We start from the raw sequence: 72,089 nt of genomic DNA, 5'->3' as shown, positions 1-72,089 counted from the left end.
TAGCAGCTATGCTGGGTTCGGACCCTTTATGCCTGGGTTTGAGCTTGTACCGTACAACGACACTGCTGCCCTGGAGAAGGTCCTGCAGGATCCACACGTGTGTGCGTTCATGGTGGAACCGATACAGGGCGAGGCAGGAGTCGTCGTGCCGGACGATGGGTACCTGCGAAAGGTACGCGAGCTCTGCACCAAGTACAACGTGCTGTTCATCGCGGACGAGGTGCAAACAGGATTGGCCCGTACCGGACGCATGCTGGCCGTGGATCATGAGGACGTTCGTCCGGATATTCTCATTCTCGGTAAAGCTCTCTCCGGTGGCGTTTATCCCGTGTCGGCCGTCCTGGCCAACGATCCTGTGATGCTTTGCATTCTACCCGGTGAACACGGTTCAACGTACGGAGGCAATCCGCTCGGTTGCAAGGTGGCCATAGCGGCACTGCAAGTACTCGTGGATGAGAAGCTCGCTGAAAATGCCGAACGAATGGGGCAAATGTTGCGGACATCCTTGCGCGAACTGCCCACGGACGTGGTGTCGGTCGTGCGTGGTAAAGGACTTCTGAACGCCATCGTCATCAATCCCAATTTCGACGCGTGGGAAGTGTGCCTGCGGTTGAAGGAGAACGGGCTGATCGCGAAACCAACCCACGGGGACATTATACGCTTCGCACCACCCTTGAACATCAACGAGGAGCAGCTGAAGGACTGTTTGCACATAATCAAAACGACCATAATGTCTTTTGCAAAGAATTAATCCACCGTGCGACGTGTCGGGAAGGATCCCGAAAGGGGCAGGAAAGACAATGCAGAGGTCGTCAGAAGTATTTCTCACAAATAGCACACCAGCTGAGCATAACGATGTATGATATTATAATAGCCTATAAGGGTTAGATTAATATACAAAATTAACCTTATGAATCAATTGAACTTTCGCGTTTAACTATAAATGTCCACATCCTATGAAATTCATCTAATAGCTCTAACTTGTGACATGCCACAACTAACAGATGGCACCGTTAAAGCTTTTCGAGTGTATATTTCAAACAACTCGCAACACCACTCTGTTCAAACCATCCGTTATGCATTGCAAGATAACTTTTATTTGAGGCTTACACTGTGCTTAACAGTAACATCGGGTTTTATTGGAATAACACCCATCTTTAAAAAAATCAAAAGTTTTTTTGTTAAGTTTTTCACAACTCAAGAGCTGACTCATGACTCGAGGGAACAACGGATAAAAGGATATGGAACACTTTTAAAAATTGCAAACCTGGAATGCTGTTGTGCCTGAAAAGCTTCCTTGGTCCAAAAATCCTTGGGGTAAACATATGAATTGAGCTTACGTTTATCAATATCTAGTTTTTGATCTTAAAATGTACAGATCTGAGGCAGCTAAAGTACTTCTTTTCAGAAATCCAGACGTCCGTTTGTCAACAGCACAGACGATGATGCTGTACCGTGTTGATGAATCCACAACACAGCTTAAAACCTGAACTTTGCTCATACCAATGCAACATTTTTGCGTGACAAACTGCTCGGGAAATTAATTAGATTTAACGAATTTTGGTGTTGATCTATTTCACATGTTTGATAAACGAACGAAAGCCGGAAGGAATTCGAAACTGAAAAAAAATTCCTCTAATCTTCATCATCATAATGATCTATCATGGTAACGAAACGGTACAGTGTGGTGTCCATGTTACTATTGATAGCGATCTTTAAGGATAGTAACGCAATAATCGAACTTGCACTCTGCTCTGTTTAAAATTATAACTGAAATGAACACGCCAAATGTAAACAAACCTTCAATTGTTTATTTAGCTCATACTTACACCGAGATTCATTTGGAAGGGAGTCGTCGAATGGTTTCCACCGGCTTACCCCTAGGGTGATCGGTGATGTTTTCATATTCGCAAACCATTCAATCCAACAAGGATGGAAAATCCCACCACATAAAGCATGCAAACAGGTTACAATTGAGTTTATTTTTTTTTTAATTCACACTCACCAGCTCATGCCAACTCATACCATCTTAAAACATGCTCAGATGAACTTTACAGATCACAGCGCATCTGATGCTCAGCTGTTTTACCTGTGGAGGTAAAAGTAAAACGAAAACTCTCCGCTCTGAGGCCTCGACGATCGTCGAGAATGCGCAGACAAGCAAACGATCGCGCGCATCATTTCATTACTGTACGGATTGATAAGTTTCTTGAGAGAATGCCGTGGAAAGTTTGTTCCATTAGCACACCGGTCTCGTGCTTCCAAGGGTGAAAAGAATAGATGTAGAAATCGATGCAGCTTAGTACCCTACGTCGAACGAACCATTCCGCTCTGAACGCTAGGAAAAGAAAACTACAATCTTTCGCGACGCTTGGTGCTGCATTGCCGAGTCGATCGTTGCACTTAATAACTTCCACAAACCTATCTCTCAATCTTCCTTCGGAGTGATCTTTGACGACCTGGGAAAACGAAGTGTCCGATAATCATGCCAGTTATCTCGTAGACACTGATCGTACCGACCGAACACTGATCGTCACCAACCGTCAGTTCATTGCTAATTAGTTCGTCGTTCGAAATACCGCGCCACGCAGCCAGAATGAATTTCCAACACGCGCTGCTCTTGACGATAATTGTCGGATGTAACGGTAGGCTATTTTTGTTGCCGGTTGAAGCGGAGAAGAGATGATTTTCGCCACCTTTTTATCGAATACTGGTGAAAATCGTCGCATTTGTATCTCTATCCCAATTTCAGTCTTCTGCAGTGGACAGGAAGGCGAAGCAACAACAAGTGATCCCGATCTGGACGATATGGAGTACGATCGGGATAACGAGGGTGACTCACTCATCCCACCGCAGATCACGCTGCGAACCGATCATGGTGATCCTGTGCCAACAGTGCAAGTGCCGGGCAAGGATGGAGAGTTTGTGCCGATGACTCGCATGGACGTGCAGGAGTGCAAGAACAATGCGAGTTACTACGAGGCCACTAAGTACGTGCAGTGCTACCTATACCGGGCGAACGCTAGCGAGAACCGGTACGAATTCCACTTCAACGGGCTTAGCTCGATCATTCAGGCTGGTTTCCGGCGTGATCTTCCAACGGCCATTCTCGTGCACGGTTGGCTCGGTAGTTCGGAGTCGGTCGTGATTGAGCCTCTCGCAAAGGCACTGCTGGCACAAGACGACAAAAACGTCATTGCCGTGGACTGGGAACAGGGAGCCAGCACCTTGCTTTATCCGGTGGCCCGTTACCGGGTGCCGAAGGTTGCCAGCCTTGTGGCCACGCTAATCGACAATCTCGTGACGGGGCTGGGGCAAGATATCGACCGCGTGGGTATCATCGGGCACAGCCTTGGCGCACACATCGCAGGTATCGCCGGCAAGAAAGTACACTCCGGAAAGATTGGATATATTGTCGGGCTAGATCCAGCATCGCCCCTGTTCCGATTGAAGAAACCCGCCGAGCGACTGTCAGCGGACGACGCGCAGTACGTCGAAATTATCCACACCAACGGAAAGGCACTTGGTTTTTTCCGCAACATCGGTCAGGCCGATTACTACCCCAATGGAGGCGTAAGACAACCGGGTTGTGGCCTTAGCCTGACCTGTAGTCACCAGCGTGCTGTGGACTTCTTCAAGGAATCGCTGAAAATCCGCGACTATTACGCCCGACGATGCGACGGTCTCACAAACCTTGGACCGAGCTGTTCCACGTACAATACGGCGCTGGGCGGTTTGATCTGGAAATCATCGAAACCCGCGGGTGTCTATTACATTTCGACAGCACCCAACGAGCCATTCCTCCGAAGCAAGTCTGCTGAAGCGACATCTACAACCTGGCTCATCGTCTCACTATCGCTGATTTCGACGTTGTTGAGTAGTTAGCCTTACACTAGAGTGTGTTCTAAGAAATAAACGTGTATGCTACTACAGTGTGTACAGTACTACATCACACAATTGCATTCACGAGACGATTTACTACAACTCTACGGTGACAATTCCAAAACGGATGACACACATTGTGTTTGCATGCGATCGAATTACGTCGACGTCGTGGGAACGTTAAAGATCAGCCCCTGGATTGATGATTGCTGTTACTGACGTTGGGTTATTTACATAACTTCTACATTGCAAGCGGATTATTTCAATTGGTTGAAGATCACTGTACGTTTGATACGATCCTATTGACGAAATGCTAGATTATGAACTGATTGGATCAGAGAGAAAGAGTTAGAAAGAGCACATAGAGAGCAAGAGAAAGCGGGGCACGCGATATCAAACTCACTCGACATTTTCGATTTGCTACATCTGGTGAATCCAACCGTTATTTAATTCTTTCCATTCTTATAGTGTGCTAAATTAAAATACTTACCTGTGTGTGTAGATATTTGTAAATATTACTTGCGTTAAATCCGCTCATTGGAATCCAAAAGCAATACAAACTACGATAAAAAAGCCGGATTTTCTTGCTTCATTCATTTTTTTTTGTATTTTTTGTATGCTGCATGATATATAACAAATTTTTTTCACATTATTTTCAATTTTTACACAATATTTGCATGTATATGTATATTAATATATGTATATATATAATATTCATATAATATCAATTACACCAAAATATGCACAATTCTGTTTTTTTTTCGTGTTTTTGCTTCAGTTTAGCTGGTTTGCTGCGTCTTATTAAAACTATAGTAGTATTATAGTAGTAGCAATAGTCGTAGTTGTAGATGTTGTAGCAGTAGTATTAATAGTAGCATCGTTTTCACTTCGTTTTCAGACTTTCACGCTTAGCGTTTTTGCCGTTTTTCTATCTCCTCACAAATAATCTTGTCCTAGATTGGCAAGAGCTTCGTTCATTCTTTTATGATACAACGTATTGTGTTGTTGTGATTGGAAGTTTTCCATCAATGTACAGCTCGCTATCATCTTTCGATTACTTTGCTGCATATATTCAACTATAATAAGAGTTATCTGCATCTTAAGTTATACTTTTTCTGTATCCTTTCAAATGGGTTCATGTTTTTGTTGCGATTTTTTGTTGTGGTTTCTCTTACATTGTTCAAGTTTGTTATCATAGTATCAATTTTAACAAACCGATTCTTATTTGCACAAACTTCTTGCCTTCAATCGTGCTTTAGTTTTGTTTTGATTTATCAGGCTCACTCGTAACACACGTGAGTCATCCAATCAAGGACTTGGTTTATGTTTTTTTTTATTTACAAATTATAATTAATCTGAGAGTGTTGGTTGAATTCGGTGATTGTAGATGATTGATACATCTCGGCCTGCTGCATGCCACGGTTCTACTGATTTTTTATTTGTCTTCTGTCTTTGGCTGGGTAGCACTGTGCGCCGTTCTAGGAAGTAATCGATTGACGAAACAAAATAACTTGGTGGGGAGTATTTGCAAAACGCGGCCCTGTGTTTTTTTTTATAAAGGCAATTGATTGGACTGGAGCGAATGGTCTCTCTGTACGTTGAATTGATCATTTTTATGGCTGTTTTAGCAATGCTTCAAAAATAAACTCTTCAAACATTTTTGCAGTACTGTCAATCAATCAGGGAATCCTCCCTCGGACCCGTTGTTCTATGTGGTTGATAGAAATACACGTAATTTGTATACGATTCGACGGTTTGATTTGTAGGGTTTGATCATTCCGATACTGGTGGCACAAATTGAATTGGAGGAGCTGTGGTTAAAGTTCTTCTCCCAAACACAAAACGGCTGCATTAACAGCACTGTTTAGACGGAAAAGAAAATCGTTGTTGAGATAAACATATCTCATCAAACGACACTAGTCACTGTTTCCGTCGTCAAAAATGGTAATTTATTTACATAGGCTTCATGCAATTTTTTGCGCGTATTATTATGCCCTTCCATATTAATAAGCGTGGCAGATGAAATTCGTTTCCTCATTTTCGTATCCTGACTTCTCGTTTCTATGTCTAGCTCAGTCATGAAGGTCTAATGAAAAGGCCCTTTCTCTTTGTTTTACGTTCCTCTGTGTTACTAGTGATTCATTACAGTTTTCACTCATATTTCGTTAACTTCTCACATATTTATGAATTATTGTTATACTACCACCAATGTTGTTGATTGCTACATCTCTCTGATTGCAAATTCAAGTTATTTATAAGAAATCAAATTATTTTCAAATGAAAAATAACAAAAAAAACCTATACAGCTGACCGACAATATCACCATTTAACGATAAGCATAAAATATCAAAATGTGGTTTATTGCGCTTACTAAAAATAGGCAACTTGTGTTTGTGCCGACTAATTGATGTAAAATTCTTTATGGAAGATTGTTTCTCGGGACACGAATATTTTCAAGTACACTCAAATAATATTGAGTATTATTATTACACTCGCTTATAGTGGGAAATTTTTACAAATTACCGTAGGAGTTTTCAACACCCTTTCATTCAGTCTACGTAAAAACAAACAGTTTGATTATCAGAATATGAAAATTTCTAGCTAACAGCGCATTTGACAAAAAAAAACAAATTCAGTTCCATATCTCATGAGATGATCAGTTTATAATTGTGAGATGCTAGAAATTAGTCAGTCTTCTTTAATGTGGGATTATATTCTTTCTATCTCTTTTGTTCTTTCTCTTTCTCTCTTTCTGGCTCGCTCACTCTCACAGTTTAAAATATTGTTAATCCCACGAGTTGTATCCTAGCCCAGATTTAAGTGCTTGTTTGAGACTGTACTTGTGCAAAAATTTTTCATGGAACGCTGTCGCTTGGAAAGCAATTCAATTTAAACTTACTCTTGAAACAAAATATTCAAAAATTGTCATGGGGTCTGGTCTATCGATTGAAAATTTCAGTGATATTGCAAGTCATACTTTAGCAAAGGTGAAAGGAACTATGATTTAGATTACCCAAACTGATCCTCATAATGCTTTTCTTAATCTCAACAGTGCAGATGATAGCTGTTTTTGATTTTCAATTTGTGTAAAATTTTTTCGACCTGGCATTTAGAAGAATTGATCGTATATTAAAAAAAGTACTGAATTATAATAAAACAACAGAAGTACAATAAGGACTTAATACACCGAACGTACACACAAGTCCACTAGAAGGCAATACTGATCACGACAAAGGCAAGCATTGTGTACTACACTTGGAGTAGAAATTGCGCAAACGTTTGTTTCTTCGCATGTATAACAACATTGCTTTTTGAATAAGTACACTTTAATCAAATTCAATTAGAGTTTTTCACATTTCTTTTTTTTTTAATATTCACTCTCACTGTTATATGAAAATCTGTCAAACTAACGGTCACGTCGCCACGTACGCTACTATGTATTGATTGAAGCCATAAACATTTGCAAAATATAACAAAAAAATTTTGACATGTTTAAAATCATAATTTACTTATCCATCATAGGGTTGTTATTGGATATCAATGCAAAATGCTGCCAAATACACATCATATTAATTTGGTCCGCTCCATCATATTCGCAATTCACACGATATTTTCAATGCATCGCTTTCCAACCATTTTATGTGTCACGACAATGCAGTCCAGTCCTAATGATTCATGATACCCTGCCACTATAGCCTAGTACCTTCGATAGGCATCTTCTAACCAACATTCTAAGTAGTTATACTAGAATTTTTACAAAACACATCGGCGCTATATTTTTTATCGCACAGGACTTATATGATACTCGGTATTCCATATTCATTGCTCAAAAGTCATCATCAGAAGATAATATGTGCACATGCTAAAGAGGTCTTATTCAACTTAAGCGTTTGAAAAATGTGCTTCTAATTTACAACTATCATAACAAAGAACTCAAGAAACTTCAACCACATCTTATTTTCTTGACACTTGGACAATTTCTTGTCTCTTACATTCTATTGCCACACCACACGGATTTGATTTGTGGCTATCGTATGATGAAACGTTTGCCTTGCATTACGGTATCATGATTTAAAAATGCTCTCGCCCATTTATAAATGGTACCGCAAACGATGGTAATGGTAAACGGAAAAATGTTAATTTATATATTAAAATTCATAGCTATACTCAAAATATGTGCGACTTCATGTTTACCAACAATTTCTATTTGTTTCTAATATATTTTTAAACGATTCATCAGGTTGGACTTTTGTGTTTCGATATTTTAATCTTCATTTTCTGTATCATACACATCATTTCTTTTGAAGTTTGTTCTTTTTTATTATGCTTTTATGGCTTCATGTAAAAAAATATGCTTTTAAAATATTTGATATTTTTAAGTAGTACAAAAATGTATCTATTCAGCACTACAATTTTCAAATTCATATCGGTGTTTTTGTTCAGCAAACATTTCTTTAATATTTTTTGTTCAATTAGCTTTGGTAATTTAGCGACAACACTGAAAATGTTCAAAATATTTGACTTGTTTTAGCAACACAGTTTAAAACAGGCTCAATCAATCAACAACCTTCCTTCGCATAAATACAATAATAAATAACAAAAGGAATGTGTTTTGTTATCAAATTTAAACGCACAATTTTTACTTTTTTGCTAAATTTGGTCATTCAAAAAAGGATGGCTATTGGTCATATTGCTGAAGGGTCCAATATTAGCACGATAACGTGCATTCAAATTTCATTCTTCTTTAAATTTGACTCATATATTATCTTTGTCTACAATCAACGATACACAAATTCTAAAGCATGTGTTCATAAAACACATTGCTTTGTAAAATTTATAATCAACTGAAATGTTTGAAGTGATTATTTTTCGGTACAAATGAATGCTATATTCATATAATCTACCATGTATCAACAACAAAAAGGGCGGGTGTTACATATTCCATTTAATTTATTATGAAGAAACTCTTTCTAAAACGATCATAAAACAAGAATGTTATGTTGTTCTGTAGATGATCACTAATATACAGAGCATAATTGTTCACGGTTTTATTTTGATTTTTTTCTGCTGTTAAGCACCAGCATTTAAAATGACGATCACACATTTCAAAATTGCATCTATTGAACTCTGCCATAGCATCCGCATATGTGAGTCAGGATAGATGAAATGACTATTTTCTCTCATTATTTCTAAAGAGATGCTCAACTTCTCATAAATAAAAAATTTGAAACATTATGTTAGCCCAATGACTAACTAAAATGTTTTAAATAATTTACGCACTGCTGTATATTGTTATCTATATTATGATGATAGCATTTTTTCAACAGATATAATATTTTCTTTTTGACATCGAAATCGAAAGCAATTCCAAAAGTTGCAAAATAAGAAGGAGTAGTATGCATGTTTGATCAACGTGGAACTTGAAATAATTATTTGGCAATTCTTGCACTCATGATGGACAAAAAATATTATTCGCAGAAAAAACTGTGAGCTATAACTGCTAAGCCACGGCACATAAAATTTTTGTAGACGAAAGGTACATTTACATTTTTTCTTTTGAATCATATAACTTTTGATACCTATAACTTTTGATAGCTGTAGAAGTTTTGTATGATTGACAACTACTCCAAAATACCATGCTTTTTATCTCCAACATGTGATTACGATCACTGAAGAAGTAACAAACCCATGGATAATTAAATAATTTTTTTAACGCAAAGCCGATATTCACGGTTATTTATATCACGTAATTTCAGAAAAATAAAGAAAATTAACAGGTTGGATGAAATCTAGAGTAATTTTTTTCTTCAGAAAATTGACTCTATATTTGGAGTTTTGGTAACTTAACCCAATTTTTGGTCCCCGTAATGGCTGCAATAGAAGATTGCAGATGTGATTTTAAATATCAATACCTGGGATGCAAATTCAAAGAACAAAATGCCAGTATTTTCAATTTATGAGCTTTACACTTGCCCATTACTTTGATAGTATCTTGTTTTGAGTAGTTTTGTATGGCTGAATAAAGAATACCAATTATTTACAATAGATGGACGAAAAGTATTAAGCTAACAGCAGTTATTTGTTAAGCACATTCGTTGACATACAGTTCAATGTAACTATAGACTGTACATCACTACAATGATTTGGAACCCAATTTATGATTTTTCATCTTTTTTCTATAACTCGCCCGAGCTGTACTATTATTTCATTAAATTGTTTGTTTGTTTATATGTTTGAATGCATATTCATGATATAGAATGATATTGTATTTCAACTTCAAATTATAGATTTCTGTAACTTGTTACCAATATTGAACGCAGCTATGCTTGTTATTAAATCGTTTGATTATAATGACAGCGCACGGGACTTTATGCACGCGATGCTAAACAATCCGTTTCTTCATTGTAGCATACATAATCGCAGTAATGTGGCAGAATTTTTGATAAATTATTGGTAAGCTCATTGATTATGGCAACGATGATTCGTTTCATGTATCATTTGTTCAAGCATGTAAATTATGTTACATTGAACATCATCTATAGGTTTAAATTAAATAACCGATATATAATGTAAGGTTGTTATATTATCAAAGCATAAAACGAGTAAAAAGGTTCTCAAACCATGCCATTGTATATAGTCAGTTTTTGTGTAATTTTAAACACATAAAACCAAGAAGATGTGGAATCCAAGAGGCCCAATTTACACGAAGGTGTTATAATTTGTATATGAGATTTGTTTTATGTCTTTCTCTTTGTAAAAAAACTGTATAGAATTATTTCAACCAAATTATAATGTATTGATGAATTTTAATGAATTAAATATAATTATTATTACAATTTTACTTAATTGACAGAAGAAAGTCGACAAAAATCACTATATTCAATAGGTACGTATTGTAACCTCTTTTTCGTTCAGAAATGGCCAATATCAAATTAAGAGGGTTGATAAATATGGGTTTTATCGAATCTAGTTCGAATCGTGGTTGAAATTTGAAATAATAAACCTTTGACTCTTCAAAAGAAAAACAGTCTAATACAACAGTGGGATTTTTTTACTCGCGAACACATGGTAATCAAGGCTTGTTGTTTGATGATAAAACATGAAACATACATTAGAAAAATATCTATCATTGCGATAAATAAATGAAAAATATTGTTTATGCGCCAATGCCTACAATTTCCAGGAGTATACAATAAAGACTGCCAATTTAGCCGAAGCCGTCGAAATGTTGTCAGTGGAAGATGAGGCTGCACTAACAGTAATTTTTTGGTGCTGTATGCAAAAGGATAAACGGATATCATACAAAAGCAAAATTGTTTTGTTTTATTCACTTATACGTCAAAGGTATAGATATGGCAAGTACATAAGACTGTAAAATGCATCATATCATAATATTCGTGCAAAAATACAACATTTAAAATCATTCTATTTGAATATAAAATGCATATTCTATCATGCGTTTGCAAATTTTATCATTTTCGTTCTGTTTAAGCCCTTATTTTACAATCTGGCATAAATTTTACTTCAGTCTGTTTCATTTGTCAACAAAATTCTACCAAAAAATTGCGATATTGCGCATTTTTTGGCTTTCTAGGTAAGTTGTAAATCATGCTTGAATCTCATACAATCATACATTGGACGAATAAAGTTGCTTTCGGTTCATCGGTATGGTAATTTATCCTGTGGGCGGATATATGAGAAGGTTCAAATATAAATATAATTTATATTTGGATGATTAAATTGACAGCAAACTTTGTATTGTATAGACGGAAGATGTCTCAAAATGGTTAATCAAGCGCACATCTAGCGTACCTCATATAACACCGCAAGAGGCCACCCTCGTAACTCTGGAATTCACCATTATCGAATTTGACGTTTCTGTATTAACATATTCAAAGTTGCTTAGTTTTAAGGTGACAATAAGTGCTTCTTGAGAAATTTTTTCGCGACCAATGATGTAACGGTTCACAGCTAACGGAGGGAATGTTTTATGCACCTCTTTGCGTATTGACTTCACATTTGAATGTTGAAGAAATTATTAAACTGAATTAGCCAAATATTAGTCAGTCAAATGCTACAAAATCAGATATGCGTTAACAAACATCATGACATAAAAAAATTATAATAAAAACGAAAAACAAGTTAAAGTTATCTGCAGATTCTGTATAATATTCTACATTTTTTTTTAATTTTCAATTTTAATTATGAATGAAGTATCCTTGACTTTAGTTAACAGTAAAATACCAGAAACAGGAAAGTGAAATGAACTTATAATTGAAAAAAGAAAAATAGGAACACATACGACAATAGAGCATGATCCTAAATTTGAACCCAATCTGAAGAAACCCAATGAACTTAGATGCATAAATGCAGATGAGTATTGATCATTAAACGTAAATCCATAGATTGTTGCTGCGTTTGGAAAAATCGTTTTACTACCGCTTTTATGAATAATATAAACGAAAATGGTTGAGGAACGAGACAGTTTTAAATTTTTAAAGATTCCTTGATTGAACTATTAGATGCATAAGTAAGTTCGGGCTGTTGAAAATTTAAGCCATGCGACTCAGTCGGTACTATGTTCATCCTTTCCTTTAAAGGGTTTTATTTTTGTTTTTTTTATATGTTACTAAAGTTAATCAACAAAAGTTATGTGGTGTATTTACTACACAAGGCGCAGACGCAATATGCATTTAAACTTTTATATCCATGCTCATGTTTGGATCTCGATTTCACGCTCTTGCAGCCATCACTGAAAGACCAACGTAGATGTATAAAAAATATTTGCAATATATATATATATATATATATATATATATATATATATATATATATATATATATATATATATATATATATATATATATATATATATATATATATATATATATATATATATATATATATATATATATATATATATATATATATATATATATATATATATATATATATACATATGAAAGACCAACGTAGATGTATAAAAAATATTTGCAATATATATATATATATATATATATATATATATATATATATATATATATATATATATATATATATATATATATATATATATATATATATATATATTATATATATATATATATATATATATATATATATATATATATATAAATGTGTATTTACATGTACACATATATTATATACATATATATTATATATATATCTTCGGGAAAAAGTAATTGGATTTATCACATATGTAACGATTTATCACATATGTTATATAGTGTATAATTCTGTGTGAAATTAATTATGCATATGTATTTGAATTGGAATTTTTCAAAATGGAAAAAGTGTTTATTCAGTGCTTGTGCGTTTGCATATTGCGTGTGTGTCAAGTGTAGCCTACCGAAAATGCCAAGAAAAATAAAATGTAGTGACTAGATACTAAACAATTTTTTACGTTGAATCTAATATCATAATTCCAATGAAGCAATTTAAACAAAAATACTACACGAACTTACATATACTTCTAATATTCCATTAGTTTGTATACTCTCACATTGCAAATTTTGCTGTCAAATATGTTTCCTTCGATAGATGATGAGCCGTATCAATACGTTGTTAAGTTCTTTCGATACTTTGTTGATCATATGCCCATAGATTGCACTTCGTTTTTGGTCATGGGAAACTGACAATATGATTTGGCCAAATATTATACATAATTGAAGTAAAAAGAACAGAAAATGTCTGATTTTCGGTTCGGTAGTTTAGTTGTATATACATAGAACAAAACAAACATATAAACAAACAAACAAATAAATAAAGTAAACCCAAACGACTCAGTCCTTAATTCCACCCAACTAAAATGTTTCAAATAAAAGTTTAGCGGCTTGGTACGCATTTGAATCTTATCATACGAAACTTTTGTTATTATACGAAACAAAACTAACCGGAAAGCAACAAAACTTAATAAACATATAAAACCAATGATAAACTAACATTGGTCCTCAGTCATTTCTCATAGCTGTAGCAGAGTAACGATAAAATATTGTTCATTACACTTTTACCAGATTGCACAATTCAGTGATAGAATGTTGTGTGTGTTTTATGACAATTTTGCTGCTAATTTTTGGTGCAAATTTATAACCATCACTAAACCTGCAAACAAATAATACGGGAAAATATTTCGATATTTGAAATGTAGATGAAAAATTTAATATAATTGTATAATATTTGCGATATTATAACATATAGAATTGTATAATCTACTATATGCATTGTCTGCTGTATGCTTAGTGAGAATAGTTGAATCGTTCTGCATGATTGGTTGAATTAACATTATTCGTTTGGCATATTTTTACGCTTTTAGCGTAAATTTGTTGCATATCTTTAAATGATTTTCCTATGAATTCACCCCTGCCATTCATGGCACATTTTGCCAAATATGTTGAGAATTACGGAAGCGCAAACAAATTAGATTGCTTACTGATCACTAGTTTTGTAAATTGTTTTGGCTGCCACCATTGGAACCATATTGTTGCAAGGAAGATCCATCCTTCGAGAAATTGAGTGAAATTTCATAGCTAAATTGGGTTACGAAACAACGCTCTGTCATTTTCAATACATGATGGGTTTTATGCACTTCGAGTAACAAGTATTACTTTATTCTCCTTTACAGAGTGGCACAAATATCGCATTTAACTTTCGACATTCGAAATTCTTTACCGCGTCCTATAAATCCACATAATTACACATAATACGATTCAACTAGGTAAGTTATAAAGAAAACGAATGGCGCGTGCGCATGTGGCTAGATGTAGGATGATTTTTTACACTCCTCTTGGTGATAATATTTCTTTTCCGTATTAATACTACTACCACCGCTGTAGCTGGCATTACTTATTTTTACCAATATCGCTAGTACTAAAGAAACACACCATTTCTGCTTTAGTTGTATATGTCCCTATGCACATCATGACCCCGATTTGTTACCGTTCAACATTACTCTTAAAACAAATATTTACTGATTTATTTTATGTCTATAATAACGGGCGGTGGTGTAACCATTGTTTTATGTTTACTGTTACCCACGGGTGTTTTGTCTGCATATCTCTTACACGGTTCCGAAATATCCTTAAGGATAAACAATTAACAATCAACTAACGCAACAAACAAAAGGAACACTAGTTAACCAAAAAATCTATACTTCCCCAAGCCAATGAAAGCCGCTCTGCAGCTATTACTTCAGTTATCTAATTTCTATTTTTTCTGTGGTAAACAAATCGGTTGGTTGAGCTTACAAATTACTTTTTCGTTTGTAATGACCTACTCCAATACGATTACGGTGTATGGAACTGCAATACAACACGCTATACAACTTCAAACTTCAACTTTAAACAAGCGTATTTAACGTCATATTTATTCTCATTATTCCCAATGAAAATTTGCATCGTATTGACACGTAATAAAATGCACTGCTTATGAAATTTTTAGCTTGCAGCGACTTCCATATCAAATTATCCATTAGACGAATTCGTTCACGATGATTATGAATTGAAACAAGCACGAATGATAATCATTAACCGTTATGTTGTGAGAAAATATCATTTTAAGCTTTTTTACGATGTAGAGGAAATTTTCTGACGAGGAGTTCATTATAGAATTTCCGAATAAGCTTGAGAATAAATAAAGCAGTTTAGTTCGTCGCAAATAGCTACCATGAAACAAAAGTACCGTACTGTAAAGAGTTGTTGATATCCTTTTCTTCAGCTGATTAGTTGCCTTGGGATGGGAAATTTAAAATTATTTTATTTTTCGCTTCGAGTGTCATCTACGCGTACCCTCGAGAAAATCAAAACACGACCAAGTAAGATATGGAGCTATCGGTATTCAACTAACATTAAACGCAACTCAAAGCTATTTGCAAAACTCATTACTAAAATTCACATACGCAAGCCAAAAATCTCGTGTTGGATGTTGATGGCAAATTAAAAGTAACGGTCAACACAGATATTATTAACCGATAGGATACTTGAAGTAACAATTTTTGAATCAAGACTGTGTTAAAAATGAAAGTTCAGTAAAATATGGATAGATTGATTGACGCGTCATTTCATACGACTGATGACAAATCCGAACTTTTTCGTTGGTATTCAATTACATCCTCTGATAAATGCTAATACAGTAGAGATTTCTAAAAACTTTGAGAACAAATTCTATCCAGCAAAAGTAAAAGGTGCGTACATATCATCCAGATCTGAATTCTAAACGGCGTATTGAAACGACGCTTATTGAAGCACAAAATCATTGAAACATCACCTCACGTGTGAGAGTTTCTACTTTGTTCTGTACCAACGCTCATTACACTATAAAACAAGAAGATTGAAATTGCGGACAAGATTGAATGATTTGGCCCATCAATATAAATAATGTCTTTTTCAACATACGAAATGCTTCATGTGCATCAACAACCGTCAGTAATTCTCCTGTGGTCTGCAAGGGCCGTTGGTTAGTGAAGAATCGTAGTCTCTAACTAGAAGTTTGATATGAGACAATTTTTTGTGGAGATAATTGAACCTGAAATACATCAAAAACATAAAAAATAAATAACGATGAACGAATTTTTAACTAACAGATTCGAATGAAAAATTTAGTAGGAAAATCATTTAACCATACTTACCGCTCTTTGTCTTTTTGAAATTTAACGCTTTTAATACTTTTGTCATACTCCTTTAAAATTTTCATTTGAATTTCCTGCAAATTTTTAAAGTAAAATAATTACTATAAATAGTTACAAAAAAATCTAAACTTTTGTAAATACTTTATATCTTTGTGTGTCTTTCGTTTCATGTAGTAGATCATCTTCATATTGAGCAAATTTCCTAGAAGCATTCTCTAAAACTTCATGCAATCTTCGATATTCCTTATACTCGTTGTCAAACTCAGTCTTGTATTTACGCCGTTGTTCAACTGTTGTTATTCTGGTGAATTGATTTCTAAAGAAAATAAAATTAAAAACCGAGAATAAAAAAAACTTTATTAGTAAATGCGAGGAACGAGCATATAATTGGATTTTTTTAATGCAATCCCAAATCCACTGTTGATAAATATATGAGAATATTTTTTGATTATTCAATGCTAATTCTAACCATTTAACATGTTATGCGATTTTGATAAGTTTCTACATATTCTGCTACAGACAAATTAGTAAAACTGCTAGATTACCCCTGTCATGTATTAGTTTAATTATGACCCAAGAAAAACTTCTTTAACCCCTTCACAGTCATTTGATTTTGAAAAAAGAGTCAAAAAAATGTCACCCGTTTTTATTTGTGTTATGGAAAAAATGAGCTCTAAAATTTATAAAATAAAAATCATTTTTTTGCTATTTTTATATTTTATGCTAAAGAATGATAATTGGCTCAGAGTTTCAGAAAAATACTCAAAAAATTACTTCGTAGTTTTTAACATCACTGAATTCCATGTTTTTGAATTATAACAAAATTTAATTTTCGTTGTCCTTATCTTTAGCCAGAAGCATAGAATTCTATTCATAGTTTCATAATAGTATCTAATTTCTTTGTGTAGATTTTTACCGCACTTGCTTCTGCACGAACAACAAACTTAGCACTATCATCAATCGAGTCAAAAAGTTTAATTTTTTTAATTTTTCTGACGACCTACCCGTATTGTTCTCAAAACTAAATTTCTAGTTCATAAATACATAATTCATTCATTCAAATTCTATAATTTCTCATAATCCATCCAAAATTCCATAATTCAAAATTGTTAAGATTTAACCAAAAAAGTAAAAAATCTCAAGACATATATTCATGGATAATCTATACATGCTCATAAAAAGTGAAGAAATAACAACGCACAAGGCAAATGAGGAAAAATGATGGAAAATCAAAACTGCCCGAGCACTGCTGGGGCAAATCAGTAGATGCACGATCAAAATAGCCGAGCACTGCTTGGGCGAAACTGTAAAGGAATTGATCCACTTTTCCTTATAGAACCTAATGAAAAAGTTAAATGAGAAAAATCAACATTCAACATAACTATAGATCATGAGAGGTGATCTATAAAATACAGGAAGATATATAAAACAGCAAACGGTCAAAGATGTAGTGTTCAAAAGGCGATGGATATGTTCACAAAAGATATGTTCAAACTAATTGAATAATAGGATAATAAAAACGAAAATAGTAACCCTTACACAAAATCATCTTCTCCCGCGCCGTTCATCTGCTGCGTACTGTCCAGATACCTTGTCTCGAATTGTTCCCGTTCTGCTTCTGATTCACACACCGACGATTCTATCCGTTTGGCTACATCGTTTGATACGAGTGAATAACTCAAGCTAATCCCATCTTCAGTTTCCTGGGCGTTTGGCGTTAAGTTAGGTCTATCGTCAAATTGAACGGGTTTAAAAAAGAAAGCAGAAAATAAAAATAAAACATACAACATCAATCTAACTGCCAAAATGCGTCAGAACGACTTATGTGCATAATAGAAACATTTACTATTAAACAGATTCGTATATTGAAAGTATACACCGAAAGCAAAACCCATTGGGAAACAGTATTCCACTTATCACCTACATTAGTATCAGAGTTTATAAATGAATACATTGGAAGAAAATGAACATACAAAAAGTAGTGGATTCAGTTTAGTAGCTTGATTCAACTATATTCATTAGAAGTTAAAAAAAAAACAAACTAGCTTCAAATAAGAAAACCCAAAAAGCATTATATAACCGAAATTATTTCAATAACAAATTAAATGTAAGCCAAAAAGTTGTAAAAATGACCAAGTAAAAAATATACCACTTATTTTTAAGTAATGAATTGTACCAAAGATTAACATATAACAATATTAAAAAATAGTATGGAAAAGGCTCAGATGAATTCACCATCAACAGCCCATGCACATATAGAATAAAATGGAAAAAAAATCCATTCATCCAGTGCAACCTATAATTACCGGTAGTAATGCGACGAACGAATGGAATGATGATGATGATGATGTTGATGGTTGTGGTGAAGTTGGTCGTGGTAGCTGTTCTGATCATCATTTTCCCTCGATCTTGGATTCATATTACTATTATCTCTGGAGTCAGTTATGCCGCGTCTAATGATATATGCAATCGACGCATTGTAAAGTTGCAGTAATTGACACATTTTTGTTGAATTAGGAATCGAATCATCACATTCGAATGATTGCATTCCCCGAGTAACATAATCAGGTGGAGGTAGATAGTTTACAGAAGAAGAAAGAACCGTAGATGTAAATTCCACAAGAATAAAATATTAGAATTTTGTACAATTTTCAAAGGTAAAGAAAAAAAACTTATTTTGAATATGAAGATTCAAGCGGAATTTAAAATAAGAAATGGGTACTAGTTGACTAGCGTAATATACAAGAAAACTAAGCCGTTATCGTGGTGTTTTACCACTGACAGTAAATAATTTTGATTTAATCATAACAAAACTATACATTCGACATATATTCGATAATAATAAAAAATTAGAAAGTTTTCAATTGCTAGAAAAAAAAAACAACCACAAATTTAATTCTAATTGACTTACCTGGTATGGTCAGAGCTTGTATCTTTTTTATAATGACTAATACGTTGCTTTTTGGATGTGGGTGTGGAACCAACTTCATCATTACCGGTCATGATTGCTCGTTTACTACCAGACTGCGGACTGTTACCGTTATGGTTACTGGATGGACTCTGCCCCGATGTAGAGGAGCCTCCATCTGAACTAAGGGGTGGCGTTAAATTTTGAGGTCTCCTTCTACAAAAAGTTCAATATAAGAACCAAATTAAATCAAATACATGAGTTTTGTTTTAGTAACCCAAATATTACAAACCGCTTAACAGCTTGTCGATCTTGCTCAGAGTAAAACGGCCAATCGTCCTGCACTTCGTTCCATATGTTTCGATGCAGAATAAGCACACCTTCTCGAGAGCTTGATATGGTTTTTAATATTTGTTGAGTACATTTCATTTCTTCTTTGCGGACTCCATCTGTTGTGGGTAATTTAAATGGTGTTATAATAATATTATTCATATTTGCGGTAGAATTCGTATTTAATATTTTATACTTACCCTGCTGCAACTTAACTACTAACTCCGCTCTTTTATATGGCTTCAACGCTAACATATGGATTAGACGTTCTCTGCAATCATAATTATAAACCGTCATCAGCATATTAACCTCACTAGATTCACAACTACTAGCATCATTTCGCTGAATTTATACTTACTTTATGTTACACTTCATGTAATCCGGATTTACAGTCTTTCGACCATTAACTATCCTATTCTGAACGCCATTCTCGTGCTGCTTTTGTTGCTGTGGATGCGGTGGGTCATGAACCGTGTGCTGATATCCTGGCTTCGGATTTACCGGAGGCAACTGAGTGTTCTGTTGCGATAGGTGATTATTTTGTGGTTGCTCCTGCTGTTGCTGCAGTTGTTGCTGTTGCTGCGACTCCTGCTGTTGTTGCTGTTGCGGTTGCTGTGGTTGTTGTGGCTGCTGCTGTTGTTGTTGCTGTGGTTGTTGTTGTTGTTGTTGTTGCTGCTGCTGTTGTTGCTGCTGCTGCTGCTGTTGCTGCTGCTGTTGTTGCTGTTGCTGTTGAGGCTGCTGCTGTTGTGGTTGCTGTTGCGGCAACAATTGTTGTTGCGGTTGTTGTTGGGACTGATGCAGACCATTATTTTTAACTAGTTTTGGTGATGTGGCTAGGTTATTATAACTACTAAGACTATTATTAGCTGATAGCTGATTTGCTGCTACGGAGGATGACTTATTCACAGAACTGTTGTTATAAATAGAATCACGTTTATTTGCTGCTGTTGAATTACTACTAGGAATGTTGCGAATCGTTGGATTTTTTAACTTCACTTTGCGCCCAATATCTGTTTGATTAGGTTTGATTTCTCTAGTACTGAAACGAAAACCAAAATGTAAAAAGAATTTCAAGGTTGATTTAATTTTGAGTGATAAAAATAAGCATGAGTAAACTGGTTGTATATTGTGTAACATATTTGAATATGATATTTCATTATATTGTTTATTTTCCATATACATAACACTGAGAAATAACATTCAAAACGATTAATTGAATGAATGGCACGAACTGAATGAATTGCTTAATGGCACTAAAGAACAACTCTTATTAAAAGCAGAATCAATTTTCAAAAATCCAAAACTACAAACAACATTAAAAATTTTGCATTATTGCGTATCGTACTGCTTCATGTGTATGCTCATGATGTATTCAATCAATCGTATGCTTCATGATGTATTCAATCAAATTCAAACAGTCATTGATCTACTTTTCTAGAACACGGATGAGTTTAATTTTGCAACTTTCACATAACCAAATAGTGATTGTACTTGAAGGCCAATCAAATTATGTTACATTATACAAATCATGTAATAAAAAAACAGAGCAGTTACATCTTGATAACCTTGATTGAGAACAACAGTAGAATAAATGATTCACTACGACTTATTTTTCTACCAACAAAGATGTCGATAATACTAAACTTGTTATACATCATTTGCGGTGATAAATTTATCTTGCATGAACTGATAAACCTTTGGAAGCATAAGCGTGCGGCACAAACACACAATAGTATCGGGTTCGAATCTCGACTAATTCGTCTCCCCCGTACGCAAGACTAACTACCCAGCTGTTATGCTACAACCGTCATGAGCAAATTTGTTATCAAGCAAGTGATTTCCAAATATAAATGGGTAGTGGCAAAAAAAAAACACTTATTAGATACCCATTGTCAGGTAGGTTGGTTTAAAAAATATTAAACAATATTATGCATATTTTGCGCGACCAACATACATACATGCATGACATAGTGAAATTTGAAAAATGTACCATGTAATATTTTTCATGCCAAAGAATCTTTTCTTTAAAGCTCCACTAAGCAATGCAATGCTAATGCAATTATTACATGAAACATTAAGGTCAATTTCTTACAGAATTATACAAATATTTACAAATGTTTTTGGCAATTGCAAAAAAATGAGTAAGTAAAATTTAAATAAGCACAAAGTATGCCATTCGCTTAATAAATAATGATGTCCTAAAGCATTTTAGTTCTAGTCTGTTTCGTATTCATTTTTCATAATGATTCTTGTCCGATTTTTCACTCAATTTAAAATCAACATCCTCGGCGTTTGTTTGTAAAAACCTATTGTATTATTGTATCATCTACAACTTGCTTATGTTCTATTAGTCAACCATTCTACACACTGATGCAAATATTTATCACAAAATTAAATGAAGTACGAATAGTAAATTAACATAAACCGAAACACATACCATTTATTTTTTTGATTTTCCTCCGCGGCCGCTAACCTATGTCTCGTAGTTTCATAGACATCATCATTCGCGTGTATCCGCATTTTGTGTGGAATACGACCCATATTTTGCAGCTGGCCCTGAGACTGTTGGATGCACTCAATCGATCCTGTGTCAATGTCGGTAATGGAGAAGTTAAACTTCTGCACATTGTTGCCGCCTGAAGGGAACGATAAAAATCCTTGTCCATTCTGTAGAAATTGTATGGAAGGGTTATGTGAAGTGCCCAATTTTGCCTGAAAATAAATAAAACCATCAATGTAAATTGATATTTTATGCGAGAACTTTTAGAATGTCAAAAGCAAAAAATGAAAAAATGACCGAAGAATTATTGTCAAAATAATTCACTTTTCGACAGAACTGAAAATCTTGATATTTGTTAGCATAAAACGTTCTTAAATGTTTTTTTTTATAAAATTAGGAAAATTTTATACAAATGTAACTACACATTTATACAACTGTAATTCGTTTTATTACATTAAAAAGGAAAAAATTAGATCTGATTTATTAGGAATAAACACTGGCGAGGAAGAAGTCCAACTACATTTGCATACAAAATAATTCATAAATATATATTGGTGCTTATGATCTCAGAAGACTCGAAATGCGGAATATCGAATGTTTACATTCTTTAATATCCATCGAAGGGAGCTAACGAACATTCCCTTGCTAAAATAATCACTCTTAATCATAACATCACATAAACATAAAATGCAGATTTGCTGAATAGCGAAATTACAACTCTCTTATTATAGAGCAAACTTTTCGCACGAGTGTGTAATGTTGGCTGAAATTAGACACACACTTCGTTACTTTTAATGTTTATTATTATTCATTAATTTTTCAATATAAAGATTGATCAGGTTCCTAATCGCTTCGTGAGAAGCAACAGGTTAATCTTAAATAGTCCTTGAAAGATGAAAGACAAAAATCACTAGAACCAGTTTGGTTTACAACTTCATTTTACTTAACTCCTTCTTCCTTAGTGGCGCAACAACCGTTGTACGGTCAAGGCCTTGGAGACTCGGCACTGTTACACTTATTTTTCTAAGAATGACAAAGTTCTAGAACATATTTAATAATGGAGAAAAAGAAGTTATATACTCTCATATGAACTTCTTATCGCAGTTTTTGAAAAAATACAAATGAAAAAAATACAATATAACGCTTGTATGAAATGCCTCTTTGTCATTATAACAAGCCCTGACCTGAATCCCCTTAAACAGGGGACTTAAACAAATAGACAAGTTAATTTTTAAAGTTGACGTAGATATACGCACTAGGATGCCAGCCGTGGTACTACAGGCCAAAGAAACTCCACTTAAGGCAACTATCGCGACAGAAGAATTTATGACCTCGTATGTATGGAAGGTATGCTACATAGAGAAGCTATATGAACTATAAGATAGTTTCACGATAGTGGCAAACAATCACCAGGTCAGACTTGGGTGGGTTAATTATGTCATTAAAATGCTACCGAATGAGTCTACTTGTAGAATCCTTTTAGGACGCCCAGAGAGATAGAGAAGACGTTATGTTAAGGCAAAAAAGTAGTGTTGATATATCCGTCAAAACGATCCGAATTAGTGATTAGGTAGCGGGAGGCGACCACGAAACGTTACGGTTTCTAATGAGACAGATAAAAATCTCTACGATGTTATATAGTCTGATAAGTAAGTAGATGAATGCAATAATGCGTGTATCTTAAAGTTTTGAGAGGAAGAAGAAAACAAGAATCAATAGGACAACGAATTTGTTGATAGCTGATTCGGATTAGATATTCGGAAAACGTAAGAAGGAACAAAAGCTAAAGCCGTCGATATGAGTCAAGTTATGAGTAATATGTGAGTAATATCCCTTTGACAGTTTTGCCGGAGTCTTACTCACAGGCAAACATCTCAGTGTGGTATTGCGCTCGCGTAATTTTCGCCCGTTCTTACATGAATTTTGCGATCCTCATTGTGACCATTTTCTGATCCATTTCGTTAATATCGTGAACGTGTCAAAGGCTTAAATAAACATCCTCTGACTGTACTTAAGTGTGACATATTCTATTGACTAATAAGAAACTATAATGTTTAAAATTGATTAACCAGATCTGGTTATGCTTATCTGGTTAATCAATGTTAAGCATTATAGTTACTTATTAGTCATTAGAACGATTATTAGTGCTAAAACGAGCTGCACTATTGTATATATAACCTGATTGGGATGCACTACTATACTACGTAGCCTATTGGTTCCGGTACTAAACCTAGATCCGGTAGGGCCAGACCGGAACGACGTGGATGTAGTACGACAGACGAAACTGGCTAATGTTAATGTGAAGTGCTACCGATTCTAAATTTAATCTAGGTATAGAAGGCTCTCGTATTCAGGACTGACTGACCCCGGACAGGCTACGAACAATTTCAAGTCAAAGACGGTTTTAACACATCAGGATTTGACCATATACTGATATTATCATAAGTAATGATTGTTGTGCCACTGTTGTGAAGAAAAAGGAAAACCAACCCGAAAGTAAAATAGCAAAGAAAACCAGAGAAACAATCAAATAATCTGGTGTTATAAAGAAAAATAAAAAAACCTCCTTTTAAGAATTTGATTATGTTAAAATAATATGAAACCACAATGAAAAGTAATAATGATAATACTAATAATAGCTTAATGAAAAGATATAGTAAACAAGAAAAGTTATTCATTACTTATAAAAATAATGGATCTAGTAATCATTACGATTAGGGTTTGAAGAATAATCAAACAATTCAAAAGTTGCGATTTTTAAATTTTTGATTTTCGTCCGTTTTTAGAAAAAGTTATTCAAAATAGTCAAAACTGTTTAATACATGGTGCAATTATTTCAATTTACATATTAATGTAAGTTTCCACAATAATTGTGTAGAAAAAAAAAACAAAATAAAAATAAGCATTCAGTTCAAGGGATGTATTGTAAATCACACCTTGGCAAATATATTTTTAAATGGAATCCGTTCTTAACCAAACCAAGAAAAATAATATGAAATCATAATTCCAAATAGTCAAAAAGATTTGTTTAAAATTTGTTGGAGCTGAAGCTTATAATTTATATAAATTATAATCATGAGAAATAAAAATCTGTACAGGGCAAATTGAACAATATTTTAGATTTATATATATATATATATATATATATATATATATATATATATATATATATATATATATATATATATATATATATATATATATATATATATATATTCATATAAAAAAAGATTATTTTTCAAAACGTCATATTTTTGAATCTTCAAAGGCTAGAATAATTACAAAATCACCATAGCACTGCGCCATCACTGGATCACTATTGTTGAATGCGGTTAGGATGGCTATGACAAAGGTAATAATAAAGCGATCCTTGTTTATCGGAGGCAATTTCGTTTGTTTGGTTTCACCGACAACGTGCACAGAAACACGAGCACCACCTGAAGCTCAAGCAACATTTCTCGTCACGGTGCCCAATCCCAACGCGTGAGATACATTTACCCCCTACACGCGAGTTTGTATGGACCACAATGATGTAGTTTTGTGTGCGTTTGGCCATCGAAAGTAACGAAGCAACTGTCTAACGGTGTCAAATATTTAGGCCACCATCATGTACCTACTAGTTGAAGGAGCGAAGCTTTATCGCATAATATACATAACATATATTGCTGATTTTATAATCATTATTATTTTACTAAATATCATATTGTCTGGGCTGATTTACATACATGACAAAATGCTAGTTTAAATGCTTGATTTACATTATTTATAGCCTATCTTTTACCATTGCATTGTGTTCATAAAACACAGATTTTACAGACATCCATAATTAAATGCAGCTACCATAACAATCCGCCCTTTTCACTAACATCGAAGAACATAAGCAAATATTTAATACCTGTCTTATGGACTATTAAAAACTTAATTTACTTTGTTTCAACAAAAACTTTACTTTTTAAAGGAAGTGTCAGCATATTGCATAATAAACAAAATCCCACCATTTCCATTTCAACATAGATTAATTAAAGCTGAATAAATTGATTCTCAAATGAAGTATTGAAAACATTTCTGATTCAATCGACCTATTGTCATATTTTCTTCTAACTGTAAAGACAGATCGTGATCATATTATACAAGGCGAATAAAAAACAAATGTTTGGAATATTACAATTCAAAAAATATTATTTTTCAACATGTTCATTAGGTTTCGGCATAGATGGAAAATAGTATTCTTCAATTGATTATGATTTTGTATTGAACAATGTTTCAAAAGCAATAATAATAATGGCTAATATGAATCTGCACTTTCATTATTAGGTTTCTCGTGTAAAGTTTCCTAATCCTTACACTAACATAATATGAAAGCTGGAGTGTTATACAGTCCAGTTACGCAACGTAACAAGTCTGTCTCAAAATGCATACTATCACCCCAAGGGCATTCACAGTGGTACCGCACCCATTAAAAAAAGAAACCCGGAACCTGTCAGCAGCAAAGCCATGCACTCAATCGAACCAACAAAATGATTTTAGTGTACCTTTTGCCTTGGCTCAAATACTTTCATTTTCCTCACCATTCGTCAGATTCCGATGGATCAGTCAGTGGTGAATGTCAAAACTACATTCGAGAGCCACTTCTACGTGCTTCGCCAACCCTTCAAGTGCTCATTGATTATCATATTAATTGTTTTAAACTGGTTGACAATTTAAACATAATCTTGTTAGTTATATTCTGATATTACGTATACGTTTGTAATTTACAAAATAGGGATTATTTATTATGCTATATATTTGTGGTCGTAGAACATCACTTAAATAAAATTTGTTTCATTGCGTGAGCAAAATTGATGGGAGATGTTTGGCTTGGTCAATCTGTTCAATGGTGATAAGCTGTAGAAATAAAAATGACAATATTTGTTTCTTTTGAACGATTTTTGATTTCGTTCAACCTTCGAATTGCATCCATGATACATGGAAGGGTTAAACAAGTTTCTTTAAAGTCACAACGACCAACACGACTTCAGGCAAACTATTTGATGTAATATATTTAATAGCAGAGTACCAACTGAATAAAACTGATTGTTTCTACGAGAAAGATTTATAACCATATTCAATTCAGGATATGGTCCAATTAAATACATCTACAATGTTGAACGTTATTAAGATACAACCCAGCACAATTTAAAACGATCAAAACCTGATCGACAACTGTTGCAATAGGTAGCGATCGTTTTCTATGTACCTATTAGGATGTCTGTTTCAAGTGAAAGTTACTTTTAATCCCACACTTGTACCACGTATTTCAGCTCTATCAGAAATGGTGTAGACACATTTCCAAACAACTGCACTGAAACTATCGAAATGTGCAATATCAATATCCTTCATACGAATAGTGTTGGAATGTGTATGCGTTTAGTGGCATCTGAAAATCTTTGAATCATGCATCATGTTTCAAAATATGCTTTGCATTTAAAACCAAGCCAAATTGTTTGGGGCTTATTGAAGGAATATTTTAATTTTTCAAAAACGATGTTTGAAACCGCATAACTGCATTGAAACTAACCTGCGTGCGTTGGAATTCCTCGATGGCTCGAAGCGCCGAATCAGTTAGCTTGACAAAAATCAACTCCTTGTTCTCGTCGTTAAGACTTCCTTGCTGTGACAATCCATAGCTCCCAGCGCACAAAGCAGCCATCTTGCGAACGAAGTGTTGCGCTCTGGCTGCTGACTGATAACCAGCTGGATCCAATGGTGGTAGTAATGGCACAGGGCACAGGTGTGCGTGGAGAATTGGGAAGGCGGATTCAGTGATTTTGTTTTACACTCGTGGCAACAGCCAACCAACCAACACACACTGTATATATATTAATATATATGAACGGAACGTTACTGTTGCGTGTCTGGCAGTCAGCTCAGCAGCCAACAATGGTTATCTCTCCCACAACCTTGCTAACTGGGCGAGAGAGAGAGAGCGAGGCAGCAATGCAAGTTAGCAGCAGCTGTTGTTGCTGCAGTCGTTGCAAAACAACCACCGCGTACGTCGATCAGCCAAATTGCCAGCCTCCACCACCTTCGACAGTAACCAACAACAATAGAGACACAAGTACACAAACACTCTAACCATGGACGACACACACCACCACAATCCCACTGTTGCTGTTGTTGCGGTTGTAGTGAAGCTTCGCGACGACGTTAAAAGGCTACGTGACAGCACATCAGACGACCCTGCACAATCCGACACAGGGTAGACTGTGCACAGCAATTCTAGGTGGCTCTAGGTCGCAAGACAACACCACTTTTCACTTTCTTCTCATTTGACACGTTTTATTATTTTAAGGCAATCACCTGGGCCGCTCCAATGCTTGGGTACGTCACAGTATTGTGTCTAGTTTCCTTCCGTTATTGGATATGTTTTATAGGAGCACTTTCTGTCTCCTGTGCAAACAAGATTCCGTGTACCGAAGGCTCACTGATTCTTTCTTTCCAACCAACTCCCGTCTCACACGCTTAGAATCTCGTCACACACTCTCCTTTCCATTGGAACAACCGTCGAATTTGCCACGTTAAATTTCAATGAAATCTTTCTTCTTTTTATCTTTCGATTTGCCTTATATTTTCTTTCTCCTTCCTTCCAATGGCTACCTGTGGCCAGAAGCTTTCACTCACTCACAGGGTCGACCGGAGAGCACGCAAAAAGCACACCGCACTCTCGTGTGTGCACGCACGATTGCACTACACACACTCAGTCATGTACAGTGTGCACACACACGCATGCATCCTTGAAAAAGCGCGTGCGCACAACCTATCTATCTCTTTCAATCTCTCTTGCTATCTCACTTTATTGCTGGCTCTCTCGAGCGCTCCTTCCTTTGGTCACTCTCTCGCTCTAATCACCCACAGCGGAGACACGGGCCTACGACAAAGGCAAAACACTACTAACCGAAGTAACGGATCCGTCAATTTTTCGCGTATGTTTCGTTTCTGCGTTGCACGATGGACGACTAAATATAATTCACTTTGCCAAATATACACAGATTCTTGTCGACTCTATAATCTGCCTTTGCCCGGCAACACAAGATTCTCGGATTGCTTCAGCAAAGACGCACATTCAAACACTAGCAGCCGAGAGTGCGATCTCGAGTAAGAAATCCACCACACTGCATGCACTGTGAATCCGGTTTCCTCGTTCCTACTGAAAGAAACACACACCACTGCCTCCGCTGATCAATCCCGTTAAGGTAAGGGGGAATTCTTGCTGTCGGTTATGTTGAGTGCCACTGATGGGGTTTCGCAATAGCGAGCCAGCTATTGACCATTAGTTGAATTCTTAGGTGAAAATATTTTCTCTTCATAGATTTGGCCACTTTCTCTCCTGGATTACAGTTCAACTGATACGCTAAGGTTGTACAATATGTTTCAATTGGACTGAGTGGATGCAACACCTAGTGAACGTTGAGTACATGTTGTTCGATGTATCTGTTAAAAAAAAGAAAGGTTTTTCGTGAACAGGTTTTACTGATATGAATGAATGTTATTATTGTAACATGTCCATACTTTTAAGCATAGAACACAGAAAGAAGAATAAACCAAAAATATTTATGTACCAGGCAAAAACAATAAAAATGATCATGTAATAAAATAGTAAATGAAATGTTTAAACATTAGAAATGAAAAAAAAACTAACTTGTATTCCTGGGCAACGTATGCACACGACCTCGCTAATAAAAAAAGCATCCTGCATATACACTTAGTATTAGAGTTCAATAATCATTTCATATAACAAGTTTTTCACATAAGAACACAGTTCTACCAATCTAAAAGAAATCATTTTTATTATTTCGTGGCTCGTGCTCAGCTGTCCAAAATAATAACTACACATATAGCTGTAAGTAGACCTGAATTTTCCAAGGCGCATTCTTTCGTATAAAAAACAGACACTGCACTGGCACAATGCATGAACTAATAAACTCTATCTTGCCAATGCAATGATTTAAAAAAGCACCATAATGCATCATACATGCACAACTCACGTTTATGATAGAGTAATTTACAAAAATAAATAAATTTGCTTCATTATTGATTATTTGATTTATAACACTACACTATGCCACACAATGAACGTTATCGGGCGTACTCACGTATGTGTTTGCCACGCATTCTTTAACCTTACGCACTCAATAAAAGAAGACATTATTTTCTTAACATACAGAGCTTTTGGTTGAAAGCGAAGTCTTTCGTTTTTGATCCACAGCCTTGAGCCGAAAAATCACACTACGATGTGTACGGTGGTGTCTAGGGGTCAGGCATGAACTTGTGCACACATACATCTATGTGGCATTCAACAAACCTCTTCACACATGGATGAAATAGATTCGCCTTATTATCTATCGTTCAATCTTTGTAGCAAGAATAGCACCATACAGATGATATCGGCTGTGTTCATGTAAGTCAAAATAATTTGAAGTACAACTTGTATTTCACACTGATTGGACAGACCCAATCATGGCCTACAATTACATTCTTCGCTGCCAGCTTTGTACCAGCATGTTGTGCACGCATATTTGCGCACTTGCTAAGATGCATAAAAACAGCGATTCAAATCAACTAGACACAACGACCTACCGAAACGATCAAAGACAGCGACGACGAACTAAGATAGAAGAGACTTTAACACGCACGCACACGAGAGTACTGACAGAAAAAAATCCCCAACAGGCTGTTGTGTCGACGATCACTGGACTGCTTCAACGATTTCTATTTCAGCTTTTCATACCTGGATGTACTCGTGCATACTTTTTCATCTATTCCAATCGTTGGCATCCCAATTTCCAGCTCGCTATATCCTTCCACAATCCCGTCCTTCTGTTGCTTCTTTCTTAGCTAATTAGCCTTACAATTTCTGTTTTCTGCACTATCTTGCTTACATCACTTTGGCTCGTGGCTATGGTCTTCCCTGAATAGATTGCCAAAAATTATTGCATCCCTGTTAGATGATGACACGCGAATAGCTCAACCAATAAGGCAAAGCAGTTGACTACCGTGGTCACAGCTACTACCTTTACACTTCTTTTAGTAACCCAAACACAACGTCTTTTACAAAATCCATGCATTCAAAGGACTTTTAAGATTGTTTTCAAATATTTCGTTTACTTGAAAACAATACACCACCGTGAACAAGATCGAGCAGCAAACTTACGATGATTGGCTGTTGCAGAAAGATTGGCGAGCAGCACTAATGTACAAACCCTTCCTGATTAGGTTTTGTAATGACTTTTCATAATCTTTCAGTTCACACCGCCTACACACACTCAATTTGGTCTCTTTACGCCAAATGAGGCCACAAAAATGTCTCTCTTTCGCTCCCTCGTTTTCCGTCTGGTGACGGAGCAGACAGCGGTATCCATCGCAGAAACGGCGAAAAAACAACGAAAGAGCGAGGATGCAACGTTCATCGAAAGTCTACATATATTTGCATCCGTGTTAATTTTTTTTCTATAACAAACAATAATAACTTACAAAACTTCAAAATGTTGGAAATTACCAGCTGATACCTCTCTACTTTGTACGTACTATGTTAGCACCAGCCACTTGTAGTGTTAGAAAATGCGGATAAACACGTTAGCCGTGCATTTAGTCTAGCTTTTAACAGCATGCCTTCGCAGCTACAGTTCTGGCCAAAAAAAAAACAAATTATAATATTTCTTGTGAATAATAGAAGGAACAATATGATCTTTAATTTAAAAATTAATTTAGTTTTTAAAATGATCAAAAACAGTCAAATAATCTATGAACAACAGAAAAAAATTATTCATTTACAATCCCAAAATTTGCTGTGTAGTAAACTGCCGCAGTTTTATTGCCGTCTTTGTACCATTCTGTATTTAGGCGTCGAAGCAACTTTATAATAAATGGATTTAAATGTCAAACATCTGGTGCTCGACCTTTCGAAGATGTGGCGGTTGGTAATATGACAGAATGTAAGTTTATGTCTTAATTTTACACATAAAGTTTCCGTGTGTTACAGTCTAAATAGTACATTGATGAAATGCATTTAAAATTGTAATAAGAAGATGAAATAGATTTAAGTGACCAGATGTATTTGCTTTGGCTAACTAAACATTTGCTTTAATAAAACAAATATTTAAATTTTCCTTCAACAGGAAACGGTTTTCCATGGATTCAATCGTGATATTTACCGACACCTCATTATTCCATGGTCAACTTCTTACATTTACGATCCGTTTGAATAATTTTCTAGTCTTTTATTATTTAGTTTTTATCATATCTAAAGATTAAGCTGAACAAAATGCTCTACGTTCTGTTATAGTGCGCTATTTTTTATGTGTTTCACGTATAATTGCAATACCAGTCCCAGATTATTAGCATGAAAAAAGTTCTTTAGGTTTTTGCTTTTTTCAATCGTTGTCTTGCTTGAGCTTTCGTATATCGATTCCTTTCATGCCGTTGCTCTCCAGTTTGTGGTATATCTCCATTTTCAGAGGAAGGTTTAAAATCTAAAATAATAAAACAGGCTATATGAAGATCGATGGAACAATTATTTGAAAAATAATGAAAATAATAAAATTTTTAACTACGCTGAGCAGACAATTTGAAGATAGGACTATTTCTAACTAAATTTCGAATAGATATAGACGAGGATTTTCCGAAGAAAGATTGGTTGCATTAGTTTTGTTAATACTCTGAGAGTAGACTATGTACCTTCCAGAAGATCTATGGGCGGATCAAGCAAACTTTTTCGTTGCATTTTTTTGTAGTGTCGTATCAATTTTGCTATTCCAAACCCCATACTGGATATCACCACTACGACAAGCACCATTAATGAGGTATACTGAAATGAGAAAATGATGAGAATTAGTTTATGAAAGGTTTAGCAAAAAAAACTGCTTACCTTCAAAGTTGGATTTTCCGTTAGTAACAAATCTGCCAAGACGATACAGAATCCAATCACGCAACCAATTGCACTACCTATAAAAGGGGACCGTTTTTCGCGCTCACGATCATCATTGCTCATCATAGCTGCTTTGCGAGCAGCTTGAATAATTCCCATGTCTTGAGGCTGCAATTGAAGTGCCTTCCCGTATGAAAGCAGGGCCGTGTCATACTGGCCGACACCCATACTCACTTCCGCTTTTCGGAAGTAGCCTTTCGCCCAAGTGGGATTCAAAGCGATGGCTTTATCAGCATCTTCATTTGCGTAGTAATATTGTTGTATTTTACAAAATGCCAACGATCGATTGCTGTATAGAATTGCATCTACTGGGTTTAGCTTAATCGCATGAGTATAGTGTAGAATAGCCTCCGTGAAATTACCGGCCTTAACGCATCGATTTCCTTCTTCCTTTAGTTCATCGGCAGTTAAATTGAGATTACTCTTGCCTGACTCTTTTTCTGGTACTGCTTTCCCGTTAGAGCTTTTTGATAGCGTCTATGAATAATAATTTGTTCGATTATTTTAAAACCCTCCACTGACTAACTTAATCAACCAACCACTATGACTAAAACCTACCATCGTTTACTTCGCAAGCGACTTTACGTTTCAGTCAAATACACTCTTGCAATACCTGAATGTATGTTGAGGTCAATAAAAAAAATCTATCGGATATTTGGAAATATTAACTTAATTTTAAATATATACTTCGCAAACTCCTAGCAAGTCATCTTATTTTGACTTATTTCTGAAAACGGTGGCAATGTTTATGTTGATATTGGATAATTTGACATCTTGACAATGAGCAGTGGTGCCAGACGGATCTGAATTTATTTATTTTGTAATTTAGATGTTTTCGAAACATAAGATGTAATGGAGAAAACGATCACGTGACGAGAAATATAATAAAAAAAAAACAAATTTACCATTCTATCGTACCTCTATTTCTCTCATCCAAATTTCGTGCTATCATTAGTATAGACAGCGATAGGGAGAGACTTTCACAATTTGTTATATTAAATCATTATCGGTAAACTAATTGTCATCATCTCTTATATATTAAAAAAATAGATATTACTTGTTTCGCAGACAAAATTATAAAAAAAAACTTTTGTTTCAAGTTCTACTGTCATGCTTTTTCTGGTAACACTATATCCAGTTTATTTTTCCATTTTATTTTAATGCCGTGATTGTTTAATCGAGATACGATCGACTCAACATCAAAGTAAAATATCAATGCTGAACAAGGCGTATTTATATGGATACATAATCTAATGATACTCTGCCTCCGATACAGGTGGAATTTTGTGGCATTGTTCTGGTGATTCTGTAATTATATCCAGTAACGGTGCAACTTGGAAGAGGTGCATATTCTAGTTCCGCATTCGCTCTTCTTTCCGAGGAAATAAAAAAAGAAACAATACTTTTGCTAAACTCGTGGATGCGATCGCCTTTGTATTGATACTGGCAATTGTCCAATTCATTCTTTCAATCATCACTCAGTTCCACGTCATCTATATTTACATCCTGCAAAGAAAACCAGATTAACAACTTGTTTTTAGTATATGTCACAGTATCATATGAACTATATACTAACCGATGTATCGATATTATCATCCAGGTTCAAAGCTTCGATTTCTGACTCAAAATCTTCGAGAGAACTTTTTCGTTTCACTTGGGCCGATGAATTAGTACCAGAGCTGACGGCAGATGCATTTGTGTTTACCATTGTAGGTACTATTGAGGCTGGAACCTGCGTTGAACAGCTATCGGAATTATTAACCATGCCTGGTTCTGAATGTTTAGAAACCGTTGATACCTTTAACAAATGAAAGATAATACGTAAAGTTAGGTTAAACTAGTGTTAGAGAAAACGAATATTGAGCGCTGTATGCTTAGTATTCGTTTTAAGCAATTGTCGTAAATAACCTCATTTCAGAAAATAAAAAAAATACATTTAATATAAAACAATCACGCATTAGTTATCATAACTTCTTTTGCAAGCGATTTATAGAAGTTTTTAAACCTTTGTTTATAAAAAAAGTAAAGATAGACATAGTATACAGTAATAAAAAGTCATATTTGTATGGACATGTGAGAGCTTATAATGATTTTCTAGATCCCTCTATTCCTATTCATAATAATAATACTACGTTATGACTGTAATAACTATATACGTTTGAACAGTTTGGCATAAAGTTACTGCTAAATACTATTAAAATATAACATACTATTACTTACACTTCTATCAATTCCACCATTCGGTAGCGATACCTGGGTTTCACTTGCAGCGCTAGGATTGTAATCAAATTTGCCTTCATTTTCTGCTACTTTCATCTCCTCTATCGGTGTGCGGTCAATGTTTAGCGATATCTGATAAATCCCAAAGAAGATAGAGAAGTCAATTAGATGCAATTATATTTACAGAAAATCAGAGCTCTGGAGACACACCTGTGTGGCAACATCCGCGGGTAGAAGGGTGCTTCGTTCCGGTAATAGAAATTGCTGAGTTTTTACCGAATCATAGAAACCAGGAAACAGATTTTCATATTGCTGTGGATCAGCCAGACTTTGCCCAGCCTTTTCATTAATTTTGGCAAGCTCAGTACGCCAAATTTCCAACACGAATGAAATTTTACTTGGTAAGTACGTCCTACGAACAAGAGCAATATATTATATAAACAAAATGATAGTAATCAAGAAATATAAAGTCAAACTTACCGAGCAAAAAATGCAGCCTCCGGTATTCGGTTAGTTTGGATAAGGATATCAAGACATTTCTCTAGATCTCCAAGTAAAAACATGGACAGGAAGGAAATGTTGAATTTACCCTGTGTGACACCATTCTCGCCCAGATTTCGTAGCATATCCGAATCGCCTGGAAAAGAGAGATAAGAAAGAGCAGAGAAAAGCAAAACGATAAATACCTTTCGATTTTCGTATTATTGTAAGCATCGGTAAGGTTATAGGCATCTAAGCTCTTGGCTATATACGCAAGTAGTAGACGCAACGCAACGTAGGTAGACCAGTTGCCAATTGATTACGTTTTATGTCCTGTATAACATTAGCATCGCGTACGTTGGAGTGCGAGATTTTTGCCCAGCACAGCGTGCAATATGAACCGGAGGAAATGGCAAATTACAAACGTTGCGTTTGCTGCTCAGAATTAATTCAGACAATTTATGGCAATGTAACATAATGTATTCAGATAATTTCTGCTGGCAATCAAGCAAAAACAATTGGATAAAGTGCGAATATCGACACCCGAATGTATGGCGATAGTCTGATTTACAATGAAAATTTATCTGACACATTGAAAGTTTGTTCTAAACATAATAACATGCTTACCCGTACTGGTTGCCAACAGTAAAAGACCACCGTAGTCGTTCGCATTCGTTAAGCATTCTTTTACGAGATCAAACTTGTTTTTGCTCGTTGCAATGCCGGCCAGTTGGCTCCATTTTTGTGGGCTGTCCGATTCACGGGCCAGCATTAGGGCCGTATCAAGATCCCCAATTTTCAGCGCGAGTTCGAAACGATGCTCCGGATCAATTGAAACTTGCAGAGCCTGCTGGCGGAATCCTTGCATTTCCAGGAAGTGGGCCACTCGTGTACGATGCTCTTTTGGGATGGTGGGTAGCACACGGTCCGCCGTTTCGAAATCGCGACGCATTACGGCTGTTTGATATTCCAATACTGACAGTAACAATGCAAAACTGGTGACGTTTAGTTCCTTATCGCCGAGGTATAGCCTTGCGGTGAAATGAGAAACAGAGAAAAAGGTCATTGATTTGTTTATGTGAAATTACGACCAACATCAATTACCTGTTGTCCTTTGGAACGTAGCCGAGCAGATACATGGTTCGATCCAAATGTGACACTGTGACAATTTCTCCGCCAACATAATAGTTGATCCTGTTAACCGAATTCGTGTAGATGAAACAATCGCCAACCCACAGCCCGGTGCGCACCAATTCGTTTACCTCACCCAGAACCTTTTACATAAACCAACAAGAACAATTCAAATAATAAGCATCACGTGTTCAGCACCTAGTTGCATCCTTGTTTTAGCGAAACAAACTTACATCAAATGCTTCTTCGATACCATCTTCACTTAGCTGTTGCTTGGTGGCTAATGCATTCTGAACCATCCCAATGTCAACCTTTAGTATGAAATACGAATCCTCAGTTGCCAGACACACCAATGTGCCTGCCTCATTCCAGAAAACGTGTCTGTGAATGTAACAATAATTTCGTTTTTAATTAGCTGCTTCTCTTTACTACAATTATCTAATGAAGTTACGCATACCGTGGCTGTACTTCAATTCGTCTAATCAATTCCAAGTTCTCCCAATCATAAAATGTCAAACCGGATGAAGTTTTCACTCCCAGCAGTTGTCCACCAAAAATACCTAATTGTTAAAAAAATGAAACAATCGTAAAGTTAACAAACAAAAGGATTGTGCAATTAATATCTAATCCAAAAACATAAAACATGCAACTCAAATTTCTAAAAGAAACAATCGCTGAATCCAAAGATGTTTGTAAACATGATAATGTACCTTCTATGGAAGATTTCAATACGGTGTTACAGTAGCGTTTAGAGCGTTCAAAAGCATTGGCAGCGATAAAAAGAGTGGGAAAGATTGTAAAAGAATCACTTTAGAACAGGGAAGCGGATGGAGATGTAATTTCCAGATGGATATGTAAGTCTACCAGTTAGCAGGACATATTATAAAATTTACAAGGTGTTACATGATAACCAAACTTTTGGACTAAAAGATGATGTTCAGTAACGCCAAACACGAACCTTCTGCACCGTAGTCCGGAGTGAAGCTTTTACGTTCCTTGAAGTTACGGAAAAGCTTCACTGTGCCGCTTGATTCACGCACGGCGTACTCGCTGTTTTCGGATGCCCACACAAATTCCTGAGCGGAGCCAAACGCTTTGTTGCGTAGTGCCATCGATGTGTAGATTATGTATTCGCCATCGCCACACACTACCACAAACCTGTTGGTCAATTGGAAGATGTATGTAGCATTTGTCGTTCGTCGAGGCAAGGACTCCTAAACATTACCTTCCGTTCGGGTTGTGGGCAATTGTCTGTGGATAAATTTCGCATGCACCCATATCTTTGACGGCCACTGGCAAGCGCTCTCCGTCCTTAATTTCCGTACCTGTGACAATGGGTAAAAGAATTATGGAGTGAAGATGAAACCGAACTCATTATTTCTAGCTACCACGTGGATACCATAAGCATGGCCTCCCCTCTGTTTATCGGGATATAACCTATTGCATTATTCAATTCTCTAACCTTCCTCAAGTTCATATGCCCAATAATGCTGCATATTCATTTGGTCAAAATACTTTAGGTTTGGAAGCAGATTGAAACAAATCTGTGATGAATAGTACAATATCCGTGATGATACAATAAACATTGAAAAACGCTTTAAAGAACAAATGTATAGTAATTAGAAGGACACCTGTGATAAAGCATCAACATGATAATCCTAAGATTGTGTATGCTCACAAAATAATTATTGCCCAACCTTAGTTTTGTTAGTAATATATGATAAAGAGTGTGATTATAAAAACCATCAAAATATTGATCAATTCGCGCAGGAAAAACAGTAGAAGTTACTTAATGATGTAAAAATAGAAAACTAGTAGCTTTACGTTTTATGTAGTAGAATATTTCAACTAGAAATATATGACACTCTTTATGAATTGTTATAAAAACTATGTTTACATTCTTGATGAAGCAAACCTTATTCCATCATTAACCAATCAAAAGTTGAAATCTTGTATTAATCACACCAACAAGAGATCGCATATTAATCATACTAATGAGCTGTATGACATTTAAAAAGCCTGCAATATTGTTGCAATTGTACTTTCATACCGATCCTTATTTTTCACATGTTCTATTAGGGACTGTGAAAACGGTGTGCTAAACAGGGTTGCGGAAAGTATGTACGTAGATGTATGTAAGTATGCAAGTACTATACGTAGAGATAAAAACAGTCAAATGCCGTACTATGTTGACCTCTCACCCTGGGCAGATCCATGATACTTGGGATTCCAGCCGTACATTCGTACGACTCGTGGAGGGGGACATGTTTAATCATTCTAATGGATATGAGTTCTATTTCGTACGCGGGTGGAAAACTGAGAGTGAGGCTCGTGAAGTTGTGTTTGATTGTTACTTCCGCCTCCATGTCAACGACATAATCGACATGGAAAATTATGAAGACGGAACTTGAACTGCATTGTTCAACGTTGTACCTTTGCAGAGTAAGTTGCTTAAAAAAATACATGCTCTCATTTTCGAGCAAAAAGACAAAAAGGAGGGGGTTCCTTTTCGGTTTAAATAAAAACGATTTGAAATCATGTTCATAATTTCTGTTCTTTTAACGAGTCAAGATAATTAAGGGTGTGTTTTGTATAAAGAGCAAAACATTGACACTTACCTTCTGGGAGTGCTTTGAGATTAACTTGCTGCATCTCGGAATGCCGTGCCCACACGATTTTGCCTCCATTCACATCCATCGACATCGCCGGTTCTTCTCGGCCCACCTTGATAATGATGGATCCTTCGTCATAGCTATCGTAAAGAGAAATAACATTTACGTCGCATCACCATAAAAAGTAGGTAAGGCGCGTTGCAAAGTTTTCACGAAACTAACACGTGCACTTACCCCAATGCTACATTGTTTGTGCCCCGCATACAAGCAATGGTCCAGACACGCTCGAAGCCGTAGTTCAAGGAGGTTTCCAACCGGTAGGTTCCCGAGTGCCATATTCGAATCGTGCCGTCCTCCGAGCCCGTTAGCAGAATGGGGAGCTCGGGATGGAAGTAAACCGCTGACACGTTCTGTGCGTGTCCCTCCAGCGTTTGGACGCAGGTTTTGTTCTGATAGTCCCAGATTTTGACCAGTCGATCATCAGCACCCGAAATGAGGTACGGTTTGTCACCACCGTGGTAGTAATCCACGCAGTTTACACCCTTCTCGTGCCCTTCAAGCGTAAAGTTCGGAACGTTCGAGCCTAATTGCCACACCTTGACCGTGCGGTCCAGGGAGGCACTTGCGAAAGTGTTGTTGTCTTTCGGATTAAACACAACCTGCATGACGTAGTGCGTGTGTCCCTCGAATACTCGTTGCACCGACCACATCTTATCCCAGTTCCACAGCTTCACCAGCATATCATCTGCAAGGATATTGTGCAAACATACACGTCAATACAGACGGCATGTTTACCTTCCATCGGTATTGGTTTAAATTAATTCGCACTTACCACTGCATGTGAGGATCAGGGGCTGCGTCGGATGAACGGCAATGCAGCGAACATAATCTGTGTGCGCTTCGAAAGAATGCACTTTCTCTAGCGTGTTGTAGTTGAAGACGCGCACCTGCATGTCATCTGACCCGGTGAGGATCCAATTCTTTCGAGCTACAAATCGAGCGCATCGCACCGGTAGATCACACACCTCGAAATCTTTCACCAGTTGTTGATTTTCATAGTTCATAACGTGCACGTGGCCATTGTAGAGCGCACATAGCATCCATGGCTCCGTCGGATGCAAATCGACCGATTTTACACGGTCCGACCGCGACGTGAGCCTTCTTTTGATATCCAACCTTAGAGGCTGTGCGTGAAAGACAGAACGTAATGTTTGATTAAATTGTGTCACCGTTAAGTTGCGAGAAACAAATTGCATAGTGAAATAATTGAATTGAATCATTTGAAACATATAATTTCATTTCATACATATAAAGCCTAAACAAACGGTAAACTTATCATGCTGCGGTATACTCTGCTAAATAAGCAGTGCTCTATGAAGATATTTGATTGAAGTATGATTATTTTTTTTAATTTGTGGTATTGCACATCCCTGATTGTTCAAAATAGTTATTTCGTATTGTTTGCATTGTTCTGATTTTACATTCCTATTAAAAAATAAAAGTCTGGTATACAGTCATGTCGTTCTATGATGTATTAACGGTATCCGACGGTAAAATATGTCACTCTTTCACATACAGACTATACAGACTGTTTGCATAAACTATTTAATCATCAAAATGCATTGCTGATGCAACCCGAGGCATTAGTGTTAAGGTCGCTTTAAGTGGTGTTTAAAAAATATCTAATGTAGAAAATAAAGTGTTTTTAATACAACACACAACGAGAAGTGTTCGTTCTTCTAAACAATATATTCCACTGAGCGTTTGAGCACACACAATCAACAAAATGCGTAACAGAAACTTTTTCGTTTTTTTGAAACGAGAACGTAGATGATAGCCGATAAGAACAAACGACTTTTCCACCTCACTTATCACAACCGTCAACAATATAATTCTCACAATCATTGCAATGATGTTCAGCACAGACACCTATACCAGTTTTCCGATATCAAGATGTAGAATTCCAAATTTTGGGTAGATAAAGAACACAACCCATAAGATGAAGTATACGTAAAAAAGGAATTTAAAATTGTGCACATTGATACATAGTTCCACATAAATCGCTAGTTGGCACTTTTCGTTTACTTGGTGGGTTGTATAGTCATCCATCCGGTCGAAGCCCCTTCGTGTAAGTCACCGGACTTCAGTCGAATGTATACAATTCTCAATGTGCAGAATGGAAATAAGGTCTCAACTACAAGAATTCAAGCTTACTAACCATTTTTTGACTATTGCACTGTATCCACAAACAGTTTAACGCGTTATTTTATATAAATTTCCGCACCGACATAGAAACGCGTTCACCTTAGACGTGGCTAAATTATTTTTTCATCTAACGTCATCAACGTCATCATTATAGCGATGGGTTGCCTAGCTCGGAGCGAACGTTCCGATCCGAAATACTCCGGAAAAACGCTTCACTGAGCTATCCTATGAAACGTTTGGATACCTTGAGCAACCTTGCGTGCCGTGTCACACAAAAGTGGGCGACGGAAAAAACGCTTGGTTTTGAAAACACAATTTTGAAATTTTTAAAACGGCTTATTATTTTAAAGGATAGAATTTAGAAACAAACATGAACACGAATGAGCGCCAAGACAGCCAGACATTTGTTATAAACCCAGAACGTGAAGCGAGACAGCCGGAGCAACCGTTAGTAACATATTTGATCAAGTGACGCTGGATTCTTGTCGTTCCGTGGAATTTAACGTGGAATTTGTTACATTAACGTATTGTATCATACTTATAATATCAGTTCTATCTCTTCGACTCATCGAACATTCTGCAAGCTAAAGTTAGTTCATTCTTTTAGCAAAGAACTTTTTTAACTAAACAAAAACAGCAGAGTTATTGGTATGACGTGGAATTGAATTTTACATTTATATAAAAAAATGTTGGCGATATAAATCTTTTAATCCTTTGTTTTTTACAGAGAGTATTACAGTAAATATAAAGTTATAATATCACAACACATGGTCAACACATGTGCGTAATACATTACCGGTTGTCGCGGTCCATACAGGCCTCGTAGGCGTTGTTTGGAAACCCCTGATTTGGGAGCAGATACATTTATGAAAGGCAGTTTCATTCATTGAATTGGAGTTAAGTAAAACCAAATTTAGTTTTGAAACGTATGACATGACCGCGTGTTAGATTTATTGTAAATTTAAACGTTGAAGAGAATAGTTTAATTTCAGTGTCCTGTTTGTATTGTCTGTTAATACGATGGTATAGTAATTTAAAGCTGCCCCAATAAGTATCGATTACCTCGCTGGGTGGTTCCGACACTGCTGTACTCCTGCCATTCAAATTCGCTTTGGTCCAAAGACCCCTCCAATTTGTGACAAGCGATTACGACCAAAAGTTATTTGATATTTTGTTCAATTCTCTCCGCTCTTTCATTCTTTGTTTCTCTTAACTGTTTTTTCTGCCCTTTCCTCACCTACATCTTCACGGTGCAAGTTATCATCAATAGGACGAAAGGGCACGGAAGTGTTCAGATTCACCCGACGTTCACCATCGATCTCACGTTGGAGGCCGTTGTGTGTCCGTCGATCGCGTATCCTGTTGACAAGTGACAAGCACTATTAAGGTTAATTCCTATATTATTTACCTCGTCTGTTTTTGTCTCAGTTTTGTAATTTGTTTAAAATTTTGGACACCATTTTTTCTATTGCGATTTGAGATAATATTACCAATTTATAGTATTGCATTAATGTATTAATTTTACAATTTATAGTATTTGTATTAATGTGCTTGAATCTTCAATAGTGATTGAAATAATATCTGTTATGAAAAGAGCTGCAGCTGCAAGTTGAATAATGTTGCAAAATTGCATCAGAATTTTATACATTGCATTTAACGCACTGCACACCGTATACCCTGAAGGCAAGGTCTGGAGTCCATATGATCGTTTCGTTTCAAAGGAACCAGTTATTTAACATCAATTTTTTCTCCTCGCGTTTCAAATATATGACACGTTGACAGGGAATCAGGGAAGGAGTGGTGTGTTTCAAGATTGTATGTTTTTTTTCGTAGTTGGCAGAGTTCACTTAATTGTGGCTCTTACTGTCTTCCAGTTACGCTGGTGTGGTGTATACAAGAACCATGCAATATTCCTCTCTCATTCCAGATGATTAAAACGGTTTAAACAGTCAAATGATGAATGCTGACGACGCAGCATGGATGCAAAAAAAAAAACCATACAAAATATAACTTCGAAACACTGCAGGAGGCCCGGTGTTGTTGATCTGATCGAGAGAAATGAATGTTGAACTATCGTCGACGGTAATTTTAAACAACAGAAATAAACTTTCGTTAATTGCACATGCAAAATTTTTAAAACATAAAAAGAGATGATTATACAAAAATTAAATCATGTTATGAAATAATATTTTTCCAGCGTTATTACGATCGCGATAGGTATCGAGATCTTGCTTTTCTTCTGAGTATGAATCTCGTGGATTTGCTTTCCAATTGCAATCGGATATTTTCCCTTGCCGCTCTAGCTCGCGCTACGATCCCAGTCGGAATGAGGAAAAAGTTACTTGAGATTTTCCGGCCATCGTCCATAATTTAATGTCACGTTAAATAAATTTATCGCCATTTTACCGTTAAAGTATCGACCATTGGCGTTGTTTCTTTCACGCGCAACATCCGCTCCTCGCATCCTTAACGCCAGCAAACGCAGGACAAAGACAAAAAAAGTACTAATAAGAAAGATGGGACACTTAAAGCCCTACTTCTGCAGGCATACAAACTACTATTCCGTCCATGACACCGGCAAGCAGGCAGGCAGGCAGGCAAGCGGACAAGGTTCAAGAATGGAGGGCGCAAAATATAGACTCCCGCCAGATTTTGTTGGAACTTTTCCAATTAAGCAGCTTGTTAAAAGCCGCCACAGAGCGCTTCCGGTTAAGGGTGTGCTGAAGAAGAAGAAGAAGAAGAAGCAACAAAAAAAGCGTCCGTGTAAAAGGTGGATAACTTGGCCAGACTGCAAGCGGTACAGCAACACTTTTCCCGACCGGTACGCAGCATTCTAAGCGTGTCTGTTTCGGTTGTTGGTTGGTGCCATGGTCTTGGGTACACTTTTCTCGTCGTAGTTCGAGTGCTGACACTTGAAGATCCTTGTCGCAATTCTTTGCCGGCGCGCTTGGACTCAGATAGGGCCAACAACAAATGAAAAAGTTTACAAAACACGATGCCGGCTACAAGAGGTCGCTTGATGGTTAAACCCAGCGGGTACGTGGGTGGGCAACGAACAACAAAGGCATTGTTAAATTTGCAAACTGCTTGCCCGATTCGACTGCCGATTGCCGAATGCGGAAGAGATTTCGCAAACGAACAAGCGGGTAACAATGTTGCTGCAGCATAATCGATTTTACATTGTTCGGCCACGGCATAATAGGCATCCCGCCCGTGTACCTCTTGGGTTACGCCAACCGCTTGCAAATGCACCACCCGAGGACCTCGTTTGCAGCGACAATAGACACTCTGTTTAGCGGTAGTGTCCGTTCCCCGAGGGCAGCGTCAACTTGGCACAATGTTGACAGGTGCAACGCCGGTGAAACAAGAGCCGGTGAATCCTTTCACTGTTTCTTCCGTTGCGAGGCATTTGCGTGAAGTTGGTGTGTTTAAATATGCGTTGGAACGAGGCTAAGATTGCTTAATAATGTAATTTTGGCGAGAAAGACTGACAATCTCGTGGTAACCCTGAAGCTCGTGTCCTGAACCCCCTGAACGTCATAGTTTAAAGCTGTGATGAGTACCAATTTAAGACACAAGACGCAGCGACTTTAAGTAGATTGTTCACGATAACTATAGCTTAATATAGCTGCCATAAACTTGAAAGTAATTTTGTTGTGTAATCTCGTGTTATATGAAATTTTTACCAACATTTTAAATTCACAGTCTAGCATGATAGTTTTTGTTAATTTTGTGTTTATTCTATTCTAGCAAATTTGCAAAATGTATGGCTTATTCAGCGAAGAACTCATGTGCACTGTACATGTCTCGATTGCTCGTCAGCACCGACAAGTTATTCAAAACTCTCATACCAAAATGTGCTCAGTAGTTCTATCCTTTCAGCACAAACCATCTTCATTCGGCTGTGAACGTGGTATTCATATCCCTTGCTTAGTAATTTACGCAAAACATTTTCCATGATTGGGTCAATGATTTCGTCTCACTGGGGGTGAAATATGCGGTGTATGCATAATTTCGATACCTTGGCGGATGGCCGGATCAACCATATCAAACGGCATCGGTCATATGGCATGAGAATCCAAAGAATGCGTTGCTCGATTTCTGCTCCATCGCTTTTGGGTGGCGTCACCTTTGATAATGCCGACTATAGCGGGTGAGAATAAAAAAAAAAACAATTCTAAACCGTGGTTGGAATGCAACCGCCTGCTGGTCTTTATTCAATGATTGCCAAACATTTGCAGGAAAACGAAATGAACCAGCTCAGCTTCACTAACGGCCAAAGGTCTAGCCAATTACGTTACAAAGCCCGATCACACGTTCCACGTGGCGTAAAATGGTACATCGAAAGGAAGAGAGAAGAGAAAAAAAAACCGGCAAAAGCCACAAAAACGGATCAGCAGATGAAACTAATTAAATAAAGTCGAAAACACGGAACAAACCCCGTACCGGGCGTCTTTCGATGGCACGTCTGTTGTTGGGGATCTTTTGTTCAGTTTAGACTGAGGCCACACATCACGAATCCGGACACCGGGGCGTGGGCGAGAGAGGGTTGTACAGGGGTCCAGAGCGATGATACTCCCAATAGGCCGAGAACAGGCCCTGTGTGCTCCCGTGTCAGGAGCAACGTGCTGCGGATTTCTGATTCCTGACGAAGGTGTTGATCGTCGGCACGTGACCCCTTGGGTGCCACGTGGTTTCATGTTGAAGCCGCAGCTTTCAGCCAGATGACTTTCCAGCCGTGAGAGAGAGAAAAAGAGAGGTTGAAAAAATGAGCTGCCACAACAGAAACTTGTGTAACAATTCCCGATTAACTGTCAGCAACATGAACCGGGGCGGTTCGCTTCTTGAAGGGGTTCGCAGTTTGATCTGTGGAATATGCCGTACCGTTGTCAGGATCGGTCATATTAGTCAAACATGGTTTCGAACGTACGTTTGATGTATTTCGCCCAGAGCTAACCGAGAGCATCCGTGAGGAAACAGTTTGCATGTAATAATTGCGACCAACGCACAAGCTATTCCGTGGGAATAGCAATGATTGTGTGGTGAGTTGTTTTTCTTTCGTTCGCGCAGAGAAATCTTTTTTCTTTTCATCCCAGTTGGCCGTGTGTCGCATAAAGGAGCCATCTGATGATTATCAGCTTTCCAGGATCGTTTCGGTACCGACCGATTGCTCACACTTTCAAAATGTGGCCCAGTGTTGGGCTGCAGAACCCACCCTTGCCGCTGATAAATCGCATTAACGCAAATTGATACCAGCCCTCCCAAAAAGGAGCCCTCCTGGCGCTACGATTGTTGTTATCGTAGCGCTTCCCTACACTACTTTGCTCATTTGCCGCTCCTTCTGTCAATTGGCGGCACAATCAAGATTAGATCAATGCACGCATTTATTAGATTCCGCTTGTATACTTTTGGTTCGGGTTCGGAACAGAATGAACACCAAAAAAAAATGCTTCCCCTCGGCATTGGTGCCCCTTTGAATGTATGCGTGGCTGTCCAAACCTTTCAGTGTCATTTGTTTCCTGATAACTCGGTCGGTCGGTTGCTTTCTCCCCGTCAGTGTCTCCGCGGACTTTTGGGCGAACTTTTTTTTTATTTGTCCTCGCAAAAAAAAACAGATCTCTCGCTGGTTCCCGTGATAATCAAATTTAGGTGGATTCGCGAAATTCACAACCAAATGCCGTGGCCACGGCGACGCGGGCCGACGATACTGTTTCACAAAAGATTGCCATTTGAGCGTTCGTTCCAGGTCCTTATCCCAGCTGCGACGGTGTTGAAGACACCTAAAAATCCTCCTGCCCACCTGGGACTGGAAATGGTTGCTGCCACCGTGTGAATCGAATTCCTGCCCCTCGATTTGCGAAACCAGGAACCACAATCTCACCTGTAGAGAGGGCTGCTTTCAATTTGACGGTGAAAACAAAAAAACAAAAGAATACCCCGAGTACGGCTCGCATTACCGCACGGTGCCGTTTACACCGCAAAGCCACCCGTCAGCACAGCCGGCGGCATGAGGCACGCCTGATTCCGCCCATTTTCCGGGGAAAAGCTGGGAAGAAGGGAGTGAGAAAAACACAATCCGGGAAACCTTAGCTCGGTCGGCGGTGGCGCCGAGGGTTCTCAGGTTGCAACCATTTGGTAGAGGTGTAGGAACGCACGCCTTCACCGACGCAACCTGTTCCCTTTTTCCGGAAGTTTTCCGGCCCAGTGGGAGGGATTTGAGGATAAGCAACACCGACGTATCGAAACTAATTCACCGGGATGGTCTTAATGGCCTTCACTTGCCAGCTTCGCGGCCGTGTGTAATGTGATAAGTTAGCACAATAAAAACAAATGATTTAATTTGCCTTCGACCCTACGGGTTTGCGATGGTGAACCGGGAATTGCCTTTTCGGAAGGATATGGGATACGCATGCAATTGAGGCGGTCGCACAGTTAATGAAAGAACGATTGAAAACAATTCGGAAAAGGTTCGTAATTGAAAATGGATGATCTTGGCCGCCGGTCTGGGATGTGCTAGGTTAATGAAATAGAATACCTAATCCAACGGTGGAACATTATAGGCGTAATTTGAAAGACGCAGCACAATGGATCGAAGCGATGATATGTTTGAGTGGTGATTTGTTTCAACATAAAAATTACTGCTCATTTCATAAAAAAAAGGTTATCATTGCCCAAAAACACGGCTAGACGCGTGTGGTATCAAGGGGTCGCTTAAACAGTTTAAATTGTTCGTTGTGAATAAAATTGTTGTCGAAATAGTCGTAAATCTTGTTGCTCCTTTTCGACGCAGGTATGGCGGATTTATGTTCTGCCGAAGCGCAGTACTTTTCAGTAAGCGTCTAGTGTGTGATGTGGTGACGATGGAAAACTGTTTCGGGTATTTTCACGAAAGAGAAATGCCTGGTTGCACAACCGTTACAGCGCTTCACAGAAAGTATTCTGCGATTCCACGAGAGGGGACCACATATATTTGCAACCACGAGTGCAGCGGAAAGCCTATGTCAACAGCCTTCAGCTGCCACGTGGCCTTTGATAGCCGGTTTTTGTTCGGTATATTCGTCGTACAACTATGGCAAGTAAATCTTTTTGATTGTGCGCCACGCTGCCCGCAGGGTTCTTAGGGGATGAGAAGGCATAGTTGTTCTATGGCGGTTAAGCGATGGCAACAATCAGTATGGTGTAATTATAACACTTCATTCAAATTGCGCAAGCTTTATATTACAGGTTTCTTTTCCGCACTTTTGCCAGGGGGAAGAGATGTTTATCGGTTTTAAGTATCTATGCACCATGCGCGTTCGACTGTGAGTTTTGTAATTAATGGAAGCAATCGCGATATCAGCAAGGGCTTTTTTGCATGAACGCGAACATTCGATGGCTATGGCTTGAGGATTTAATTAAATCAAAGTGAAAAAAATTTTAATTTGAATTAGTAACAACATTAATATTGACACGGTATCAGTACACCGAATTGGGTAATTTACTATATGTTTCATGCATTTCGTCCTATTATGAAATGTATGCGCTATCGATGTATTCTTATCGCTTATATTTCGAATTATTCATGTATAGCAAATTCAAGTTTTGAATATAGCAAATGGCATTATATTTCTATGCGCATTTACATGGAAATTCAAAAATGAACAGCAGGCATAATTCTAGGTTGCTTTAGAGGTCTTTTAATTTTGAAATAAAATAATGGCTTCAAGCATACACTTAAGCAAAAACCGATGATAGTGGGATATTTTTCTGCTGCCTTGAAATAAATAGAGCATCTCATCTCAACTGTTTGCTTTGAAAATATAATATAAATAAACTTATTAGCGAGCTAACGTACCATATTCGCCAGATCCATTTCTTCCAAACGTCGCAATCGTTCTTCACGTTGCTGAGCCGCTTCTCGTGCCTGATGGCGGCGTTGTTTGTTTCTCAGATGTCCCATACTGTGATGTGTGATTTAAATACGATGCAAGCTTTGCACAGGAGACCAATTCCGCGTCAACGTTAAACTGTTGTTGTTGTAGACAATCGCAGAAAAATCGAAAACATTGACATCGATCGATTCACCTGGAACAAAGCAGAAACAAAAGCTATCAGAGACAAAATACTAAAGTACGAGAAGCAGATGCGAAGAAATATACATAATGCCAGGGAGCAATGAGAGGCTTGGCTAGACAAATGAAGGCCAAACGGCGACTACCAATTTACCCAGCGTCACTTCCGGGACGCTTGACATCGATGCTTTAAGGAAATCGATAAGTTTCTTCCCAAGGTGTTGATCCGCGATTACTCTTGTTCTGCTTGTGTAGTGTGGGAGGAAAAAAAAGCATTCCAAAGAACCCAAACTGTTTAAAAGATAGCGATATTTATATGGGGAGAAGTGCTTCGCAACTCATCGGCAATAATTCACTAGCAATGTCATAATAGTTTTAAACCCACACCCATCGTGGAAGTGCGTCCTGCTGGGACGCCAAAAAAAAGAAATTACGTAGGAGCGTTTCTGCCGGCAGCCGAGCAATCCATTGAAGAACGTGTGGAATTTATGATGGTGAGCGCGTTTGCGGTGTGCCCTCTGGTTTTTGCGGAACCGTATTTCGCAGCTCCCCTGGTGTCTGTTTCGAATGCCGGGATTTTCTGCGAACTTTAAGCAACTGGAATATCCTGGAAAACAGCACGAGGCAACGCAGGCAGACAGGCAGGATGGATGGACCGACAGCGCAGGACCAACAAGCGTCACGCATCATGTCCACCGAAATCGATATCAAACCGACGTTCCGTTAAGGGCTGGCGCGGTGAGTGCGTAGCGAGAGCCGCCTGGCCTGGCAAATACTGAGAAATGTTTGGCACCCCTGCAACGAAAGACGTCGGTCGGATGGCAGGCCCATCAGGCATGGGACATCGACGTAGATGACGCGAACATTTGCCCCTGGTCGCGCCAAAGAGAATCAGATCAGGTGCGGCTGTGGCTGTGTGGATGCTGTGAATTGCACGGAATTGCCAGGCTGTCGATGTGGCTGTGGAACCGTATGCAAATTCAATTAGTTATGCTGCTAAAGGCGCGACTGTGAACGCAAGAGTCGGCAGAAAGCCGCAGAGGAACAGGGGTGGGTTGTTTTTGTCAAATAAACAGTTGGACGATATTATTCATTTTTAATTTACTTCCTTTGCCTGTCTATTTTCCAAGCGCTTACCATACTTGAGGCCGATTGCGGTAGAAACTGCAAAATGTTGCACTCGTTAGGGTAATGGAACAGTCGGCAACGGGAATCTGTTTTAAAACCTCAGAAGAAGTCGAGACATGCGAATAAGAAAGGGACTAGTTTAAAACAGCCTTAGAAGGAATAGCTTTAGTTAACTATCACCATTCGTCGCATGTTTAGATTATCTTTGAACTTTTATCTTTGAACAGAACACCTCTTCAGCCACAGATTGGAATGCAAATTTCTATTTTAATTTGCTCCCACCCTTCACAAACATGACGCATTAGTGGATTACAAGCGAGGAATAATGTAATTGCAATTTAAATCGCCTTTCTCCCACAAGGTTATAGTGGTCACGGTATAATGACACATCTCATTATAATTCATGCGAATGTCGAAGAATCAAATATTTGTCGCCTTTTAGCCGAGACGAGATAAAAAAAGTATCACTGTTTTCTTAACAGCACTTGAAAACGGCAACATATCTTCTCTGGTACCTTCTTGTATAGCCTTTCATAGGACCGATTGAAGCATAATTTATCTGTTTTTATGTTTTTCTTTAATTTATGGAAATTCAATTGGACCACCGCAAAGCAAGTGCGCAGACATCACCCAGGTCCCGTCCGTGAGCTGCCAGGCGCTAAAACTGATCGATGGTGTGGCGTGCAGCCCAGACACAAATGTCTTTATTAATTCGTACTAACAGGACCCCTCCAACCCATCATGATCAACTCGAACAAAATGTGTTTATTAATACATGTATCAGCACAAGCCCCTCCCGAAGGATTATTAGGGCAAGGGTCTGTTGTCCATCGCAGACGGAACAGTTCAGTCGTTCCCTTCATCGAACACAGGGGGAAGATTTGAGTTTGCCTGCATGGAAGGCGAAGTACATCTTGTTGACTTTCTCATCCCCTGCACGGTGTTACACTTTTGTAGCAAAATTTTTGTTTATGCCGCTGTAAGTAATACTTGTAATTCGGTGTCGAGTGCACTTGAAGATGCTTCAGCGTCAAGTAGAGGGGAGATGCAACATTTGTTAAAATTTACATAAACATTACACCCTTACTAGATCGTGCGAATTAGGCAGTTGGAATGCAATTAAACTATGTTATAACCGTAATGCTGGATTAAAATATTATTTCATTAAATATTCATTGCATGTAATATGCCGTTTAGCGAGAATACTTACTAATCGAATCGAATCGTTATATCATTATCGGATGTTTAGCGAGCATATCTTTTGAAAATGTGGCTACAACTGCAGCAAAAGCTTGCAGCATGATTTACAAGCATTATAGCAGTTCCCAAACGAATTCAAAACGAAAAATAATCCGCAAAATCAGGGAACAAATATGCATTCGATCCATCATTTGTGATGTAATGTACCGCTCAGTTTCGATTCATTAACTAATGAGTGCTGTGCTATTGCAACAAGCTGCAGGCGAACCAAACAGGGACAAAGTGATGCAAGTGCTATTACAAAAACCTATCCATGCCTGTTTAACCATCGGCAGGATGACGTTGGTAAAAAGAACAATGCCTCATTCTCGCCGAACGCAACAAAAAGTTCAACCAGTTGAGTTTGGCTGTCATTCGGTTCGCGCCAATTTTACGTCCATTGACATCGATATTGAATGAAAAGTTACACAATGCACTTTTCCCCTGTGATGCAATGTCGTTTGCTATTATTTGCATTAATGTGAGTTTTGTTTATATCCTGCTGGAGCATTTTCAAACGAAAAAAACGAAGCGAGATGGGAAAGAGAATTTCTATACAATCGCTTATGGCTCAGGAGAGTTTTTTTCCTCGTGTTGTTAGGGTTTCGATTCCCGGTGGAATTACGAAGCGGTATAAACTCATCAGTATCGGTGGATTAGGTGACATGTTTGCAGATTTGTTTTTTTTTTCGTGGCGATTCCGATGCGACAGAGTTGAACGAAAGGCTTGGGGAATAAAAAATGAACAAAAATTTAGTTAATGGCTCTTATGCCTGTGCAACGCAAAATGGCGTGTTCGTACTTGCATGCGATATGTAATCTTATTAAACCCAGGATTGAAAACTGGAAAGGAAGAATACATTTTTAACACATACTAGCGGAATTACTTGATTACATCCGATTATTTTAGATGATTTATGCATTCATTTATGCATTTGATATCAACAACAAGCCATGAAAAAATTACTTGATTTATTTGTGGATTTTCCTAGCACGCATTATAATAAATAGTTTGTATTTGTTATAGTTGCAATAAATACATTTTTTGTTATTATAAAAATATTATTGTGATTGTTTCGGTTTTCTTTCTTCTCTTGCTTGAATGCCCAACTGCATCCATTCCATAAATATTCCTAGGTATCATATCATTCATCCGACATTACCGTGAGGAAGAGAAACGCTTCCGAAGTAGGACGTAACGTCTTGAAAATGCGTATAACCAATACCTTGACCATTGCCTAATCTTTTTCCCGATATCCTTAAATCATGCAACCAGTATCAATCAATTCTGTTCCTGAAAATTTCATGTATTTTTGTGATTGTTTCAATATATGTATATTCCTAGTCTTTGCGCTATTTTCAACATTTTCCAAATATTAATATTTTATGCTAAATACAATTTAATATTTCATCAACCTTTTGAGTTCTACTAACGAATAATTAATATACGTTACACGTAATTAAGTTAAACTGTATGTAATTAATATTTTTAGGAAAGTTTTTCGTTATAAGAAATAAAGGATAAAGGAACATCTATCTCCTTTTTATTATCCTTGTCATTCTTTTTTTTTAGTAAGATAAGGCTTGCTTGCCATAAGGTGTATAGGGAGATAAGGCTTACCAAAATAGTTACATGATATTACTAGGATATTTCAGGATAAACTAAACAATTTAAATTCATAATAAGGTTATTAAAAAGGATGTTAGAAAAAGAAGTTAAACAGAATGAACGTTTGTTATAATTAAAAATTTTAAATAATCAATAAATGAATAATGTACACAGTTAAAAAACATGAAAATAAAAATTTAAAAAACAATTAGGTTGAGATAGTTGGGTGGAACCAATTGTTTGTAGATTATTGGGTTAGATGTAACACACATGGATCGATTTCGCACTAAAGCTTAACCTAAATCAATTAATGTAACATTTATAAAATATGACTATATTTTACTTCTCTTGGTTAAATCTCTTGCAACGATAAACAATAGTTGTCGTATTGTCGTTGTAGGAAAAGGATGTTTACATTATTGTAGTGTTAAAAAGTGATTACTGATAGTATAAACTTATTGACTTGATGCATATATCATAAGCCAGCAACGATGATGTTAAAAATCTCTTATTCAATTTCATTCGTTTCATTTGAAACTGTTTAACTTAGTTGTAAAAATATAGACAACTTATGAAAGGCAAAGAAAGAAAATAAAACAAATCTGCAGAGAACTTTCATTGTTTAAAGCGAACATCAGCTGTGTGGCAAAGAGTATTAGGCAAAGTAAAGAGCGCACAAAAGGATCGGATGTATGCACAGTCTATCTAGCTTATCGAGCAGGGTGAGATAACGAGCTAGAGATATTCCTGCCTCACATCACCCAGTACCGTTTGCCAGCGCGTAGGGATCGGTCGCTATTCTCCAAAAGCAGCCACGAATACTTTCTTCCGATTCACTGCATAGCGCATTCCATAATGGAACGTACTTCCTTCCTATTGCTGCCGAACTAATCGGAATCGCACAAACAAACACATCAGCCAGGGCCAACCGACGTGCAGCAGTCAGGTCGCCGGGCGGCTTTTAGTTGACTGCGAAAAAGCACAAAAGAACTGCGAATGGTTGCAAAGAATTGCACCGCATGAAAAGGGCGGGCACGATCGCGATACCAACACGGCGAGGATGAGCGAAAGGAGCAAACGAGCCGGCGAAATAAGGCATACACACAAGAGAAAAAAAAACAAAAATGCACGTACAGAAAATAGCATCAGCGCAACTCGAGCGACCAACCCATAGTACCAGGGCTCGTAGCACAAGGACCTAGAGGTCGTCGGGCGGTTTGGGAGTAGAGAGGAGTTTTTTTTATTACTCCGACCGTGCTATAAAGTTTGCAATGCTACAACAAGCCGCACATAAAAGGCAACTCCGTTCGGAGTGCTCGTTATGGAAAAATATTAAAAATGGTTTCCATACGGTTGTAGCGAATATAAATAAACGAGGGCCGCACGACGAGCGGGCCGGGAGATGCGCATGAAAGATGACCCGCTGGATGTAGCTGGCGGTTAGAACCATAACTCGAGCCGTCGCTGGCAAGGACACGCAGAGGGATAGGATATGAAAGGGATACGTGTTTAGTTTTTAGCTCGCTCCGGGCCACTAGTACTAGCCACGGTTGGGTGCTGGTAGATAAAGGTACCGATGATAAACCGGTTCCGTACCGGCCGTCTACTTTTCGGTGGACCCGTGGAGGTAAACCTGATGAAGGTCTCCCTGGCAGGGTAAGATAAAAGGGCCACACAGATGGTGCCGTTTGCTCGGGTCGGTAGCAACGGAATTCCTCGTTCGAGATGCGCCTGCGAGTGGATGCACGATGACGGTGAATAGCGATCAGGGCAAAAAACTCCACCGGAAACAGTAGTTTTTGATAAAAGCTGTGGGCATATTTTGTGAGGTATGCCCATTTGATGGCAAAGCTCGTGCGGAGTCTCGCGTATTGGCACCGACTGGTGGTTGTGCGTGCGCATGCAGGACCTTATTTCGGAGCTGGAACGTCAGCCAGCAGCAGCACGATAGTGGAAAATTTTAACGAACCAAGCGTGCGGTTTATTGAGAGGCTGTTGAGGGCAAATATCTTGAAATTTTCCTCAGCACCATCAATCGAAACGAACTCCAACCGAGTTTTCGGTCACTTGCTGTGAAGTGGCCATGAATGGTAAAATGTGAAAACAAAGCTCTATACACCGCATTGAGCAAAATTTCCATGCCCAACACGGCCAGCGGCTTTGGTGCATGAATGCGAAATTATTTCAATCATAACGAGCCTTTTATTAATTAATTATACTGTAACGTTCTCGAGCCGATGAAATGCACAACTCGCATCGATACACCACAATAGCGCGTGCACTGGCCGGTCGGGCGCAGAGTACATTTACATCCTTGATAGAGGAAAATTATGATCGGGATAGTAATCAACTTGCTGATGTAGTGATACAGCAAACACAACGGCTTCTCCTATCAGTTGCCTTTGTTCGCAGCTTCCAGCGAGTGGGTGGGTCGGCGGTTTTCCCGGGGTCCTTCAGTTGCACCTGGCAGCCCCCGTGGTGACCCCGGTGAATGCGATGGTAAGAGCATTTAACGATCGAAAGCTGCCCTTCCAGCCTGCAACTTCCCGGTGCTATTTGTCGCCATGAGACCATAAACCCCGGGCACGATATTAAATCGTAATAGCTGTCAGATATGTTTATGTCGTTTTAAAATTTTAATGTCAACATTATTATGTTGGAGCAGTCATAATTCGTGTCCCCATCTTTGCGTTCCTCGTGCTTCCATTTAATGATATTGGTTTGTTGAGAGCCCAATCTCTACCTCACCGCCCATCACAACCTCGAACCTTCTCTTTCTCTCTCTCTCTGGCTTTCGAGAATGGTCGGTTCTGGAATGGAATGGAAAATAACAATATGTATCGCCGGTTGCAGTCGAGACCGGGAAATGTGCTTTGCCGCCGCAGGTAGCATCATATCATCGGCCGCATTCGGGAGATGCATCCAAATGGCACGATAAATATTTTCACACAGCAGCCGCCCGTTCCGTTTCTACCGTTTGCCGGGGTATGAGGCATGAATGCACTCTTCGGCATGACGAAGCGAGTGCCTGCCTGTACGAATTGGCAGCAAATTTGAATAATATATTTAAATGCCATAAATATTTTCGTTATTTGTTTACAACTCGATTTATTAATATAATACCATGTAATTCATTTCGCTTCTGATCGCCATCAGAGAAAATATACGCGTGCATGATGAGCGGATTGTTCGAGGGCATTTGGCCGTTGCGGGCCACGCTGGTTGAGCGATGGGGAATTTCAATTTAATCCGATCCGATTGCTACCGATTTCCGCACGCATTGCATCTCCGATTCGTCCCACACGCTGTTACATGACGCCGGCGGATGGAGATGATATTAAAGCGGCACCATTGGAAGCCCATCGGCGGTGCTTAAACCGCCCGATTTTGTATCACCAATTTGTGCGTGAGGACGGCTAACATCGGAAATACCTTTCCTGAATGGCTTACGGTTGGAATTATGCATTCATTCGAGTATGCTTCCTTGCAGCATTATGCAGTTTAGCACGCCAATTTGAGGAGCTACGAATTGAGCAAACTATCAACACGCTCTGGCTATCGAATGCAAAAGTATGAAGTCCGTCGCTAAAACGGTTCGTTGTACACCACCTCGAATGGGTTTTGTTTATTGTGCCACTATTGTGCACATGTGTAGTAACAATTTTCATTGCAGCATTTGCTAAGCGAACTACCATTTAAAGATAACGAAATTTTGCTCTCTTCAGCACACAGTTAATGTATTTGCTTTGGAGAGCATACAAAACAAGGATCTGTCGGAAAAATAAAGATAAATCAACCATGTACCGAATATTCCACGGCAGGTCTTTTTGCGCCATCTATAGATTCAGCAATTGGTTGCATATTGGCCACCGTGGCTTGCCGGGTTCACGATCGCGTTACGATAGCAATCCGACCGTCGAATCGCCGTGTCCTACGCAAGACGGCGTTTGTCATCGTGTAGACAACAGCGCCAACATCAATCATAAAATTTAATGGGATAACATAAACAGGAAACGGCAACACAAAGGACAAACGAGCACACTTCCATACCATGGGATATCCAGAAGCTCTCAGCTCCAATCGCGGGCCCTTCGCCGGGCCTCTGTGGATCCGCTGCCGCGGGAAAGCTTTCTTCATCATTCGGGTGGCTCGGGATCGAGAACCCGGATCGTACCGTACCGAGACTGGGGGTTCTTTCGCATCACCATCATCATCATCATCATCATCATCATCGTCGTCGTCGTCATCCGCAAAAACAGCAGCAGCAGCAGCAGCATCATCACCGCGTTCGTATGGAAAACTTTGAACATCCATAACGAGATTGTACGCATTTAACGATCCTCCACGGTGTATGAATCATAGTCCACGAGCCACAATAGCAGGCAGGGATGAAAGCACCCGTGGGCGGTGTGGCCCGGTCGTTTGTAAGAGCCCTTGTGGATCCGAGTCCAAAAGGGGACCGGTGAAACAGGTTGCCGGCGTCGTCAGCGCCATCGCACGGTCCTTAAGGAGCAATTTGAGCGAGCAGTATAAAACGAAATGCCTTTGATTTTCCGGTTCGCCTTTGATCTCTTTAGTAATATTTCCACCGCGCAAAGCCGTGACCTCCCGTACGCTTTGCTACCACTTTGCGCACCTCATCGCATCCCCGGCGAGAATTCAAAATGGACTCGGATGCAAAGCGGTACACAGCAAAAATTTACGCTTGAAGTGTAAACGAAATGTTTTAAAACAAATTAAAAATATCAATAAACTTTCCGTCCGTGCGCTGAGATCGGAGCTCGGATCAGGCGGCGTCTAGGCGTTGGGATGTAGAGCTGTGGTGAATATGGTGCTCTGGTTTGTATTATTTATACTTTCGTCTTGTTTGTTCGTCAGAACTCAACAGCTCGCTAAGCTCGATAAAAGTTGATCGCCATCGATATAGACCATCGTTATAAATGTGGCGGTTGACGCAGTACTCCAGTCATGTTCATTGCTTAATTAATTATTCATGTTTAGATGTGTTTTTAATTATTGGAATTGTACCCGTTCTGAAATCGCATCACCATTACAATATTTTGCTCTGTAATAATAATATTATCCAATAGCTTGCTTGTCAAAATTCTCATAAAAGTTACTTTTAAAAATGAAAGCTTGTCATACTTCATTCGTACGTTTAATACACGAGACATCTCTTGTTAAACGACAATATCCGAAAAAAAGGTTATTCGCAAAACACAACAGTCACGTTTGAATAATGTGATGAATATTGATTTCGCATCCCTGTCCCTGAGATCAACGAAACAATTTCTGCTTCTATACGGACGGTAATTTGGACCGCACATAAATAGACAAGTGGTCTTGATCGAAATGAAAGAAAACATGATCAAATAATATTAATATCCTTCTGAAAGAAAATCCGTCCTCGTAATCCTTAATGTCGGTTCACTCGCCACATGATGATGCTACACACTATTGCGAAACAAATCTGCTGCCCGGTCCGTAAGCAGTGCCAGAAGGCGCACGTCATCGTACAACCTAGCGGAAATCCTGCCGTACAATGGCACCTCACAATGCACCGATCGAACAAACAAGAACCGATCGCATCGGTGGAGGTATCATCATTCAAACTATATCCCTGAACGTTTCTCCCACCGTGGAGCATAGGGAAACAATTCCGGGAAAACAATTGCTTGCAAAATGGTGCACAAAAAGCGCACAGTGCATTTTAATGCGAGCCAGTGTTGAAAATTGATCTGTGCTCGGTAGTATTCGAAAAAAAAAACACCATTTGACAGATACCCGTGCAAACTCTAGAACAATAGCTTGAAGCCACAAGGCGGCTGCAGGTACACACATGCACCCACATACATCCGCGTCCTTCAAAAATGAAACTGAAAATGGAGCCATACGCAACCGAATAAGAGCTTAACTCCACCGAAACGGACACAATAGGCAATATGGTACGCGCTTTTTTCTTTCTCTCGATGCTACAAAATCACTGCACATATCGAATGTTTTGTTGAATGAACCAGTACCCAGCATAAAGAGCCACCATCAACGTACAGTGGAGATAAAACGACTCGCATTCCCGGCTGGCATAAGCGGATTTCAAAAGTTATTTTGTTCGGACAGCTGTATTGTGTTTTTGTCCATTTTCTTGTCCGTGTTTTTAGCCCTAGTTAAGCCACATGCATTGCTGGAAATAATGACACAATTTTTGCAGAAACTGACCAGTTTTTAATTTGTACGTGTAACGCAAATTGATTAGCAAATTTGTATATCAATAACACTGCTAAATTGATAAGCCATAAGAAACAACGAAAACCTAAGAGGATTGTTCATTGGGTTGCAACAACAAATCATACAAAAAAAAATTAGAAAATACATGAGTCTCTATGAAAAAAATATTTTATAGAGCAACAAAGGAACTTTACCATTAGAATACCTTTATATAAAGGATTTACTTTGTTTTAAATATGTTATTTTTCAAATGTTGATGATGTTTGCGTATTTGAGCTGTTTAGAAACATGCATAGTAAAATATAAGAAACAATATTCTAAAATAAGAGAAAGTGTGCCAGGTAGCTTTGTGTTAATGAAATATTATCATATTATACTTACAATACTGTTTTGTTAACGCAAAAAAAAAACGAATGTTCGTACTCCTCTAACGCTGAACGAGTTAAATTTTGAAATGTTTCCTTGAAGATGTTATTTGAATCATTTGCATCTCATTGCATGCGGGAGAAAATAGATAATCAATACAGAGAGTAACCGGATCATGTTGTATCACAACACACGGTGTACGGCTTGGTGTACAGGCTCTTGCTTTCTCTTTTGTAAACACGTTTACAGTAACTGCAAAAATAAACATGCAAACAAGAACAGCATAAATCAACACGCTCTGCACGGAGGGTTTTAGATAGCTTGTGCCTAACGACGAGCCCGCTGGGATGTCAACTTGAGCTGAATCGTTGGTAGACTCCTGGTGAAAGACCTCCAACGGCATGCAAGCCGTTGAGGGAAAGCCACTTTGTAGCTCGTCGGTCCTTAGTAGGTTCGTTGAAGAAGGCCCCATTGTTTGTGCAGGGTCTGTAAAACCGGGAGACTCATGTACTAGTGTGGCAGACCGGGCAAAAGTTCAATCATGCAAACATTTCGCCCACCAGTATCGAGGATGTTTTGTCGTATCGGCTGATATCATGGATGTTTTAAGGACGATCACAGCAGGGTTTGTCAGAGAATAGAACCAGTGAAATAAAGCATCATATGGAAAACCAACCCTGTGAATTGTTCAGCAAGTACAACCACAACACTGGGTAGAATAGACGTTCTGAGTAGTATAATACAAAATCAGAACGTTGGTATCAATCGGAAATATTAAACATGTGTATATTCTCATTGAAGAAAATGTAGATCCTACGAAATTGGTATAATAGCTAAACTAACAGCGGTCACTCGATATCCTAGACGATGCCTAATGCAAGCGACAGTTGCTTAGTAACGGAACTTTCACATGCTCGTGTAGGATGCTGCTAAAGTTTTCGGATAGCGCGTGTTGGAACGTCGCTCAGTGCAGACCTGTTTGAGACCAGTTATGGTGGCAAAGTAGAGCGCCAGAGAACACAAGGAACCGAGGAACAACAGTACCAGGCAAGAAAGGCAAGGTGGAGCAGGGTCTCTGCTGCTCGAGAGCTCCATACTGAGACATGAATTTTCCAATGCTTCAACATAGCACCAAAATAGAGCGTGTTCATAGTACGAGCTACTACGCGACAGGGACAGCGGATGTATATTTCAGTAGCCGGCTGGCGCGAACGAGCGAGAGGTTCGTGACACAAGCAGGAGAGCATAAAATGTGGAACTTCTGTTTTGGGGTATTGTTGATGTTGCTGTTGTTGTTCGCTGTTTGTTTGCTGTGTATGTAAATGGGTTTGGTTTCGCTTGTTTGACCACGCCTTCGGAAGGTCCGTTTGGAGCGGGCAGGTCGAGTCAGATCGGCAGGTGGCAAAGATGGGTCTGGGTGTGGGATGTGCGGCATCGCATGGATACCGGAAACCATAGATGAGGAGCTTGGGAACAGTTTTGCTCCGTAGCTTTCGCCTTGTAGCGGCGACGAGCAACACGACCAACGCATACAACAGCTGGCAAGGACAGGACAAATGAATGGACACCCGGGAGTACAAGCTATGACATAAGGCAACATACAGCCATCGACGGAGGAGCTATGTTAAATAGTGTTATAATAACAACCTCTGGGGTAGCACGATGTACGCGTGAGATTCTCTACTGCTTGCTTCAACGATACCAAACATTTAGCAACTACATAATGCATGTAACACACGAAGATGTAAAATTGTATCAAATTGATGGTTCCAATGATGATAGTAACGGATAATGGAACAGAAATGAAATGCTTCTGAAACAGTAATACCTCATTGGAATGTTGGAAGTATGCTCCATGAAAGAACGAATTTTAAGAACACATAGTGTCATCCGCAGAGTCCACACAAAGTCTGTGACTGTACATTGTAAAAGTGGAAAAGAGGTAAGATGTCGGCACTCGGTGATCGTTTTTAAGGTATCTTTGCAGACACGCGACCAACTCCTGTCGTAAAATGCGATGGTCGAGACAAGCTCCTGCCCACGTTTTACTCGTTGTACGCGCATCGTCAAGCTCATGAATAATTCGCCTGTTAGATGAACCTCTGTAGCTAGCTGGATATAAACAAAACCCCGAAAAACCAGCAGACTCGTTCACGAATAGCGGACGATGACAAATCAGATCTCTTTGCCGGTTGTCGTCGGTAACAGATGACAGGCAGTAGCTCGCACTCTGGAATCGCAGAGCGAAATTCTTATCTTACATCGCCCTGGCAGACTGACTGATTGACTGGTTGGTGAGAGCGATGGATTCATTCATTGCGGCACAAATCTTTAAATCCTCACTGGAGTTGTCAGGGGCAAAAGTTCACCCCAAGGGTGTGAAGCTGCGAGAGTATGAATATGATTTTTTACGTAGGCTATCGGTAGAGGGCTCAAAATGAATTTTCTCTATAATTTATCTAGGTATACTAAACAATAAGGTTATTTTGTACCATTTGAAATGGCTTAATTCGAAACAAACATTACACCAATAAATTAGTAATCCATTTTTAAATCCTCGTTTAAAAAAAGTATAGTAGGTGCATATAGCAATGAATATAAACTATCATAAGTATTCCACAGATTTTGCTTTGAATTATTTCTGCTAGTTCAATTTAAATCGCACAAACTTCCAACTACAAAATGATTGATTTAAGATACGATTGTACTGTCCTGCGTGAAAAACCTGCATCAAGGATGTCCCTTCTTTTTTCCCACTGGGTGCCAACCGTATGGCATTGATTGTGTTACCTCAATTATGGTGAATCCCCCTGAGCCTGATTGCTGGATGGTCGTCAGATTGATCGAAAACGACATTTTTCCTGATAATTACCTTCGATTCTATCGAATGCTAATCTGACAGATAAACACAGCGAAGTAGGCATGGGACAAAGAAAAAGTTAAGACTATTTTCGATAGCTGTCAGATTTTACGAAGAACTTTATGGATAAATATTTATGGGTAAAACTTGGAACAGTCATTCTTGACCATTCGTCGGTAGATTTGATGTTCTAACCGAAGCAGTGCACTTAAATAAATGTGGTAAATATTGCATTTAAAATATGTTAAATTTAACGAACGCAGCGATTTGAACAAATTGAGTTTTGCAAACTATTGAGAAGAATTATAGTACGGATAGACTTGCAGAACGTTTCTTGTTGATCAATCTTTTCCGTCACAAACGGATCTATGTATACTTGAGTTTCTAGTTCATTTGTTTAGATTAATGCTAAAACTAAATGGTGTAATGAAGAAATAACAAAAACTTAAGTAAAGATCAATTTAAGTAATTTAAGTTTAAGTAATTATGATGTTAATGTTAATGTTCAGTATCCAACAAATGCAATGATACAAACACATTCCATTTGATTTTTGAGCGTACAAGTGTATCCAAAATTGGGTAGTGTTTTATTTAATCACAAAATATGGTATCAGACAAGATACGTGTGTTTTCCGAAGATGTAACAAATCTGTCTTAGTAACGACGTTCCGTTACTAAGCAATTTGCCGTTGCTGTTACGAGTGAATGCCGGAAAACTTTTTGCGTCAGTTACGGCTTTTCCGTCGTAATGGCTTCGCGGATAATATTGCCATTTTCGCCGCTTAACTTCGCTTCGGAAAAGCTTCACTACTGGCTGGAAAATTAAGAGACCGAACTTTACGTTTGCAACACTGATTGGAACGGCATGGTATGAAGTGGGTATGGAAGCAAAATAAAGCTTAACAACGTTTATCCGAGTTGCAGTACGTTCGAATTCGTAATTGGATGAGCTCTGAAATTATTTCTACGAAAATGTACCAGAAACGAAAATTGCGCTTTGAAAATTGTGCCTCACGATCATTATGATTTATAACGAAACGGTATATTGAAATTTACTAAGTGATTTGACGAACAACAACAGACTCTATGCGATTGTATATTAGAAAAAGTTGGTAAATTTATTTTTTTATAAAGTGTATTTTGAAACTTCCTAAGTCGTTGTTTCATATTGTTGGTTGATGGTGTTTGTATAAAATTTGATTGCTTCAGTCGTAAATTTCATTTTAATGGTCATGCCGTAACCAGTTCATTTGGATTGTGGTTATTTGTATTCAGCTATGTATCATCGTAGTCTAACCTAAGCTTCGTCGAGCTAAATAACTCGTTTCTAACGTGAACAGCAAATTCTCGATTAACGTTGACTTCTTAATTGATGATCGGAATCAGCATGTTTGTCGGTCATGCAAATTTATGCATCTGCTACGTCACTAGCTTATCGGATGGCCCTCGCCATCCAGTGTCAAATCCATGCCGTGAAGATGGCATGGTCGATGCTATCACACGTTGTACTGTGTAAGATTAATGCATATTAATCATGTTCCTCGTGACAGGTTCACATCCAACGGCAATACTTGTTCAATTGGTTACGCACGAATGTACTACGGTGTGGTAGTTACTTTAGGATTATTTCAGAGTTTTACTTATAATATGTACAGAGATGTACTGTATAAAGCAATTTTAGCCATTTGAAAACAGAATCTAGCAATTTGTTGTAAGATTTTGAAAGTTTTCTCAATAATACTATAAAAACGGATCTTTGACAAGAGCTATCACAAGAAAATATGTTTTATTTATAACTCAACGCATGGCATGATTTATGTTTATGCCGCTTGTGGAGCACGTGGTGAAGAAACATGATTAGACAAACAGGGACGGGGTTGTCGAGCAAAGATTGTATCGCACTTTATTTTCAGCGTCGGCTCATTGTCTTTTTCCGGCGGTGGATGGATTTTTTCTCTTCTAGTCGGTGACATAGGCCAGGGGAATCCGGATGTGGAAGCTGGCCTTCGGGACTACGCCAGGATTCATTCAACTAACGTGTTCGGTAGGGGAAAAATTGCAGCCACCTACTTCGAAGGGTTTTGTTCAAAAACTCTAATCTCGGAAGGGTGACCGGAAAGCGAGAGCTTCATCTGGATGAAAGAAGCAAGTACGCATTTCCGTCAAGCGGTGCGCCTACGTACGTACGGAAGAATGCGGTCACGTGTCAGGACAATCGTTATTCAATTTACAAATTTTCTCTATTACTCGCGAAGCGGAAATTTCTCGATCATCCTAGGGTACAACAGATTTCTTGAGCCGTGTTTTTTGCCATCTTTATCGAACACATTTTATAAACATTTTCCGCGGCTGGTGTCGCCGGTAGGAAGGGACCGTATGAATTCGATAAGGTATAGATGCATGAGGGGGCGAATAAAAGTGATAAAAACGAAAACGAATAAATCTGATGATGATGATGATGATGGTGATGAGAACGATGATGACGATAACATCTTAATGTATAATAAATGAATCATTATTGCATTCGCTCGCCGATTTATCACACGTGGTATGCATCCAGCGAGTAGAAGCGATAAAGTAGTCAAGAATGCAGTGAAACATTACTTGTCTTAAAATATAGCTGAAAAATTCGGATAAGAAAATATAATTTTGCGATACAAGCGCTTACAACTTAAAAGCAGTGCTATCCATGTATGAGGATATTTAAATGAGACAAATATTTTATGCTAGTTTGTGGTAGGGAAGCGATAATTTGGAATTAAATTCTTAGTCAAACTCGTCGAACTGGCATGTATATATTGTTTGAAACATCCAAAATTCATAGATTTGCCATTAGACTTTGAAGAAATTAAACCTAGCTGCACGAAATGTACAAACATTGATACAGTTTTGGGTAATAACCTTATTTAATTTCGCCATTGGTTGGTACCGGCAAGCAATGAAAAATATTTTATTACATCGATTCTTTCTTCTGCATACAAGAAACGAAGAAATCCTGCAGCGGAAAACATAACGTCCGCCATTTTAGTTGTCATCTGCGACAAGGTTCTTTGTATCTTTTCCACTTCTCCATCTTTTCCCTTGCTTCCATGCGCTAGGCGCGTGTTTGTCTAATATTTCCAGCCAACCGTGACCGTCCTTATCATTTTTAGTCGCACATAATGTGCGCGACCCGCCACAGACAGCCCCATTCCTTGAGCGTGGCATGACGATGCTGACCAAAAATCCGGGAAATCCGCTCCACCAGGGGATGCGAACCGGCCGGGACGCTTGGCTCAGCTCAGCCAATGGGTACACCGAACCGTCCGGCGCACTATCTTTGTTTGCCAGCTTTTCTTTCTCGCCCGGCAGAGTTTTCTCGCCGATTTTCCCCAGCCCCTCGTGGCATGTGTGACACACCAGGCAGCTCGCTTGCCGCGGTGTGTTCTTGCTTCTACCGCAATGCTGAGCAGCCAGCGTGCCAGAGCAAGAGCGAACACCTTATCAAGGGGGCTGGGAGAGCAAATGCGTCGTCGCCACGATTTGACTGCGGATTCAGTCATGCGTATAAATGTCAGTTGGAAAAACGGCACTCTTCACTGGTCACGCTTCATTTCCCCTTCGGATTTTCTATCAGCGCGGTCGCAAGCAGCCGCTGAAAGCAGCCCACCAACAACGACAGGTCTCGGGCGAACGGATGATGAAAAAAGCAAACACTCCCACACACCGTTTCAGAAATGGCGCCCACGTGCGATACCATCTTTGCCACGACGGCTGGGCGAAGAGAGAAAAAAACAATCTTCGGCGGTGAAAATTATAGCACAAAAATGTAGGAAAAAAAACACACAGGCACACACGGAAAATCCAGGAACCTTCGTGGAAAACACAGTAAATGTACGGTAAAGAAAAAACCACACCGCCGAAGAGTAAATACAATGGCCGCACGTGAATGGAAAGGCGAAACCGTCAAGAAATCTCGAGAGAACAAAGCAATCTTCAACGAGGTCATATGAGTAACGCCAGACGATGGTTAAGTGTCGAATTTTCACGGGTCTTGTGCAAGTAGAGCGTTGGCTCACGGGTGTTGCTGATGGCAGCCGTTGCCGACTCATATGAAAGCGTACCGATTATTTTTTCAAAGCATGATCATTATCTTAAATTTCTTTAGAAATAATGTCGTATGTTTCTAGGCGGAAATGTCACCGCACAGCATTCCAAGGCATACTGATTTTATGTGAATATATGATCAGTTATACACAACCCATACTTTGAATGTCAGCCTGTACAACAAGCAAACGTGCACAAATCAGCTAGGTAAATGTGAACAAAATCATGATTAACTTGTCGTGCAATGTGATATGCAGATTTCGATGTATTTTTGCTGTTTAATGTGTGTAATATGTAACAAGCACCATAAACTCATCGTGTAGTAATAATGGTGTCCAAATAGCGCATATGAGAATCTATGCGAAAACCCGTCTTTTAGGTATGTTGCATTGTGCCATTTTGTGGCAGTTTGACGATAAGTGGCTAAAGGTGGATTTTCAAGCAAAGAGTAAGCAAAAGGGATCGCCAATTATTGAAAACTCTTTTGTAACCGCGGAAACATATTTTAACGCTTTGATTGTTTTGCTCATTATCGATGCAGCATTTTCGATACAGCTGAGAAGCAAGCTGCCAATGCCTGAAGAATCATTTCGTCGCGATCGCGTCGAAGTGAAATGTTCGCAGATAGGCGGAGTTATTAATTTAAAAATCGAATCTAATGTGAAACATTCAGTACGGAGTACGGCACGAAATATGATGCTCGTAAGAAAGGTTTTTTTTCTTTCTCCAAAGATAACGTGTGCCAAGGCACACCAGCCAAAATCCAGTGGCTCCGACGACATTCCGGCAGCACATTTGAAGACACTGGCCACCCCGAAAACGGTTGCTAAGGTTGGGCCAAGTTTTCGGCACGTATCCTTTGCGGGATCGGGACACTCTTGGCATCGCAGCACCACAAACGGTAGGCTGCCCTCGGCCCGTCGGCAAGAGAAAGACAAACAAACCCGTGGCGACGTTGGAGCATCGCTCTAACGCTGGAAGCTGGAGCCTTTCGCGGTGTAGTCCGAGTGAAAGTAAGCACCACCTCGAGCGGGATGGTGCTATCTAGCGAACAGCGCGGCTGGTGTATGTGATTTAAAATTATTTTCCGGATGGGCGGTTCCAGTTCAAAACAGCACACATCAGCGAGCACATAACGAAGTGGCCCGCTCGTGGTATTGGTTCGTATACCAGCCGTGGCGATGTTCCCCCCCAGGCCTGACTTTCGTGGCTTTGCGAGGATTCTCCGCTCGAGTCCCCTCGGTGAGGAGCTCGCACAACTACACGCAAAGCGTTCGCATCCCGAGCGACGGCAAGGAGCGATAAAATTGAATGAATGAGCTGGCTTTTTTCGCCTGGCGCCTGGCCACAAACACACGCCGACGGGGATTCCTGACCTGCCTATATCTGCTCGTCGAGGCTTTGCGGCGATTGAGTGAGTGTGCGTGCGTGCGTGGTCCACGGACTGCCATTGCGCAGAAACCGCAGAATCCTGTCCACGAACCGCACAGTGGGAGTGTGTAAAAGTGAACATTCTCGGGCTCCGAGCCCCGCAGACAGAAAGGAGCAGCATACCAGCATGAAATGGATCCTGGAGCGAGCGGAAACCCCGGACCCGGAGGGTGGTAGGAGACAGCAGGAGTTTGGCGAGTTTGCGGACATGATGAGTTTCCGCTTCGTGCTCGCCAAAGTGAAAGCGCAACAATTTCTTTTTGTATGAGTAACTCCGGGCTTACTCACATAGAAAATCTGGAGATATATGTTGCATGCTCAGGCGGGGCGCTTGTTTATGTATGGATGGCTGGTTCCATGTGGTGTCCCGAGCACACTCCGAACCCGAACGATCCAACCGAGCCCCAAACGAGCATGGGGGCTCCTGTGGGCCGTGTATTCCCCAGGTGGTTGAGTTGAGTTGTCTCTTCTCGCTTCTCGCTCGGTTCTCGCTCTGTCTCTCGTCTGTGTCTGTGAAACGCTCTAGCTTAGCTGTTCCGGCTCGCAGTCTCGTGCTCTTTTTGGCTCCCAGAACTGCCAGAGACCTCCCCAGTGGCCGCCCTCACCGGGACACCGGGAAAATCATGCTGAGTCGGAGATTTTCGGGGACCGTCTCGCGTCGCCCGAACGCTGTCAGGGTCTGTTTATGTAATGCTGCTTCCCATCCTCGATGGCCCGGGCGCACTCGAACTGAAAATCCGACACAGTTGCGCGACAGAGTGAAAAACGTTCGCTTCCCCTGACGCTGGCTCTCCACTGTTCCTGTCGCACGTCCTGGTCCATCGTCCTGGTCCTTCGGTCCATCGTCGGACGGATTCCACACGGTCACGGTGTCTCGCTCTCGCGATGTCGTTCGCGCACGGATGGGCGTGCTGGAAAATATTTTCCACGCCACTTTGACACGTCCTGGCGGCGAGCCCGCCTGCATGCTGCACTGGGTGCGTGTGTTCGCCCCACCATGAACCAGGACACCGTGAATCAGGACCGCAAGCTAACCAAACGCAACCACCGGCGGCGCTCGTTCGTGTTTGAATCGTTTCGAAAGTGAAGACGACTGTCCCGCCCTCCGAACCGGAACACCGGACGTGAGCTCCACGGAAACGGATGCTTAACCACTCGGCCACAAACACAAACAATAATTTTCCTGTGTTTGTACGTTGGGCTCCTATTTTTTTGTTCTGGTGTCCTGGGGTTGGTCGAGCTTTTTTTCTCTTTTTCGTGCCGCCAGGTACCTTGGCGTCCCTTGGAGTCATTTTTCGTTGCTGCGACAGTGGCAATGTCTCGACATGGGGCGTGCGAGACGTGCCCAGAATTCCATGCTTTGCTGAAAAAGTTACCCGAAATGCTCTGATTGACATTGATGCTTTTATTGCAACCGATAAAAAAAAGTGTGTGCCTTTCAATGAATAAGTAACGCCGAGAAGGCTTTTCCGCAATGTTACCCTGATTGCGTATGCAGGATCTCGTGCCTCCAATTATCATTTTCTACTCAACGAAAAGCCGGCGAAAGGTGCGAACGGATAACGTGTTTACGCTTCAACACGACTCTTGAAAACGGAAAACAATATTAACGTGACATTTTGAGGACGCACGATTCAAATGCTGTACGAACGTTTGAAGCCCGTAAATCTTTGCCAATGCACAAAAACATGGCCATGAAGTTTTGTGGTCTGCATAGGACCCAGCTAGAGCCAGCAGTGTTCACAACAAAACACGCGTCCAGAAGCGGCAATCAGCATCCATCCAGGATAATTCTCTGACTATTGCAAATCAGTCTCTCGGTTTAGCATCGCTGGCAGTTGAAGCCGAATGTACCAGTTGTTGCTGCTACTTGCAGCAAGTGAGATGTCGGTCTCTCTAAACATCCGCCATGACCATGACCTAAAATTGAACGAATAATTATTTCAAATTATTTCCATCACATTACAAATCCTTCCCCACGGGGTTTCCTGCAGCCCCGTTTCGAGAGCGTGCCACTGTGTATGAAAATCAATTTGGCCAGATCCCGAATCGTTTTGTTGCAAAACAGCTCCCTCGCAGGTTCTGCTCACGTCTCGACCAGCTCATCCGTCATTCGACCAAGCGAACGGGTAGGTTGGTCAGGCGAAAATCAGCTTTTTTGCCTGTTCCAAAGCGAAGGAAGTAAAAAAAAAATATATATATGCGGGGCTACACGTGAATCCAGCCAACCGACGAGAACCTCCACCGCTCGACCCAACGGAATTGCAAATATCAAAACCCCGGCAAGTGGCCGGGTTTTCGAGCAGTTTTTCCGGAACTCCACGGTCCGAAGCCGGACGTGCGTGCATTGGCGCTTCATCGCAGTGACCGCGGTGGCATGGGATTCAACCGGGCATGGGGTTTCGAGGCTTTCCACGGGTCAGCGCCGTTTACCCCACCGTTCGAAGGCACCGTTCGCACACGATGGCAAAACTTTCAACTCCAGTAGATTCACATGGTTCCCTCAACCGTGCAATAATAGGACGCCTAGCCGAAAAAAGCGTCCTTCATGCAACACCCTCTCCAAGCGGCTGGTTTCCTCCGACCGGCTCAACCTCAAAGAAAAGGAGCCCCCTTTCGGTGAGATAGAGGTCCATCAACTACCCCAACTTATGGCTTATGGCTGTCTCGCTCTTTCCGCGATCGCGCGATCTCGCTCCAGCGTTTCGCTCGCGCGCGCGCTCCATCCCGTTCTCACGCGCGCCATTGGCTGGCGTGGCTCGGCTGTGTGCCAGTGTTGGTGTACCGTCTGGGGACGACGATTTTCTTCCGGTTCGGTGAGGCGTAACCCGATGCGCGTCAGTCGGAAAAATGGGAGTCAGACTGGAAAATTTGACTGCGCGCGCACCAAACACCACCGTCATCGTGATGACGGTCTCTGAGCTAGAATGAACTCATACCAACGGCATGCTCGTGCCGGAACGAACAGCAGTGAGACGCGATGCTGGCCCAGAAACCGGGAAGCCCACGTTCGCCCCATCGATCGATGGTCCGGGCCTCCTGGGAGCATCGCTCTGCGCGAGCGAGACGGCCGCAGGTTTCCGGCAGTGTAACCCGGGTCGCTGATTAGTAGACTGTACCAAATCTATTCCCTTTACGGTCTAGATGGCATCGGGTATCCGTGCGCCCGGGCCCGGCCGGAATTCGGCTCGACTCGGAAGCAGGACACGCGCGTCCTGAG

At 39.1% G+C, this 72,089-nt stretch overlaps 5 protein-coding genes across 5 annotated transcripts in view; 2 read left to right on the top strand and 3 right to left on the bottom strand.

Moving 5' to 3' along the window:
- The window catches only part of LOC128722966 (ornithine aminotransferase, mitochondrial), a 3,738-nt gene extending 2,820 nt beyond the window's left edge, over positions 1–918 (top strand). Inside the window, exon 3 of the mRNA XM_053816663.1 lies at positions 1–918. This exon is cut by the window's left edge and continues 234 nt beyond it. Within this exon, the coding sequence (XP_053672638.1) occupies positions 1–751 (751 nt within the window). The 3' untranslated portion in view covers positions 752–918.
- Positions 919–1,663: 745 nt separating this feature from the next.
- Positions 1,664–4,437, top strand: LOC128724291 (lipase member H-A-like). Its single transcript, XM_053818019.1, has 2 exons — positions 1,664–1,724; positions 2,753–4,437. The coding sequence occupies exons 1-2, from the start codon at positions 1,664–1,666 to the stop codon at positions 3,883–3,885; spliced, it is 1,194 nt and encodes a 397-aa protein (XP_053673994.1). The 3' UTR covers positions 3,886–4,437.
- Positions 4,438–16,319: 11,882 nt separating this feature from the next.
- LOC128725725 (RNA polymerase II elongation factor Ell) lies at positions 16,320–27,952 on the bottom strand. The gene is made up of 12 exons (XM_053819492.1): positions 27,821–27,952; positions 22,201–22,475; positions 20,445–20,802; positions 20,122–20,300; positions 19,964–20,034; positions 19,726–19,882; positions 19,437–19,649; positions 18,832–18,978; positions 18,065–18,253; positions 16,667–16,841; positions 16,526–16,599; positions 16,320–16,422 (listed from the first exon to the last, which is right to left on the bottom strand). Exons 1-12 carry the CDS (start codon positions 27,950–27,952, stop codon positions 16,320–16,322), a joined length of 2,073 nt encoding a protein of 690 aa, XP_053675467.1.
- Positions 27,953–32,500: 4,548 nt separating this feature from the next.
- Positions 32,501–33,787, bottom strand: LOC128724290 (uncharacterized). The gene is made up of 4 exons (XM_053818018.1): positions 33,749–33,787; positions 33,167–33,703; positions 32,977–33,106; positions 32,501–32,771 (listed from the first exon to the last, which is right to left on the bottom strand). Exons 1-4 carry the CDS (start codon positions 33,785–33,787, stop codon positions 32,656–32,658), a joined length of 822 nt encoding a protein of 273 aa, XP_053673993.1. The 3' UTR covers positions 32,501–32,655.
- A 502-nt stretch (positions 33,788–34,289) lies between these two features.
- LOC128722514 (coatomer subunit beta') lies at positions 34,290–49,813 on the bottom strand. Its single transcript, XM_053816183.1, has 15 exons — positions 49,709–49,813; positions 40,502–40,853; positions 39,904–40,414; positions 39,676–39,809; positions 38,283–38,382; positions 38,016–38,215; positions 37,515–37,617; positions 37,291–37,438; positions 37,031–37,200; positions 36,554–36,957; positions 35,927–36,083; positions 35,657–35,858; positions 35,447–35,578; positions 34,803–35,024; positions 34,290–34,732 (listed from the first exon to the last, which is right to left on the bottom strand). The coding sequence occupies exons 1-15, from the start codon at positions 49,811–49,813 to the stop codon at positions 34,694–34,696; spliced, it is 2,979 nt and encodes a 992-aa protein (XP_053672158.1). The 3' UTR covers positions 34,290–34,693.
- Between the last annotated feature and the right edge of the window lie 22,276 nt (positions 49,814–72,089).

This window comes from Anopheles nili, chromosome 3 (genome assembly GCF_943737925.1).
Source record: "Anopheles nili chromosome 3, idAnoNiliSN_F5_01, whole genome shotgun sequence".
NCBI lineage: Eukaryota > Metazoa > Arthropoda > Insecta > Diptera > Culicidae > Anopheles > Anopheles nili.
The sequence above is the reverse complement of the archived record's forward strand: the minus strand, read 5'-3'. Positions and strand labels throughout refer to the sequence as shown.

Bases quoted from the DNA above. Each gene is read 5' to 3' on its own strand.
- LOC128724291 (XM_053818019.1), top strand. From the start codon at position 1,664: ATGGTAACGAAACGGTACAGTGTGGTGTCCATGTTACTATTGATAGCG. The intron at 1,725-2,752 runs GTAACGCAATAA...TCCCAATTTCAG, and splicing joins GATAGCGATCTTTAAGGATA to TCTTCTGCAGTGGACAGGAA.
- LOC128725725 (XM_053819492.1), bottom strand. From the start codon at position 27,952: ATGGCTGCTTTGTGCGCTGGGAGCTATGGATTGTCACAGCAAGGAAGT. The intron at 22,476-27,820 runs GTTAGTTTCAAT...ATTTATTTTCAG, and splicing joins AGGAATTCCAACGCACGCAG to GCAAAATTGGGCACTTCACA. The intron at 19,883-19,963 runs GTAAGTATAAAA...TACCCACAACAG, and splicing joins AGTAGTTAAGTTGCAGCAGG to ATGGAGTCCGCAAAGAAGAA.
- LOC128724290 (XM_053818018.1), bottom strand. From the start codon at position 33,787: ATGGTAGGTTTTAGTCATAGTGGTTGGTTGATTAAGTTA. The intron at 33,704-33,748 runs GTCAGTGGAGGG...TATTATTCATAG, and splicing joins GTGGTTGGTTGATTAAGTTA to ACGCTATCAAAAAGCTCTAA. The intron at 33,107-33,166 runs GTAAGCAGTTTT...TTCTCATTTCAG, and splicing joins CGGAAAATCCAACTTTGAAG to TATACCTCATTAATGGTGCT.
- LOC128722514 (XM_053816183.1), bottom strand. From the start codon at position 49,813: ATGGGACATCTGAGAAACAAACAACGCCGCCATCAGGCACGAGAAGCG. The intron at 40,854-49,708 runs GTACGTTAGCTC...TTTCACGCACAG, and splicing joins AAATGGATCTGGCGAATATG to CCTCTAAGGTTGGATATCAA. The intron at 34,733-34,802 runs GTTAGTATATAG...TTTTCTTTGCAG, and splicing joins ATGATAATATCGATACATCG to GATGTAAATATAGATGACGT.